This window comes from Abrus precatorius, unplaced genomic scaffold (assembly GCF_003935025.1).
Source record: "Abrus precatorius isolate BTA unplaced genomic scaffold, Abrus_2018 Scaffold2, whole genome shotgun sequence".
NCBI classification, from domain to species: domain Eukaryota; kingdom Viridiplantae; phylum Streptophyta; class Magnoliopsida; order Fabales; family Fabaceae; genus Abrus; species Abrus precatorius.
The window spans coordinates 21,748,746-21,820,834 of record NW_020874362.1 but is presented as its reverse complement, the minus strand read 5'-3'; the positions used below and the strand labels follow the sequence as shown (position 1 = coordinate 21,820,834).

Here is a 72,089-nt window from a genome sequence, read left to right as displayed (position 1 = left end):
TATATTCTTCATTATTTATTTATCTCAAATAAATAAATAGTGTAGAAATAATGTTCTCGATTTCTTAAAAAAAAAAAGGTCATGGCATAGAAAAATTAAACCTATAATAGAAGTCGATTTAAATAGACTTTTGTGTAAAAAACTTTAAAACAAAAACAAAAGTCAATTTAAATTCACTTTTATTATATGTACTTTTAAGATATTTGCATAAATTTTTTCTTTTTATGACATTTAGGAAATAATAATTTTTTTAATTTATTTATAAAAAAAAGCCTTTCATAATTTGTACTTACAATTAGTTAATTAACTCCAACACTAAAACATAAAATAAAAACTAAAAAAATAAAAATACCTAAAAAAATTATCTCTTTCTTTGCACTTTTCATGAAAAGATTTTGAAGTGTTTCGATGCTCTATTGTTGTAAAAAAAATTATAGTGTTATTGTGTTCCACTAGTATCGGTGTTTCAGAGACAATAATTAATTTTGTTGTTAACTGTAGATAAATTACTTTTTATTATATATTTAAGTTAAGATTCATTGATACGTCAAACATAAACCTTACACTTTTTTAATAATTTAACATAAATGGTTCTTGTTTTTATATAGTTTAAAATATATATTAAGTTGATTTTCATGTAAAAAATGAGTTATTAAATAATTTTAAATTATTTTAGAATTTTGCAAACATGATATATGTGATTAAAAAATATTTTTATAAACATGAATTTAATATCGGTAGCGATCTGTAAATGGACCGCAAAATGGTTGAATAGCGACAAACAGCAGTGGTGGGACAGTTTTGAGGGCTTCTCCAATATCAATATATTCTTCGCCATTTCAAAGCAGAAGAGTTTTGCATTCCCCTTATCTATAATCAGTGTGTGAGACCCATTCTTTTTATTTTTGGTACATTTGTCTTCCACTCCACTCCATGCATGCATGCATTATGCTTTTCATACGCCACATGTCTTTCCCTACACCACAATCATTCAACTCAACCCTCAGGGACCCTTTTTTTCTTACTTTTAAAAACTATTTTCTTAATTATCAATATATTTTATAAATTATACTCAATATGTCAATTTGATTTAATCAGTCTTTCACTTTATCAAAATATTTGTACAGAAAGGGAACTGAGGCCTCTGACATGGTATTGTTTTAAGTAAAATATTAAATCAGTCCTATGATATAGTCTAAATTTTTTATCATGTATGAATAAATAATAAGAAGAATCCTTTTATATAAGTTAGAAGTTTTATTTTAAAAGAAGAGACTAAAAATTATGTATCTACAATGTACAATTAGACAGTATACAAATGTTCTCACGTTAGTAGTAGCCCCGAATCACAAGCCTGAGCCTTTAAGGCTTGGAAAAACCAGTTGAAATTTGAATAACACTGACCCAAAATAAAATAAGGTTAAATTTTTTCAACTTTACCTCGCACTTCTTTAACAGGCAAAACACGATGGTCCACTGAATGCTGTTCATTTTCCCAGCACTACTTATTGTCATGTTTTTATGGGCACACAGTAAAAAAAATTAAAATAATTGTTTAAGTTCTGTACAATAATTTTTAAAAAATATTAAATTTGCCCCTTCAAACTAAGGATAAACAGTTAATAATAATAAAATTTTATTAAATAAGTATTTATTATATTTTTTTTATGGAAGTATTTATTAACATTGTATAAAGAAATTGCAAGACAAGATAAAATTGGTTCCTATTGACCTTATGAACAAGCCTGTTTGGAATAAAGAAAAGGTTCATCCAGAAGGCAAGGTGCCATCACTTGAACATAATGGTAAGGTTTTAGTGGAAAGTATTGATTGGAACAAATATGTTGATGCAAATTTTGAAGGGCCATCATTATTTCCCCATGATTCCGTCAAGAAGGAATTTGGAGAGGAGCTAATAAAGTATGTTGATACGTTTACAAAAGATGTGTTTGATTAATTCAAAAGTATTTATTATATTTTTATAACTTCAATATAATAATTATGTATTTTATTTTTTATAAAAAAAATTTATACATAAATGCTTAAACTCAGCTTTAAGAGTTAAGGTTAATAAAATCCTTACAAAATTATTATATATTTTAAATTTCAGATAAATAGATATTATATTTAAGTAATTAACTTTTTCACTTCACTATTACATTTCACCCCATTTTATTAAAATACTAAAAGATAAAAATATTAAAAATTCAAAGTATATTTCCTTTTTATAAGCAACAAAAATAGTTTTAAAACAGATAGAGCATTATTTTTCATTTCAGATATGTGGCATTAATTTTAGCCCGGTTTATTTATAGAGGTATGCTTCTTTCAGGAAATAAAATCAGACTAGCAAACTCTAAATTAACATTCGAGAGGAAATACAAATATTATAAAATAAAAAGAAAATTATTTCCACCTCTTATCTAGTAGAAGATTTTTTAAGACACTATTTTGTTAGCACTAGTCTTTATAGCACTAATTTTAAGGATATAAAAATAGTTTAAGGGGGTGGGGGTCTCGATAATTAATATATTTTAAAAATTATAATTAGTGTTATAATAATTAATATTTTTCCAATAAAATATCAAAATATAACATATTTCTGAGAAATAAATATTTTTATTAAAATTTTTGCTAAAATACGTTAAATATTATGGCAAAAGTAAATTTAATAATTTTTAATTTAAGAATTCATAACACTGGTTAGCGTTTGTATTTCCTTTTCGAAAAGGGGTCTCCATAACACGTTTTCTTAGAAAATTTTTAATAAAAAAATTATATATTGGGAATATATTAAAAATCACATTGGGTGTGCTTTGACAGTAATTTGGTCTCACAAAAATTTATATTTTTTATTTGATCACTCATTTTTATTTTTATTTTTATTTTTAAAATAAATCCTTCATAATATATTTTCCTACTATATGTTCTTGTTATGCTTTTTGTTTCTCATTTTGTCTCTCTAAATATTTAAAAAATATTATTTAATATTTTAAACATCACATTTATTTATTTATTCATCATAATTAAATCTTATAAAATTTTCATTTAACCCTTTTAAAATGAACAAATGATAATTTTTTTTAAAAATAAAAAATAAATGACAGTATTTTATAACCACCGACAAAATAAATTAGTTAAAAAATTCTTTAAAAATAATAAAAAATAAGCAATTAAATTAGAAATTTATAAGTTTTTTGGATTAAAAAACTTAACCTAATATTTTTAATAAAAAAAATATTTTAAATTCTTCAATAATCTCATAAGAGCACTAGTTTGAACTTTTCTGATAAAAAAAATCGTCTGCAATGCAGCTAAAATTTATGGAGTGGAATGTGAAAGAATTAAATTCTACCTACTTTCATTTTCGATGAACACGACCTAAAAGTTCTTCACAATAACATAAGGGTGTTATTGTAATTGCAATAATAGAACCAGTAATATAAAACAGTTCCTCTGCCTTGAGAAGGTACTCCACATTGGCAGGTTCAAAATGGAGAACAAAAGGAAGACTTTACTATTGTTTGTTGTCATAGCTGCATTGCTATTCTGCATGCCAAAGGTAAGAGTACCAAAAACGGTTTCTTGCTATATAGTTTTAATTAATGTAAGAATTATAAATCTTTGTCCTTATTTTTTGAGGCTTTGAACTTATTTTTCAGGTGTCATATGCTGGTTCTAATGTCAAGATTCAAGCCCAAAACACCAATTCTGAGGTTGCATGCAACCTTCTTTGTGTTCTAACTTTTAGTACTAGCTTGTAGCTGTTTTCACTAGCTTTTGTTTTGCAGGTGGTAAAAGGACCCCATAGAAGGCTTTTGACATTTGTGGGTATGACTTCTATTTACGTTTCTCTCTTCACTTTGACATTTTCTCCTTTTTCTTCTAAACTAAGTTTTTTGTGCTTCAACATATAGATCCACTTACAAGGAAATACTACTTATATTAAAGAAGAAACTTACAAGAAAATACATATATTAAAAAAAAAAAGAAGAAGGAAGTATTTGTACTAGATGTTGAACATGTATTCATTCATGTGGAGTGTTTCATATATAAACACGTGAGCATCAAAACACGAAAAAAGAATCTTATCGTTTTGTGAACGTTTATTTTCTATTTTTATCAGTAATTTACAATTTGTTATTTCTATTTTTTTTAAACTTCTACCCCATTCCATATGATAATATTTTAACAATTAAATAAATAACATTATTTTATTATAATTATGATGACTTAAATATATTTTTCCTTTTGATTTAATATTGTATTTTTATATTAATTTATATATTACATTAGAATTTAATTAAAACTCATTATATTAAACTTTTTTTATTTTGTTGGATTTCATTAACGCCCATTGGTTTAAAATGATTAGGAATTTGAATCTCTTTCATGTCTCGGATCTTGTGAACGAAGAAAATAAGTAATGAGTTTGTTATTTGAAAGGTCTATTTGATTTTCTGTTTATAACTTTCCTCACAGAAATTGTTGGTTTTTCATTTTGGGAAAAATATGTTCAAATGCATTGGAATTGATGAAACTGAGAAAGGCCAAAGTAATAAAACACCAGTTGTGTATAGATTCATTCATTGCACTCAATTTAAATGAGCTAGCATTCAGTGTGGCTCTTAAAACATAGTTAAAAAGAAACATTATATTGCATCTCCATATCAATAAGGTAACGTATATGTGTGTCTTGAATCGTATTCACTTTAAATATTCTAGTCAACTTAGATATTAATATACAAAGTTTTCAAGGGATCAATTTCATATATGTTTCGTTTTTCTATTTTCTTGTAAAAAATAATTGTTATTATTGTAAAAGTGAATTGCTCTAATGAATGAATGAAACGTTGTTTATGGTGAAGACTGTGGAGCAAAGTGCAAGGTGAGGTGCAGTTTGCACTCAAGGCCAAAGATTTGCACGAGAGCATGCGGAACATGTTGTTTAAGGTGCAATTGTGTTCCTCCAGGCACTTACGGGAACAGAGAAATGTGTGGCAAGTGTTACACTGACATGATTACTCATGGCAACAAGCCCAAGTGCCCTTGAGACCTATTTTATATCCATATATGTTCATCTACGTAACAGCAATTAAAATTCCCTTCTGCTTATCTATCTATGCATTATGAATCTGATACAATATTGTAATGTAATAGTCTTCATCAGCCTGTGTACCTGTTCTGTGAGTTAATTATTACCTATGATGCATCATTTGTGTGATAAACTTGTAGCAAATATAATTAAGTGTGGATTTTTCTTACGTGTTTGTGGATCAAATGAAATCATGCGCTTCTGTGTGATATTAGATTTGTGATTGTTTTAAGTTAGAGTATTGTTGTGAATGTATTTAGAATATATACTGATTTAGGAAACAAAATATAAGATTTAAAGATAGTTTTGGTGTTAAAATTACATTATTTTTTAATATTAGTCTTTGTTTAAATTGCATATTTGCTTTTAATTTTTGAAGTTATAAAAATAATGAACATTTAGTCTGTTGGTGATTGATCAAATTAAAAAAATTTATCATTTTCAGTACATAAAAAAATCAACTAAAATAAAAAGTAGTGAAAAAAAATTTAAAAAAAATCAAAATCATTTATTATCTATCATTTCAAGTGAGGCAAATATAGTGTAGGTATCAATCAATAAAACAATTTAAAAAGTATTTAATAAAAAGAAACATTGATGATTTTAAAAATTATGTAATGTGTATTTTTAAGTAATTGAAATATTTAATAAGTATATTTAATATTTTATAATCAATGTTCTTAAAATATTAGTTAATAATATATTTTAAATAATTACTAGCATTTATAAAATATAATTTTCGGTTTTCTGTGTATCGTTGTTTAACAAAATTTGTTTTTATTTGTCTATTATTTTAAAAAATTTAAGATAACATTAATTATAATATTTTCTATTAATCTTTATTAGAAAAGATAGAGAATTACTATTTGAAATGTCTGGATAATCAATTCTTTTGATCCATTTTATAATGTTACTATTCTTTTTTAATAGACCCCTTTTAAATTATCTATTACATCTATTATTATTATTATTATTATTATTATTATTATTATTATTATTATTATTATTAAATGCGATAAATTGATTTTTTCGACTTTCTCTCATGAGGATAGGAGATGTTAAGAATAATTTTAAAACAATTTTGTAATTTTTAATTTTAAGGTTAATTTTAAATATTTAAATGTACTAATTTTATATTAAAAATTATTATGTTAGAAATATAAAAGTAAAATTTTATTATTATTAGTTATGTTGTAAAAGATGAGTTTAACATTTTTATTTAAATATATTATATAACTTATTGAAAAACTTAATATCATTAACTAAATTCTTCAATTTTTGTGAAGTATTTTTTTCTGCTCTTAAGCTCTTTTTTAAAAAATTTGTCATGATTATTTTTATAAGATCCCTTTTAAGTTATATCTTACATTAACTATTTTTTAAAATTGATGTAAAATAGTTAAAACAATCTTATATTTAAGAATATATATATATATATATATATATATATATACATATATATAATATGATTTTTTTAAATTTAATATACTCTAAAATAATTTGTTAATTTAATTATTAAATAATTTAAATTTATTTTATATTTTCTTAGTAATCAAAATTTTAAAGAACTATTATGAGATATGATGATAATATTAAATATTATATTTTAAAATTTAATTTTTTGTATGTCTTGTCAACAAGTATTAAGTAATCTTAGAAATAAAAAAATATTAAAAATCATAGTAATGCATTAATAATAATTTAAAAAATGGAAAATATTACTCTTTTTTAAAAAATATATTTTTGATTTCATTATATTAATTATATTGATTCACAGAGTTAATATAAACAAGAGAGATAAAGGACATATTAAAAATATTATAAATAAATTTAATATAAAAATCTAATTATTCTTTAATTTATATACTAAAATCTTAAATGGCAAACTGAAGGAATGTGAAATAAATTCTTGGTAAGGAGTTTTCTCTATGGATATTAGTTAATGATATTCATATATTTTACTAAATAATTAAAATTGATTAAAAATATTAATTAAATATTTAATTTTAATATAAAATTAATTTTTCAATAGTTTTTATTTCTCTAACTAATATATTTTAGATATTGGTCTAACTTGGTATTTTACGTAACTAATATAATATTTTCATGTACTATACTTCTACTAATCATTTTAACATTTTATAAAAAAATAAAAATTATAAAAAATTAATTTAATATATAAAATATTATTATTTGTCAATTATAAAATATTTTTTAGTTTGTATATCAAATATATAATATTTTTTATTAATAAATAATATAAATTAAAAAATTATTTATATTTCATAAATTGATATTGTATTTACATAATATTACATGATTAAATTACTAATTTATATAAAATAAATTTAATAATTAAAGTATTTAGAAATAAAATCTTAATTTTTATAATTAAGATAAACAAGATAATAATAATTTCTTATAAATACAAGTGGAAATAATCTGTTTCCTTTATTTTAAGGAACAGCCACAAGTGATTTTAGTTTGTCAAAATGCATAGAAATGTTCACTCGCCAGTTATCAACATTTAATGCTTTTTATGTATTTATTATTAAATGAGGGATCAATACTCGACAGCATTGGCAGCATCACAACACCTATTTCCAAGGACATTAAAGAAAATTAATTTTTTAATAAATGCGTCATTTTTTGTCACTCATTTAATCAAACACCTTTTCAAGGAAGTTTTAATTGATGTGTGAAAAATGAACATGTCTTGTTACATTCTCCCTAGAAACTAATAGACTTTAAACTCCCTAAAAATAACACTACTCCTTTCAGTTTTCTCTTTTTAAACAAAATTATTTTTTAATTATAAAAATATATACCTATTTTTTAATATATTTATTATTAATTTGTTATATTTATATTTGTTGAAAATATTATATTAATAAAATACTTGTTCATCATTTCTATAAAAAATATCCAGTCATTTAATATATAAATTTATTTTTTCTAAAATTTATATAACATTGCACATAATAAAAAAAATTAATATTATATATAATTTTTTTTTATCATCGTAAGGTTGTATGTTAAAAAATAATATATAAATTATCAATTTTGTTATCGAATATTATATTTTGAAATATATAATATAAATGTATAATGTATATTTACATTTTATCTGACTTGATAAATTAATTATTCAAAAATTTAGTCTTTAAATTTGAATTTAGACATTTAAAAACAGTAATATTTTATTAAAAAATGATTTATTACACTTTTGTATTTATAATTTAATAAATACTTCTTAATAAAATTTTGTTATTTTTATGTACACAAATTTAATTTTGAAGTTAACAAAATTTTAATACTTATTTTTATAAAAAATTATAAAAAATCTTTATTTTTAAATTTGATACATGTGTTATGTGTATTCGCTTTTTGTTTTATTTAGTTAGTAGCCGACCTATGTAATACAGATATATTTTATTTTTAAATCATGATATAATTTAATAATCAATTTATATATATATATAATAAAATTACTTCACGTGTTAATTTTTAAAAACTTATTTAAATCAAATATAAACTATAAATACTATGTATAAAACGATAACTATTTAATAAAATTATGATAATTTTAAAATATAATTTATTTTAAAATAATAAAAATAATTTATTATGTATTATAAATTTATATGTAAATAAAAATATTGATATAAATTTTATATAATATAATAAATATTTTTATAAACATAAATATAGAAATTCATAAAAATTTATATAAAAAGAGAAAAATTAACTAACTATTTTTATTTTTAAAATTAGAATAAAAAAAAATTATATATTAGACTATTTTAACATCAAAAAGTAAACATAATAAACTATGAAAGAGTTACACTAGAACGTATTTAGTTAATAAAAGAGTATTAAAACTGAAAAGACTCCATGGCCCAATGGATAAGGCGCTGGTCTACGGAACCAGAGATTCTGGGTTCGATCCCCAGTGGAGTCGGTTTTACTACTACAACGTTCTCATCTCTCAGCCTCAGAGTGCAGTAAGGGAACCTAAGCCATATTTTTCAAGAAGCTTGAAATGGAGGGCGAGGAGAAAACCTTGGGTTTTTTTTAACAAGCTGGCTCTTGTTTATTGAATTCTTCTATTATTAAAAAATATAATATATAAATTATTTATCAAATATTATTTATATTTTGAAATTTGAAATATATAATATAAATGTATAATGTATATTTACATTTTATTTGACATGATAAATTAATTATTAAAACATTTAGTCTTTAAATTTGAATTTTAGCTTTTAAAAATAGTAATATTTTATTAAAAAATATTTATTACACTTTCGTAATTATAATTTAATAAATAATTTGTAAAAAAAATTATTTTTTTTATGTACACAAATTTAATGTTAAATTTTAAAGTTAAAAAAATTTTAATACTCCATATTTATTTTTAAATTTGATATACGTGTATTTGCTTTTTACACATATATTTTATTTTTAGATCAATGTATAATTTAATAATATATATATGTGTAATAAAATTACTTGAAATATTAATTTTAAAAAAACATTTAAATCAATTCTAAACTATAAATACTATGTGTAAAACGATACCAATTTAATAAAATTATAATAACTTTAAAATATAATTTATTTTAAAATAATAAAAATAATTTATTAAGTATTATAAATTTATATGTAAATAAAAATATTGATAAGAAATTTAAAATTTTATATAATATAATAAATATTTTTATAAATATAAACATAGAAATTCATAAAAATTTATATAAAAAGGAGAAAAATTAACTAATTACTTTTATTCTTAAAATTTAAATAAAAAATATTCTACGTAGCATAATATATATAAGTGAGTAAAGATTGATCCTTTATGTTTTTCATGCTTTATTATGTTGTTGGAATTTCAGACGATAATTGTTGATCATTCTCGTTGCAGAAAGTCACTGTTTTTCATTTTCTAATTATTATTATTATTTTTTAATTTTGGGTGCATTTTAGATGATGATGGATGGGATGATGTCACGACCCTTTTTTATAAGGGATCAATAACATTCTACTTTATCATTCCTAAGTCAAATACTTATTTATGAGATAATGCATGCATAGAATGGGGAATATAATTTTCCTTAAAAATTGAACTTCAAAATCTTAATCAACAAAATAACAAAGCTCGAGAGTATCTTCATATAATCCAAAACTTTACATAAGTGTGTGTGTGTATATATATATATATATATATATATATATATTTACAACAGTTACTATGCAAGGAGCACAAAATATAAGTTTTTGAATAATAATTATATCATTAAAGATTGTAGCTAAATAGTCTAGACTCTATCACGATCCCTTTTTATAAGGATAATGACATTATGAATTATCACTCCGAATTTAGTTTCATTTATGAATTAATACAGATATATTACAAATAATATAATTTTCTAAAAAAGATTTTGACTTTAACATCCAAATCAACACATTAATAAAGTCTCAAAAATACTTTACATATAATAAGATAGCATAAGAATATGTATATAATTACAATAGTGGCTCCAAATGAAGCTCATAATAAAAACTCTTCGTATAATAGTTACATCAAAATCTTAGATTTGTAACTAAGTGACTTAGGTTCACACTAAAACTTAAACTACAAAAATTAAGATACATATTCCAAAATCTTCGACCCAGACTACTCTTTAGCCAGACTCCTTAGTATGTAAATTAAACATTCCACCTGTCACTCATACTCACGTACCATAGGACGATCATTGCAGCACACACAACAACACAAACAAAAACAAGGATGAGGTTATATAAATAAAAAAAAATATCATAATTACAGGGTATGAATATACCAAAATCATTTGCACAACACTTATGGTTTACAACAATTACAACAATCAATACAACAATCTCAATCAATTAATTCAGCATGTCCAGCCTCTTTCCTAGCCATCTAATGCAAATGCAGCGATTCAGTTTTCATCTAGTTTCACAGCCTAAGTAATCCAGAGGAACTATTCCGGTCTAGGAGTAACCTATCCCGGTATTTGGATCTAGATAAGTACAGCTCAATGTCCTAGGCAACTCTAGGATAATAATGATGAATGTGATGCAGTACAACTAAATCAACATATTACAGCACAACAAATATTCATTCTCAGCTCTAGCAGTACAGCAAAACACACAATTTCATTCAACTTTAACAACTCAGCATTTCAATATACAGCATACAGTAAAACTAAATAGCTCCAAATAATAATTAAATATTTCAGCATATATAACACAACATTACAGCATTTCTAACAATTAACATACAACAGAGAATACACTCAACCATACATACTTTAGGTTTTACTTTAAAGCTTATTCATACAAAAATTGATTCTCAGCTAAAACGAGATTATCTATCATATGAGCCAAATCAGCTTAGTTAAGCAACCGAGAAATATACTCAGCTACTACGCTGGTTTTGACCTAGAATATGATCATTCAACGACTTATTCTCAGCTATAACAGGAGTAAGTTCACAATTAACTCAATATTTATTTGACAAATAAATCAGCTTAGATAAGCTCCCCTTACCTGGAACGAGTTTCAAGATCTTACTTCTTGTGAATCCCAAAGGGATAGATAAACCGTTTGGATATGAAATACGACTTGGACAACTCAGATCTACTCAAAACAATACAATTTAAGTCTCTTGAAAAAGAGAGAAGAAATAAGATAAAAACCAAAAAATTGAAGTCCGAAAACTCACTTAGATCTTGCTGAGATAGAAGATCTTACTTTAACCGGGAAAAAATTCAGCTTCAAGAAGGTTTTCTTTAAGAAGAGGAAGTGAGAGAACAAAGAGAAAATGAGAGAGAAAAGTTGTCCGGTGAGAAATAAACTTTTATGGAGCTGAGGGTCCTTAAATACCCCTCCAAATTCGCGTGCACTCGCTTGAGCGGGCTAATTCTCGCTTGAGCAAGCTCCTCTCTCGCCTAATAGAACCTCCCAGATTTCTATAATTCTTGTTTGAGTAAGGAACACCTCACTTGAGCAAGCTCCATCTCGCTTGAGTGAGCAGCGTTCTCACCTGAGCGAGATCGGGTCCAAAGAGCCACCCAATTTTCCTGCTACTTCTCGCTTGAGCGAGGTCGCCTCTTCCCTGAGCGAGATTCCTTCTTTCCTGGGCAAGGGACAATTGGAGAGATCTTATCTTATCTCGCTTGAGCAAAAATTATCTCGCTTGAGCGAAAATACTCCAAAATGTTCCATTCTGCACGACTCAATCTCGCTTAAGCGAGAACTACCTTGTTGGAGCAAGACACTCAGCATCCCAAACTGTTAATTCTTCCTAAAATGAAACAACACAAGTCCTTGACTATAATTCTTAAGTTATCACACGCAATTTCTTGATCATGTCTGTTTTCTCCATAAATCCATTTGTGGGCTCAAACACAAGCCCCTCGTGCTTGGTTTGTTAAATTATCTACTTGTTTTACTTCGATTGGATTTATATGCAGTAAAATAGATTACTCACTTTTTATTTACCATCATGACGCTAACTTCACTCTTCTACTTGTCTATGTAGATGATGTTATCATTACTAGCAACACTTCAACTTTATTTATGGTCTTACTCAACGACTCCATCAAGAATTTGCCCTCAAAGACCTTGGCCAACTACATTACTTCCTTGGACTTGAAGTTCATTACTTCTCTGGCGGTCTTACAATTTCCCATGTGAAATATGTGTGAGACCTTTTGGCCGAAGCCAATATGCTTGAAGCCTCAAAGATCTCCACTCCAATTGCTCACAAAGCACTTGAACTTGATGATGATCATGAGCCTATGGATCCTATCGAGTATTGTCAATTGTGTGGTTCTCTCCAATATCTTACCTTCACTAGATCAGATATCACACATGTTGTCAATCTTGTGTGCCAACACTTTCATAATCCAACCAAAAAGGATTTTCGTGCTGTCAAATGCATTTTGCGATACATAAAAGGCACTTTAACACATGTTCTTCGTTATTTATCTCAAAGCTCTCTCACTCTTAATGCCTTTTGTGATGCAGATTGGGCAAGATGTCCAACCACTAGAAGAAGCACCACTGGCTATTGCATCTTCATTGGCTCAAACTGTGTATCGTGGGCCTCAAAGAAACAACTCACTGCCTCTCGTGGCTTCAATATCTCTTCTTTGACCTTGGCATCACTCTTGAACGTCGTCCCCTGCTATTTTGTGATAACCAAAGTGCTATTCACTTGTCTCACAATCTAGTACTTCATGCTCGTACAAAACACATTGAAATTGATTATCACTTCATTCGTGAAAAGGTCACTGTTAGCGACCTCCAACTCCGCTGCATACCAATAACTCACCAAATTGCTTATGTGTTTACTAAAGCTTTATGCAAAGATTCCTTTGCTACTTTTCATAACAAGCTTGGCATTCATCCTTCCTCACTGCCAACCTTGAGGGGGTGTTAAGAATAGTAAAGATAATTCAAGTAAACTATTGGAAGACAATCTGCACCAATGCCTTATCTTGATTCATGGGATTAAATCAATCAATCACCATAAATTGCCCCAAATATCTTTTTCTTTTATATATTGTTACCATTGCATTGTATCTATAAATATGTACAAAACCTCTTGTAAATATTAAATGGAGAATATATACATTTAGAAAGTTTTGCAACACCTTGCCTTTCATTAGCTCAACATCAACTAAAATCCTCCATCACACACACAATATGCATCAAACCTTTACACATCAACCACACAGCTTATACATACATAATTTTAAGTCATTTCACACCACAACCATCATACAACATCACACCTAACACATAAGGACATCGTAGTTAAATGAACACATCACTAATTCCAAAAGAAAATAGGTATGCACCCAACATGGGCCTGACAAATAAAAAAGCCAAGAATGTTCTTTTGCTCTTTGCTTGTTCTTGCAATCTTTTATTTTATATTTTTTTAGTAATCAAAATTTTAAAATTTGTTGTCATAAAATATTTCGTACATTGCATAAGCATAAAAACTATATATATACACACGTATGTCGTTAGATATAAGATTGAAGTACTATAGTTGATGCAATTATTAAAGAACTAATTAATAAAAAAGTTTTATGAGATATGATGATAATATTAAATATTATATTTTTAATTTTTATTCTTATGTCTTGTCAACTATTAAGGACCTTTTGAAGTAAAAAAAAATTAAAAATTATAGTAATTTTAACAAAATAATAAAAAAATAACAATCTTTTTTTTTAAAAAAATATCTTTGATTTGATTATATTAATGATATTGATTCACAGAGTTAATATAAACAAAAGAAATAAAGGACATATTAAAAAATTATAAATAAATTTAATATAAAATCTAGTTATTCTTTAATTTATGTACTAAAATTTTAAATGGCAAATTGAAGGAATGTGAAATAAATTCTTGGTAAGAGGTTTTCTTTATGGATATTAATTAATGATATTCATATATTTTACCAAACAATTAATATTGATTAAAAATATTAATTCAATATTTAATTTTAATATAAAATTAATTTTTAAATAAGTTTTATTTCTCTAACTAATATATTTTAGATATTCGTCTAACTTGGTATTTTTCCGTAAATAATCTAATATTTTCATGTACTATACTTCTACTAATCATTTTAACATTTTATAAAAAAGAAAAATTAGAAAAAATTAATATATAAAATATTATTATTCGTCAATTATAAAATATTTTTTAATTTGTATATCAAATATATAATATTTTTTTATTAAAAAGTATATAATTCAATGCATTATAATATTAAAATATAGCAAGCTTTAATAAAAAATTATTATTTATTATTTTTGAATGTGTATTTAGTGACAATTAAAAAATTAATAAATAATATAAATTAAAAAATTATTTATATTTCATAAATTGATATTGTATTTACATAATATTATATGATTAAATTACTATATTAAATAAATAAATAGAAATATAAAAAAATTTAATAATTAATGTATTTAGAAATAAATTCTTAATTTTTATAATTAAGATAAAAAAGATAATAATAATTTCTTAGAAATACAAGTGGAAATAATCTGTTTCATTTTTATGACAAATGACACCAGGTTGTTTAATTTTAAAGAACACCCAATAATGTTAGTGTATAAATTATTTAACTTTGGTGATAAGAATATTAATTTTATTCTTTTATTTTCGCACTTTTAGATAGTTTTATCTTAAATTAAGCCATGATCATTTCACTTGTTCCACAATAAATTTAACTGTATCTATTAAAAACCTACTCATCAACATTACATGCACATAATAAATCTGAGCATATAAAATGGTCTTTGTTTGATAGATCTTGATGCTTAGAATTTCAAGTTGCAAATACAAGTAACGAGGAATAAAAATTGAGAGCAAAGCACTCGCTCAATTTACATGAACAAAATTATAGGAATCAACTAACTGCCCCAGAAAACGTTTCCCACCATAAGCAACCACTTCCACTACGAACTTAATTAGCGCACGTATGCAGACACAAGCACGTTACTTTTTGCTAGATACAGTCAAAGATGATTGCCATTGGGTAAGCGACTCTCTAACTCATTAAACCCACAAAAAGAATATCAATAACAGAACCCAGTATTAATCAACTCTCATGGTGGATGGCTTCACGGTAATTACATGATCCCAAGAAGTGGAAGGACTCGTTACATGTGTGCCATTAACTGAGGCATGTGGGTGTAACGGCTAAATCCCTTCGAAGCAATGGCAAATAATTATTTGATTTGATCACGTTGTCATTGGCGCATGCTGCTTTAGATGCTAAGTATCACGTAACCATGCATTCTCATGCTACAAAACTCTTTTTAATAGTCGCTGAATCCCTGACTTTGTTAGTACCTGTTACAAATACAAAATAACAATTGGGACAAGTTAATCCATGAGCTACTCAATCCTCTCTGTAGTTTACATAATTCTAATGCTGGTCGAAAATTTACAGGCGTTTTCAATTATATACATAAACTCAAACATCATCACTGAACATATATATGCAGAGTATACACATTCATATAGAATGTTTATTTTTAAAGCTTTGTGGAACCAAGTATTAGAGCTTACCCCTCTTCTTGAGCTTGTTTCGGAAGCTTCTTTTCCGGCTAAATGCAGTTTCCTGCAGTAAAATGGCAATTATTACGGCACAACATTGGAACCCAGCAATAATATAGAGTTGGAATTATGTGTGGAAGTATTCATTCTATTCAGTCAATGGTTAACTCTACCATCATATATGACCAGCATCAACGGTAAAAGCTCAAGACCCAATTTTACCATTACAAATTATTTCTTTAAAAATACAATCTCAATTGGAATGTATTGTTCCAGGAATTAGGCACACAACACAAATAATGCTTCAACATTTACCACAGGTTGACCAAGTTCCCCTGCCCGACGAACTGCATCAACAAGCTCCCTGTTGGATTCAGTGTACATGCTAGTAACAAGTCCAATTTGACCAGCTCTAGCTGTACGACCAACCCTATGCAAGAAGTCTACAGCAGAAGTAGCAAAATCTGCCTGAAATACATGCACAGCATTGAAAATGAACAACCATATATTGTAAATATAACAACTATGAAGAGATGAAAATAAGGAGAAAGATACATGCATTGTCATATGATGATTTAAGAGTTCTATATTATATAAAGTAACTTAGATAAGTGGCTGAAGAAACTGTGCAGGGAAGGCAGGTGATCTTGTACTTAATGAGACATCAATTTTAAGAGTTAATATCAGATCTCTGTTGAACTATAAGGAGTAACTACAATAGTCGATAATGTTAGCGGATAATTCAGTGTTTCAGACTACACATTATTAGTTGTAAAGAACCTCTTTATCTCTAGCTTGCATCAATTCACTCCTAGTCAAGAATCTTAAGACTCGGAAATTTCCATCCATTTCACTAAGTCTTCTTATTTGGATTAGTTGACAGTTGACATTCAACACTTTTTTTTGCTTCCTGAGAGATTTGGTTTTTAAAGCATAGCATAGATCCATTAACTCAGTTACTACATGCAGTGCATCATTAATCTTCTATTCACTCTGTCATCATGCTTCATTCTATTTGATCACAATAATGTTCCTTTCTTCTGAGGGTAATTAACAATCTCCGAAGTTGACACGCAACTAAACCATTAAATAACAAGTATACAAAATCACAAATTTCAGCATACTCTTCGGTGAGTTTGGTCTGCCCTTACTCCTCTATTCTAGTCTCACAAGTCAGAAAAGTACTCAAAGTCAACTTGAATAGACTGTCATGCTCATCATAATTTAACTGAGACAGATTAGTTGAATTGCTTGAGGAATTAAGGATCCTCTGCAGATAAGTTTATATACAGATACAGATCATATTAATATTAATAACTATGTCTAATTGCAGCAAACAAGGAATCATAATCAAATAACATTCAAATCACTATAATACCAAATCATATCCCAAAGATATGAATTAACAGAGATATACAGCTTCCAAATAGGAGATACTTTGTTAAGGTCCAATTGCAAGTTATGGGACTTGAGTCTCACATTGAAGGTTTACAGGATTCTAGTTTGGTTTATAAGGCCTCAGGTTCTTCAACTACAACTGTTAGCTTTTGTACTGCAGTTCTCCCAATGTTCGTAGCATACATTCAAAGTAATTTAATTTCCAAAATATAGACTATGAATGATAGTAAGCTTATGAGCAAAAGATATTGATTAGTGTTATTTTAATAAAGCAGCTGGTGATATATCTTCAAAATTAACTTCTCATAAAAATGGTATATGTAGTATTATTAATGGGATGAAAAACTTTAGCTCCATCATGTTTGTGTGCATTGTCATTCTAATTTTCTACATATACTGTAATGCTTTCATTTGACCAACATACTGTTTTTGATATCTAATCTTCCCTTTATTTGTTTTGAAACCTAGGATAAACAAAGTTTTTGTTATCATAAAATAAAAAAAAATAATTGATGCATGAAACTACTATACTTGATTAAAAGGTGAAATATACCTGAATAACATGCAAGACGTTTGGAATATCAACACCGCGAGCAGCAGCATCAGTACATACAAGAACACCACCTTTCTCATGAAAATCAACTAAGGTCTGTGCTCGCTCTTCCAATGTGCAATTCTTATGATAACGTAAACATTCAATCCCAGATCGGAGCAATATCTTTGCCACAGCTTCAACGGCCTCGACAGTATTGGCAAACACCATTGTTCTGTGAATGCCACCAGCATTATCCAAATCTTCAGATCTGAAACTGTGATTCACAGCCTTTATGAGTTCATCCACTTGAGTATCAACTGTAACTTCTATCCATTTTTGCTCCAATCTGAAAATTGTAAAGTCACAATAAATAATTAAATTAAAAAAAGCATAAACAAGCACATTATTTATATTTATACAGCATGGCCACCATGATTTGGATATCTCAAAATAGCACAAGTTCAAAGATGCTGTGTATATAATTTATAGGTATTTTTGACAGAAAGAATGGCACCAAAAACTAGTTCCTTGAGTGTAAAGTCATATATAAATAAGTGAATGATTTGATAATCTCCACTCAGAGGCTAATCATATGGGCTTCCTTTAAATTCTGTAGCTCAAATAAGAAACTAACACTGAAGTTGGAATTTTAGATATCAGGAAAGTGCCTTTCTGAGGATTGAAGAACAGTAGTCAGAGATGAGAACCTGAGTTCTCAATCATTAAAGTTGCACAATTTGTACACATAAATCTAATCAGAACTGGAAAATTTTCAGCACATAAACCCTATTTTAGTGCTAGGGGCATGTCTGGTGCTACATTTTCTCATAACCTTTTACAACCACTAGTTGGCCTCCACCACACAACTCAAACTTTTCAAAGTGTGAGCCTATGGCATGGTATCAATGCATCCATCACTAAGTTATTTAGTTAGTTTGATCTTAACCACCATCATTATTCATATTCATATTCATAACAATCTAGAATTTCAGCACAAGTGGTAATGTGCATTGTTCATGCTTCAAGCCTAAAAAGCTCTTGTGGTAGGGGGCCTATTAAAGAATAAAGCCAATTGATTTGCATGGTAATGAGTTATACATGCTTAAATTAAATGTCTGAAACAATTCTTCATCGTTTTCTTATGTTCAATTCAGGCTAACCTGGACTATGTGTGAATGTATAGTAATGCTCATAGTTCCTAGGCATTCACCTCAATATTCTTATGGACACTACTCCACATTCTTTAAAATAGTCGTACCATTTCTTATTATGGCAGTATTTGCTAAAATTTGTCTCCATTTGCATTCTTTTTATGTCATCTTCAGTTCACATTCAATGGATCAGATGACATTTGACCATTTTCCTAGACTAATTCAATAAATACATGTCATTATTTCACCACAAGAGCAATTGACTAACAAGGACCAAAAAAATTAAACATCACTATTGATAATAAGTGAGAAAAAATGCAGAACCTTGGATTGTGACAATGGAGATAGTTTCCACAAACCCACTTAGCATCAGGAAACATATGTTTCAATGTCCCTCCAGCTGTTTTCTTTCCATTCACTGGAAGTGTAGCTGCAACAAAAATATACTGTTTACTACGCTTATAATTTTTCCTCACTCTCCTCCAGTCTCTTTGTTTAGCAGATACAGCTTCGTTAGTATTATCAACAATATCCTCATAAGTATTGTCATCCTCGTCTGAGGTGGCTTCAGTTTGAAGTTCCTCTTCACCTTCAAAAGCATCTTCTGATGACAAGGAAGATCCCTGTTTCATTGGCAACTCTTCAACTGATTCCTTTGAACGAGACAAAAATTTTTCATCAAAGCGGAGCAAATTTATCAGGCGGATTACTTTATTCTGGAAGCTCCCACAGAGAAGCATATCAGCTTCATCAAACACCTGTCAATTAGAAACATGAACATACAAGTAATGAACATCAAAGTTTAATTCATATATCTTGTAGATCAAAATAGCTACATAACTTCTGAAAGATACCACATATTTAACACCACGCATAAATTCCATGCGGCGGGTTCTTTCAAGGTCAACATAATTCAGAAGGGCAGCGGGAGTTGTCACAATGATATCAGGTTCCCGAATTGGCCATCCCTGTGTTAAAGTGATTCTTAGTTTTGTGAATCAAACTGAAATTTTGAGAACAAAGAGCAGACCACAAATTCCGTACAACTATAACTATAGTTGCACAGCAATCCCAAAATACAGAATGCAAACAAAAAACCTAAAGCCTCCATACCTGTCTGCCACAAATGGCTGCCACACTAACTATCGTCTCACCATTGTCTTTACAGAGACTGCTAGCCATCCTAACTACCTGCTCACACAGTTGCACATTTGGACAAAGAACAAGCAGAACTTTCTGTGGTGGAGATACTTCTTGATCAGACACAGCGTATAGAGAATGATCATGGCTCTCACGTAGCTTATCAATTAGAGGAACTAGGTAACTGTATGTCTTACCACTCCCAGTCTCCGCTGCAATAATCACATCCTTCCCTGACAGCACAGATGGTATAGAAGAGGCCTGAACACGCATCAACATTGTGCACATCATAAGCCTCATAACCCCCCAAAAAAATGGAAAGAAAAAAAAAAAAACAAAACAAAACAAAAACCAGTTATCCCCATCTTCCAACCTATTGGTCAAGCTTCCTAATTTTATTCTTGGTACAAAACTACAACATTTTTTTAGACTGAAGGAGCTCTACAAGAGCCAAAATAGAGCTTAAAAAATAGCTTACGACTCTCATAAGCTCTGTGTAGCTTATTTTAATAAGTTTGTAGGTGTAAGTTATCAAGAAGCTGTTTTAAACTTATTCTAAGAAGTTTTATGATCAATTTTACATTACAAGCTCCCATGTGAAAAGACCTTGTTGATTGAATAAGTACTTAAAAGAGCTTATGGACAACTTATGACTTTTATAAGCACTTTTCTACTTATTTTAATAAGCTTCTTTGTATAGCTTATTAAAAATGTTGTTTTCAGCTTATCCCAATAAGCTTCATTGTTAAATGTATTGCATAATTGATGTTTTTAAAAAAAAGAACTTGTTGAATAACCCCTTAATTAAGTTATTTATCTAGATGATCCCAGGTTTCAAATTAAGGTGGAAAAGCTCAATTGCAGCGGCAACAACAAGGAAGCGAGTAAAAATTGAGGAAAAGAAAAGAAGAGTAACCTGAACGAGAGAGGGTCTGTTGAGGCCAACGTTAGAGAGTGCTCCAGAAATGGCATTAGAGAGACCGAGTGAGCTCCACGAAACGGTTTCTTCTGCGAAGAAAGTGTCTCTGCCATTGGAATCTTGTGATGATGATGCAAGAGCGCTTACAAAGGCTCTTGATTGCGTTTGGCGTGGAAAGGGGCGCGTTTTGAATAGAGAAGGCGAGGTAGGTGTGAGAAACAAGGTGCGAGCATTGTTGAAGTGGGAGAACAAGTGCAACCGAATTGGTGGGTTTTGGAGATGCAGCATCAATGCAAAACGGGTAACAATCATTACCATTCTCTTCTTCTTCCCTCAAAATTTCACTGATCTTCCAGTTCGGTAGTCGTTATCGTTATCGTTATATTGTTAAACAATCACAGAACCAGGAGGATGGGGTTTAGGGTTTTAGGTAGAAAAGAATGAGATTTTTTTTTTCTTTTATCGTTATATTGTCATTTACATTTTTCGATTCATTCGCTAATTTGCCATTAAAATATTTCATTCTTTAATTTATTTTTTAAAATTAATTATCTAATCTACACCAAACGATTAATTATCTAATTTATTAAATAAGTATCACAATTTATTAATATTACAAAAATATTCATAAAATTTAATTTCAATATATTATTAGTGTAACTTTTTTATATTATCAACTATTTAAAAAATATGAGAATATAATTTTTTTTAACTAAATATTATAAAAGTCAACTATTTTAAATGACGAACGAATGTATAATTAAATATCAGTATAGAAATTCTTTTATATTAAATATATTTTAATTAAATTACTTTATATAAGGGTGATAAAACTGGTGGGATTAAAAAGAGAGAAAAATCAAAATATGTGTCTTCTTAACTAACTGGTTAAATTACAAATGCTCAATTTGCAGATAATTTGGTCGTGAGACCTTGAAAAAAACTAATGCATTTTTAATGATATATTCACCATTTTAATCTATTTTTCATGTTTGGTTTTTCTGCTCAAAATTATTTTAGGATTGACATAAATATAACACAATACATAAATTAGGTCACACTAAACATGAATCGCTGCTCCCTTTCTATCGTGAAAGAATCTTTTTCAAATGCATTACTTAGAAGAAATTATATACATGTTACTTGAGCCATCTACCTATTAGTTCTTAATGAAAATTAATTTAAAATTTAAAATTAATAAGTTTCTAATTCATTTATTTATTTATAATAATACTCATAATTTTTTAAACAATAATCTGCATGCAAATTAGTAATTAGTAATTAATTAATAAATTAAAAAATTTAATATATACACTGCTTTTATTAAAGGAAAAATTTATAACAGATATTAAATATATTAAAAAATATTATACTACTCATAAGCAAATTATATACACATTTATAAAATTTTATTCCATTATAATAAATATATTAATAAAAATTTACTACTAAATTAACCTAACTATTTTCACAACATAATTATATTATATTATAATATACTTTATATTATATAAAAAATATATCATTATTCTTCACATTAATGATAACATTTTTCAAAAACAATAATTATAAAATATACATTATTATATTTTTTAACATAAATTCAAAACTTATCCATTTTAATAACTGTAACATTTTAAATAAATTTTCATTATTTATCATTACATTATATTTAGTATAGAATTAACTATTACTAAAATTTTTACTAAACTACTACATATTAATAATAATATTTTATATTTAATAAAAATTAAACTATAATTAAAATTAACATTAAAATTATAATAAATAAAATAGGAGAAGTTACCTCTAGATTTTAATTTTTTATGAGTTGTATTTCTTTGAATAAATTGTTGAATCTTTACTATTTTTTTTTTTAAAAAAATCAATCTTCTCTTAATTAAAATATTTTTTTCTTTATTTTTTTTTTTTACCTTATTCTCTTTCTCACAACTTCTTTTTCTTCGTAACTTTCTTCTTTTTCAAATTTTTTTCTCCCTATCATACATGGTTTCCAACTCTAATATACAAAGTGAAAATCATCGTTGATAATTTTAAGATTCCCAACTTATTTTATTCTATGCTTGACCTACATGCAAAGATCATAGTAAAATATTGTTATTGGTAATTTTACAAAGGTCCAAAGGTCAGGGATGACTGTATGCAGAGATTTTCTTAGCCATACAAAAATTGCTATTGGCATTTTTTCAAAAAATTTTGAGTACTTGAAACTTTTGAGCTGAGCATGCTTGACCAGGTTCTGTTCGTCTAAAAGTTGCCATTAATGTTTCTTTATAAGTTGTTACTGTATTTTTTGAGCAATTTCACCATAAACTCGAGTATACTTGACCTGGTTCTCCTCTAAAAGTCGTCATTGACATTTTTTGAGAACTCTGTAGTACCTAAAACTCCAGCTTGAACATGCTGCCATGATTTTATTTTTCTATAAGTTGCCATTAACATTTTTTGGAACACCATATTTACTTAAATATGCAAAAAAATATTATATTTCTATATTTTTAATAACCAAATACCATATTGAAATAATTTTCCCATTTTTAGTATGCTTTAAATTAGAGACAATATCTCTTGATGTGTGGATCCAATATTACCTTTGACTATGTCAATTACTGTAATTAGTGTGATTACCAATCAATGGTTATCAACAATATTTGTTACCTTATTTACTTGAATGTCTTAATATTAGCCTTAATCATAGGATCATGTATTGCTAGCATTTGCTCTATATGTACATTGTTACCATCAGACTAATACATCGTCCCTTACCTCCATTACATTTTTAACTTGGCATCAGAGCGCTTAAGTTTAGAAGGCTTTTAATCCAATACAAAACATGGCATTTGCTACAGATTCAAAGAATAAAAATGATTTCTCATCCATTGTGTCTATCAAGCTGGATGGGTACATGCTAGGGACAAAGGACTGTCCTGAAGAGTTCACAAGGAAAAAAGCTCAATCCTGCTTTTGATGATTAGCAGGCCTATGATTCACAACTCCTTGGATAGTTGATGAATTCAATGACTGTTGAAATAGTAATACAGTTACTACCCTATGAAACCTCAAAACAACCTTGGGATGAAGCTCAAAGTTTAGCCAGTGTACACATAAGGTCTCGAATCACTTACCTTAAATCCGAGTTTCATAGCACTAGAAAAAGAGAGATGAAGATGGAAGACTATCTAGTCAAGATGAAGAATCTTGCTAACAGACTTAAACTTGTAGGCAAGCCTATTTCCAACTCAAATCTGATTATTCAAACCCTGAATGGTTTAGATATTGAATACAACCCTATGGTGGTCAAGCTATCTGATCAAACTACTCTCAGCTCGGTTGATCTGCAGGCCCAATTGCTGACCTTTGAGAGTAGACTTGACCAACTGAATAACCTCATCAACCTAACTCTTAAAGCATCAGCAAATATTGCTCACAAAACTTATTAGAAAGGCAACAAGTTCAACACGAACAACAACTGGAGAGGTTCCAGTAGCAACTGGAGAGGCTCTAACTCCAGAGGTTAGAGAGGAGGCAGAGGAAGAGGAAGAACACAACAGTAAATTGCTACTATAGGTTTGATAAGTCCTACTCAAGCTTAAAGGATTTTGTAGAAAGTGATAGACAAGGAACCCACAATGCCTTCCTAGCTTCACAAAACTCCATTCAAGATTATGATTGGTACTTTGACAATGGTGTAAGCAATCATGTGACACACCAAACTGACAAATTCCAAGATTTGACAGAACATCGTGGTAAGAAGTCCTTAATAGTTGGCAGTGGTGAGAAATTAAAGATTGTTGTCCCGGGTTCCTCAAAACTAAACTCACTTGAATTACATAATGTCTTCTATTTGCCCAAAATTACCAAAAATCTATTAAGTGTGTCAAAATTGACTGTTGATAATAACATTCTTGTTGAATTTGATGCAAATTGCTGCTTTGTGAAGGACAAGTTAACAGGGAAGGCAATCTTAAAAGGAACACTTAAAGATGGCTTGTATCAACTCTCAAGAACTAAAAAAGACTCATCTGCTTATGTATCTATCATGGAAAGCTGGCATAAAAAACTTGATCATCCAAATAATAAAGTTTTAGATAGAGTCTTGAAAAGTTGTAATGTGAAAGTGTCACCAGGCGATCATTTTAACTTTTGTGAGGCCTGTCAATATGGCAAAATGCATTTTTTACCTTTTAAAAGAATTAATTAAAATTGATGTCTAAGGCCCTGCACTAGTAACATCCTTTTCTGGTTTTAAATATTATGCTCACTTCATTGATGACTTTAGTCGATTCACTTGGATTTACCCTCTAAAATAGAAATCAGATACCGCGCATGCCTTTGTTTAGTTTAAAAGCATGATAGAAAATCAATTCAACAAGAAATTTAAGACAATCCAATGTGATGGTGGTGGTGAATATAAGGCTGTGCAAAAACATGCAATAGAAGCAGGGATACAATTCATATGTCATGCCTTTATACATCACAACAAAATAGTAGGGTTGAGAGAAAACACAGACATATAGTTAAATTTGGCCTAACATTACTAGCTCAAGCCAAAATGCCTTTACATTATTGGTGGGAAGCATTCTCTACAACAATATATCTTATAAATAGACTACCCTCTCTAGTCACCCAAAATGAAAGCCCTTACTCCTTACTCTTTAGAAAGGAACCTGACTACAGCTCTCTAAAACCTTTTGGGTGTGCTTGCTATCCCTATCTCAAGCTTTATAATCAGCATAAACTGCAATTTCACACAACTAGATGTGTGTTCTTGGGCTATAGCATCTCCCACAAAGGATACAAATGTCTAAATTATCATGGAAGAATCTTCATTTCAAGACATGTTGTCTTCAATAAGGAGCTTTTTTCATTCCATGATGGTTTTCTCAATACAAAAAGCTCCTTAAAAACACTAACTGAAAGTCCATCTGTCTATTTTCCTTTGTCTGCTGTAAGTGTCACACATAATAAAAAAGCAGTGCTTCTAGATGATAATAATATTGATGAAGAACCAGAACCATCAAATCCACTTGAGATTGATGAAGAACAAGAACGAGCAAATCTGTTTGAGAGGGCTGATGACCACAGCAAAGATCAAATTGCAAATGATTCAACAAGAAATAGTCCAACCTCTGATGACATTGATTCCACTAAAACAATTGTTGGGGCTCATCAAGACTTTGCTGAACCAAGCACAAACATCAACAACCACTAGACCAAGAGCAAGGCTAGAATTCACAAGTCAAAGAAACCATATGTTGAATTAGTTGAAACTTGCACAGATGAGAAAGAACCAGAAAATGCCAAAGAAGCACTCATAAGACCACAGTGGAAAGAAGCTATGGACAATTAATATAAGGCCCTCATGTCAAATCAAACCTGGGTCTTGGTACCATATCGAGGCCAAGAGAACATCATTGACTCTAAATGGGTCTTCAAGACCAAGTACAAAACAGATGACATAATTGAAAGGAGAAAGGCAATATTAGTTGCAAAAGGGTTTCAACAAACAGCTGGATTAGACTATGAAGAAACATTTAGTCCAGTTGTCAAGGCCAGTATAGTTCGAATAATACTCACAATTGTAGTACATCACAACTGGGAGGTCAAACAGTTAGAAATAAACAATGCATTTCTTAATGGATACCTTAAAGAAACTGTGTTTATGCATCAACTAGAGGGTTTTATAGACTCAACTAAACATGATCATGTCTGCAAGTTATCTAACGAAATCTATGGGTTGTAACAAGCTCCAAGAGCCTGGTTTGACAGCCTAAAAAATGTCTTACTCAGCTGGGGTTTCAAGAACACAAAAAGTGATTCTTCACTCTAAGAAGTACAGATCACATTACATTCTTACTTATATATGTGGATGATATAATTGTCATAGGGAACAATACCAAATTTTTAGAGTCCTTCATCAAACAACTCAACATTGTGTTTTCCCTTAAGGACTTTGGTCACCTGCACTACTTCTTAGGTATAGAAGTTCAAAGAGATGCAACTGGTAAGTACTTGAAACAATCAAAGTACATAGGGGACATCCTGAGGAAATTCAAAATGGCAAATGCTTCACCTTGTCCAACACCTATGGTAACTAGCAAGCAATTTACAACTGAAGGGGAGAAATTACAAGACCTAACCATGTTCAGACAAGCTATTGGAGCACTGCAATACTTAACAAACACCAGGCTCAACATAGGATTCTCAGTAAATAAGCTCAGCCAATTCATGAGCTCTCCCACTATAAATCAGTGGCAGGACATTAAAAGAATACTAAGGTATCTTCAAGGTACCATTCACCATTGCCTACACATAAAACCATCCACTGACTTGGACTTAACAGGGTTCTCATATGCAGATTAGACCACAAGTGTCGATGATAGAAAGTCCATAGCTGGTCAATGTGTCTTTTTTGGTGAAACACTTGTCTCTTGGTCCTCAAAGAAGCAAAAGGTTCTCAAGATCTAGTACAGAGTTAGAATACAAAGCCTTGTCTGACTTAATTGCTAAAATAGCATGGGCACGTTCGCTCCTTAATGAGTTGAAACTCCCTATGCCTATAAAACCAACATTGTTGTGTGATAATTTGAGTGCCAAGGCATTAGCTTCAAATCCAGTTATGCATGCTCAATCTAAACACATTGAAATTGATGTGCACTACATCAAAGATCAAATGTTGCAGAATGAGATTGTTATAGCTTATGTCCCATCAGTTGATCAAGTTGCAGACTACCTCACTAAAGCATTAACTCATACACGATTCAACCAACTCAGAGACAAACTTAGGGTGACTCTCTCACCCATCAGTTTGAAGGGGAAATTAGAGACAAGATCCCTTGATGTGTGGATCCAATATTACCTTTGACTATGTTGATTATTATAATTAGTGTGTGATTACCAATCGATGATTATCAACATTATTTGTTACCTTATTTACTTGTAATGTCTTAATGCTAGCCTTAATCATAGGATCATGTATTGCTAGCATTTGTTGTATATGTACATTGTTATCATCAGATTAATACATCGTCCCTTACCTCCATTACATTTTTAACTCTTTTTACTCTTTTTTTTTTAATTATTTTCAAATCTTACCGATGACAATTTTTAGTATGTCTTTTTACTTTAATTTTAAAATTTCATTTACGGCGATTTTTAATAGTGAAAAAATATTATTTTTGCCACTCTAAAATTGTAAATAACAACTTTTATACATAATTATATTATATTATAATATACTTTATATTATATAAAAAATATAATTAATCTTCACATTAATGATAACATTTTTCAAAAACAATAATTATAAAATCTACATTATATTTTTAACATAAATTCAAAACTTATCTATTTTAATAACTATAATGTTTGAAATAAACTTTCATTATTTGTTATTACATTATATTTAGTATAGAATTAACTATTATTAAAATTTTTACTAAACTACTACATATTAATAATAATATTTTATATAATAAAAATTAAACTGTAATTAAAATTAACATTAAAACTATAATAAAAAAAAATAGGAGAACTTACCTCTAAATTTTAATTTTTTTATGAAATGTGTTTCTTTGAATAAATTGTTGAATCTTTAATTATTTCTTTTTTCTAAAAAATCAATCTTCTCTTAATCAAAGTATTTTTTATTTTCTTTTTTCTTTATTTTTTTTCTACCTTATTCTCTCTCTCACACCTTTTTTGTCTCCATAACTTTCTTCTTTTTCAAATTTTTTTCTCCCTTTCACATATGGTTTCTAGCTCTAATATACAAAGTAAAAATAGTCATTTGGCAATTTTAGGATTCCCAACTTTTTCTGTTCTATGCTTGAACTGCATGCAGAGATCATGGTAAAATATTGCTATTAGCAATTTTACAAAAGTCCAAAGGTCAAGGACGACTGTGTGCAGAGATTTTCTGAGTCATACACAAATTTCTATTGGCATTTTTTTAACAATTTTTGAGTACTTGAAACTCTTGAGCTAAGCATGCTTGACCAAGTTTTGTTCCTCTAAAAGTTGCCAGTAATATTTTTTGAGAACTCTGTGGTATATGAAAATCCAGTCTAAGCATGCTGCTATGGTTCTGTTTCTTTATAAGTTGTCATTGTATTTTTTGAGCCATTTCACCATAAACTCTTGAGCATACTTGACCTGTTTCTCCTCTAAAAGTTGTCATTGATATTTTTTGAGAATTCTGTAGTACCTCAAACTCCAGCTTGAACATGATGCCATGATTTTATTTTTCTATAAGTTGCCATTAGGGATGAAAACAGGTCAGGTCAGGCCAGGCCAGACTTTACTCTAAACAGGCCTGACCTGTAATATAATTATTAGGCCTAAGCCTGACCTGTTACCTGTTAAAGGCTTTATTTTAGGTCTAGCCTGACTTGTTTAAGTGGTCTGGCCTGACTTGAAGCCTATTAACAAAGCCTATTAAAAAAAATTAATATTAATAAAAATATAAATATTTTATTATTAAATTAGTTTATACATTTTTCTAATTTCTATCTATGTTCTTAATAATTATTAAATAATTATAATAATATTTATATAATTTTATAAATATTTTTTAAAATATTATTTAAGTATTAATTATAAATATTTTATATTAATAAAATTTATATTTATATTTTTTTATTTATTTTTTAAAATTATATCAATAGTAAATATTTTATTTTTATTTTAGAAACATATTTTGTTTATTTAAAGACATCATATATTCAACAAATAAAGTTATAGTAAATACATAAAATTGATAAAAAAAAAAAAAATAACATTCACACAGTTTGTTGAATCAATTAAAAGAAAATTATATGTTTTTTAAAAAAATAAATTTAAACTTACTGCAATATATATATATATGAGCATAGGAAAAATTATTAAAATTTATATTTAAATTAAAATAATTTATATTTTTAAATTTTTATCTTAATTAAAAAATATGTGATAAAACTTAATATAAAAATTTAAACTTAATATACTATATATATATAAAATGAAAACAATAATAACTATTAAATTAAAAAATAATTATAAAATATTTAATTTTATTTGTCTCATTAATTTTTTATTTTAAATTAACAAATAAATGTAAAATTAACTACACTATAATATTAATGTAATATAGAGAATATTACTGATACAATAAATTAAAACACATACTTATAAATTATATATAAATTGATAAATTGACTAATAATTTAATTAAAACATGTGCAAGTTATAAAAATATATATTATTATATAATTTATTTATAATTACATTATTTATATTATTTGCTACATGGTCTGATTATATATATATATATATATATATATATATTAATATATATTATAATAAGTTTTTTATTTTATTTTGTTATCATTTTTTTTATAAATTTTTACTTTCAAATAAAATATAATTCAGATTTAAGTAATCTCTATTTATTATAAATAAAAAGAATTACAACATAATATATTAATATAATAATTAAATAATAAAATAATAAAATTAATAATAATAAAATTAAGAGTATAAAAAATATGTTAATATAATTTTATTATTTTATTTTTAAATTTTATTTCGTTTATTTTTTATTACGTCTTATTCATGTTCAAAGACTTAACTATTTTTTAAATTGTTTAAATATAATAATTTATTATTTAAAAAGTGTAATCATGTATAAATATTTTTAATTTTTAATATAATATAATTTCTGTTTATTATAATTATAAATAAATAAAATTATAACATAATATATTAATTTAATAATAACAGAATTAAGAATATAAAAATATATTATTAAATAAATTTATTATTTAAATATATTTTGATAGCTCTATTTTTAAATTATATAATATATATATATATATATATATATATTTATAGGCTAGCCTGTCAGGCTTAACAGGCTTTATAAACAGTTCAGGCCTGACTTGTTTACTTAAACCGGCCTTAAAAAAGGTCTGATCCTGATTTGTTTATTAAAAAGATCAGGTCAGGTCAGGCTAGGCCTAAACCAGACCAGGCCACAAGCCCCTATCAGGCGGCCTGACCTATTTTCATCCTAGTTGTCATTAACATTTTTTAAAACACCATATTTACTTAAATATGCAAAAAAAAAAAAAATATTTCTGTATTTTTAATAACCAAATACCATATTAAAATAAATTTTCTATTTTTAGTATTTTTTTACTTTCTTTTTTTTCAAATCTTACCAATGACAATTTTTAGTATTTTTTTTACTTTAATTTTAAAATTTCGCTGATGGCGATTTTTAATAGTAAAAAAAATAATATTTTTGCCACTCTAAAATTGTAAATGACAACTTTTATACATAACTAATTAATTGACATGTAAAATACTTTTTTAAAATTACCATATTCAGGTAAATTTGTAAAAAAAAAAGAAGTCATATTTTAATAATTTTATAATAAAAATAATGAGCCGATATTATAGGTGGTAGTGTATGTAATTATTGATATTTGTATTTACTTTTTTATCCACACTTATAAAAATATATCTCAAATTTTAGAAAAATAACTCTGTTGTCTCGTTGTAACAGTGTCGTGTCCCCAAATTCGTGTATTTTCTACTCCAAAATCGTATGATGTGTGACACTGTACTATTGCTTTCTAGCTTGATTCCACAAAATAAGCGATCTCTTCTTTTTAGGAAGCAAAAAGTCATTGGCATGTTTGAAAGCGATTACCTCCACCGAAAAGAATAGACCGATACTCAATGATCCATTAGCCAAGAAACACGAGGCAGAAGAAAAACCCAGCAAAGGGAACCTTTTTCCATCACATAACTAGATATCAAAATCTCCCACTTTGCAAAACCTTCCCCAATGTCACTTTCCTCAACCACACCCCTCTTCCCCATCATTCCCCTCTTGCTCTTGTTGATTCAAGAGGCATCTTCAGCTTTACCCATCATCCCAGTTAATGGCACATGTCAAAGCACATGTGGCACAATCCCAGTGAAGTACCCTTTTGGCACAGGTTTTGGTTGTGGCCACCCTGCATTTTCTAGGTACATAAAATGCAACCTTGGCACTCTTCAATACACAACCACCACAGCCACTTACACCATCTCCTCTATAGACTATCCAACCAGCACTGTCATAGTCACTGACCCCTTTATGTCAAACTGTTCTGAGATGCAAAATTCTGGGAGCTTTAGTTTGGACAAGACAAGTCCCTTCACACTTGCTAAGGAAAACATCTTTGTTCTACTAGGTTGTTCCACAACATCACCTTTGTTTGACTCAACACAAGATTTCTGTGACACAGGTTCTGGTTCTCGGGTTTGTAGAGGGCTTTATTCTTGCAAAGGGGTGACAGGCATTGGTTTGCCACAGAATGCACCAATATCTACTTGTTGTGTCTATGACTACCCTACAGGACTCGGCTTAGGATACAGTTTGGATCTTCCAAAGCTGCAATGCTCCTCATATGCTTCAGTGTATGAATTTGGAGATGAAGGGGACCCAATGAAGTGGAAATTTGGGATATCATTGCTGTATAATGATTCTTACTATAGTGATAGTTGTAAGGATTGTGAAAGCAGTGAAGGGTTGTGTGGTTTTGATAGTTTGGATGAGTCCTTTGCTTGTGTTTGCAGAAATGGGGTTAACACCACCCACAGTTGTTTCGGACAAGGTTAGTTCACTGTTGGTGCTCCTTGTAATTCACTATTTTTTTTATTCTATTTTTATTTTTATTTTATTTTAAATTTGGTTTGCCTGAATTTTAGATTTTTCATGTGATTAGGATATGCTTGGAGTGGGACAAAGAGACAGAAAATTCAAACCATGTTGACTATTGGAGGTATAGAGATGGTTATTTTTTGTCTTCCTCGGCCCTGCTTTGTGACACTCCATCAAAGTCTAAAATACTTTTAGTACCTTCTTTTTCCCTTCTTGATATCAGAATTATTGGATTTTGATATAACTCTTAAGGCAAGAAACTGTATCTCTTCCAACACGATTTTTACACAAAATACTGAAGATTTAGAATTTAGGATGGCAATTTAAACATAGAATTATTAATCAACTGTACGTAAGAGTTTAACCCTGCGTGGCTAATATTACAACAATGCATAGGGGATAGTTAATTGTGTTAGGAATACCACATAACTTAGGTCTTCTAATCAATTCTCTAAAGATTGATTAAGAAATTAATGAGTAATAATTTGATATTAAAAATTAGGCTAAAATACATTATAAAACATAAGAGTAAGTATATTTTATATTTTTAATAAAATATTTTATAATTTTAAGTTTTTAGCCAGAATCTAAAGGTATTGGTTAGCATTTTCTTATAACCCCATTTTTAGCAATTTTCTTATAACTTGGTACATGCTTATGTTCGTTTATGTTGGATTGCAGGACTTTTGCTGTCTTCGATGTTGTTATTGGTTCAATGCAAATAGTCTCAGAAACTCCTTGGGAAGCAAAGGATCACATAAAGGCTACAATAGGAAAATGCTCTAACCATTTTCGACCTTCAATTTTTTTATTTGACATAGAGGCTTAGAGCCACAGATATTTATCGGTTTCATATGCAATTTATATAAAAAGAAATCAAAAGAATTTTGTTTTGGATGAACATATTAACATATATTCTTTGTTCCATTATTTCTGATTTTCTCTTACCCTCTATTAATTTTATATGTACTTCTAAATAAAGCTTTGATGCTCTGCACATTGGAGGGAGAGCACGGGATGGGGCTACAAGTAGAATAATAAGAAGAATTTTCAGAAACTATAGTTATACTGATTAATCGTTCCGTTCCATTCTAGCTATAAGAAATGCATTAAAATTTTATCAAATTTTCAATATCAAAAATTTATTTGGGATTATCTATGTGAAAGAGGTAAAATAAATTACTGATATCATGTAAAATAAAAAAAATCTATAACATATATGCTTAGATAATCTTAAAAAATCCTAAAATTTGTAACTTTAAGATTTTGTTTGGAAGTTAATTTTTTGAACAAGAGAAAGGAAAAAGAATGTTTATATGATATTTATTTATGTTTGAGAGTTTTAAATTAAAGAGAAAGGGTTTATAAATTTTCCAAAACTCTTATAATGTCATATTTTTAAATCTTAAATTTTAAGGATTTTCTATTAAGTCTTCTTCTTTATTTTTTTTCTTTTTTTTTTCTCTTATTTTTTAAATTCTCTTTTTTTCTTTCTTCAAATTCTCATGCAAAGCTTGAAAGTTTTGTGCATCTTGTAACTCACTCTACACATGATTATTTCAATTTTACAATTTCTGTTGGATTACAATGAAAATTTTATACTTTTAGAAAATTATGCTCTTAACGTAGCTTTATGCATTGATAATTGTGTAGAGATTAAGCAAATAAGCTATAACAACGGATTTAGAAACACGTAACTCTAACCATGTAGTTAGAAACACTTAGAAAATTTTGTAAATGTAGATGAATTCATAAACTATAATTAGTAGTGTTAAAATAAATATTAATCCATAATTAGTGAAATGTAAAAGTTTGATATGCACTGACAATTCTCTTTTTATTAAATACTAATTGAGTCAAACTCTTGTTATACAAATAGCATGAATATTATTACACTGATGTAAGTTGCATTTATTTTTATATTATTTAAATTTTATATTAAATAATTTAAGTATAAAATTAATTGCTAAATTAAAAATTCTAATAATATAAATATATCTACAAAATTTTTATATCAATCTAATACTATTTAATACTTCATTTTTTAACAAAATTTAATATTATATACATTTTAAAAATATATAAAAATAAAGATCATTGACAATATAAAAATAATATAACTTAAATTAGTGTAATTGCACACATACATTAAATATTATAATTGAGTTACAATCAAAATTTGAATTTATCTCGTTTAAATATACAAGTCAAATTTAAACATAATTTTTTCATAAATCAAAATTACACTTTAAAAACTATATTTAATTCTACTTATTTATATTTTAATCACAGTTCTTTTGGTTTTGAGATTCCCGTTCAACAAAAGTGACACAGCTCGATGATCCTACACTAATAATAACTCGAGCACGTAGCAATAACAATTCTTTTATTATTATTAATTTTTTAACTTTACAGGAATCAAATTTTTTAAAAATTAAAATTAATTTATATTTTTCTATTTTTTAGAAATTAATTTTTTTAAAATTTAGAAAAAGTAATCTTTTACTATTAAAAAATTATTATTATTATTATTTTCTTCTCTTACAAAATCTTATCTATAATATCATTCAAATATGATTAAAGTAAAAAGAACTACGGGAAAATAATTATGACAGGAAAAAGTTGTATAAGATTGTTATAAAATGACCGTCTTTAAATATATATATACATTTTTTTTTCTGTTTCTTTAATTTTAAGTGCGAGAGAAAGCAGGAGAGAGCGGAAAATCTTAAAAAAATGTAAATCTTAGAGATTCCATTTTCAATCTAGATGCCAAACATTTAAGTTTACAAATGCTCTACCGTCGGCTCTTCAATAAACGTTGGATTTTTTTAAATTTAATATTTAGGACGAAAAATAAATAGTTAATAATAATAAAATTTTATTAAAATAATAATTATGTATTTTTTTTATAAAATTTTTTATTTATAAATATTTAAACTCAATCCTAAAAATTAAAGATAATAAAAAATTTATAAATGTTATTATGATCTAATAATATAATAATCAATAAAAGTTTGGTCTTAGAAATACTACGATAAGGGTGATATTAAGAAATATAAATGCATAAAAAATTATCAATGACCTATTTAATTTAACAATTTTTTTTTGTTTTTAAATATTATAAAAATATAAAAGTAATAAAATATTATTTTCCTATTTCTTGTATTAATTTAAAATTTTTTTTGTTATTATGATAAAACATAAAATAGAAGCATTTTTTTTTATTATTGTAAAACACGAACTTGCAGCAGAAAAATGCGGATCTTATATAATGGAAGTATGGAACAAGTCAACAGTACCAACAATAATGTATTATTTATTTATCTCTGCGCGAAAGAAGAAATAATAAATATATTTTTCTCTTAAAATATATTAATTACAATTGTGATTTTTATAAATTCTTTTAGTTCATACAATCTAAAAAATTATTAATTTTAATTTTTAATTAACTGTTAAGTAATGATACAGTTAATTTAAATAACATAATATGTTTATATTTACGTTATATATTAATTTTTATTCATAAAATTACATGAAAGGCTAAATCTAATAAATTTTTAAGATGTAAAATATAAATTAAAAAATAATTTAATTAAAATAAAATTTTAACATTTTTTAAGAGAAAAAATTTCAGCCCACAATCTATCTATAACTACTATATATTTATGGTACACAAAACAATTATTATTATTAAGTCAACGAGGAAAATAAAGTCAATATATTCGGTTTCCCTTTCAGGATTTCACATAGAAATCGGGGTCACGGAGAAGAATCCTCTCAGATATTCGACGGTCAAAATTCAAAATTCCTAACTTAATATAGAACCCAAGTAGCCATATGCTATTGATGTTATAAACTTTTCCTGCTTTATCTTGCAAGTTGTAGACAGTAATTTTTTAATAAAAACTATAAAATTTAATGTTTTATATTTAATTTATATCTAAAAACTACTGAGCTGTCATCTCATGTTCTGTTCTTCTCCGAAGGTGACTTCAACATCTTCTAGTTCCATTTTGCATTATTCAACTTGCATGCATAGTTGATCTTCAATTTTCTTCATTTCGGGAGGTGGGTATTGGTTTTTCTGGCACCAAAGTGGTTTTTTAACTAGACATTTGTATTTAAGTGGGCAAAGATTGATCCTTTATGTTTTCCATGCTTTATTATGTTGTTGGAATCTCAGTTTATTGAGAGGGTAATTGTTGATTATTCTCATTGCAGAAAGTCACTGTTTTTCATTTTCTAATTATTATTATTATTATTATTATTATTCAATTTTGGGTGCATTTCAGATGATGATGGGTGGGATGAAGCAGCCAAGAATGCTCTTTTGCTCTTTGCTTGTTCTTGCAATCTTTCAGCTAGCAGTGTCAGATGAGCACCAACCACTCTCAAAAATTGTCATTCATAAAACAACACTTGCTCTTGATGAACGTGCGTATATCAAAGCCACTCCTAATATCCTTGGCTTAAGGGTATGTTTTGATTACGTGACTTGCTCAGACTTGCCACCTCTTTGACAATTTGAGATTTCTTTCTTGTTTTTTAAGTTCTTTCTGCTTCATTATCTGCCTTTAGCTTCTTGCCTATGATGAAAACAAAATTTGATAGCTGAAATTGATGGATTCCACCTGCTACTGGTTTTAGGGACAAAATTCAGAATGGGTTACACTGCAATATAGTAATCCAAAACCCACAATAGATGACTGGATTGGAGTGTTTTCTCCTGCAAACTTTAGGTACGCTTCACATCATGATCTTATTCTTATATAATCACAAGTTACAAATGTCTATGTCATGTTGCATTAATTGGGAATAAAATGTTTCACAATTTCCAGTGCTTCTACCTGCCCTGCAGAAAACATACAAACAAATCCCCCATTGTTGTGTTCTGCACCAATCAAGGTTTGTGAGGCAAAACTTGGTTAAAGAAGTCTTGAAATTTAAAATGTTATAATGCTAAACTCAATTCTTTTTTCTTTCTAATTTCAGTATCAATATGCCAATTTCTCCAGTCATGGTTACAAGAACACAGGCAAAGGTTCCTTGAAGCTTCAGCTGATTAATCAGAGATCTGACTTTTCATTTGCTCTGTTCACGGGTGGCTTAACAAATGTATTCTCATAAACTCTACCCTGTAATTGTATTGTTTATCCAATTAATTGATATATTATGATTGCAATGATTTTACATAGCTTGTGGGAACTTCATCATGAAAGGTTGCAGTGATAAACGATAGTTGTTAACGAAGACAATCAAAAGTCAACATTTGGAACTTTATTCATCATTTAGTTCCTTGTGAAACATGGTTTCTTTGAAAGGCATTCAAGGCCAACCTCTCAATGCTCCCATGACAGTCGTATTGTTCATCTTCTATTTCTCCTAGTACCTCATAGACAACACCATCTTTCAATACATCTGAGAAGATTCCACATCTCTGCTCTTTCACTATGAAATTGCCACAACTCTCTCCCTCCCTCTTTATTTCCCAACAAACAGATTTGTTTGAGCATGCATACACTTTGTTGACTTCTGTTGCGTTTTCTATTTAGAAAAAAAGTATTTGTTCCCATGTACTCCGCTGCAATTGTAGTAGGTTAATTGATTGTTTTGTACTGTTTACATATATAACCTTATTTATAATGAAAGAGAATAAAGAGACAGCTGTTAGTCAGTTAGAGACTTAGAGTATTAGTTAGGTAGGTAGTTAGAAGAGATTGGTTATAAATTGGAAAAATCAGATTGAGGGACTGCATTCTGTGAATTTGATAGATTGTGCAAGTGAAAGGAGAGATCCTTGTGAAGGAGAAACCCTTGGGGAGAACTCTATTCTACATTTTCTGTTTTGTTCTTCATTGCAGTTCTATTCTTTTGGTTCCTTCTCTTTATTTTCCATCTATCTGTGTGTAATGTTTGCATCCAGAAATGTGGATTTTGAGCTGAACTTTATCTTCATATTTTCCTTTTTTATTTTTGACAGCCAAAACTCGTTGCTGTGTCAAATAAAGTGTCATTCATCAATCCAAATGCACCAGTATATCCACGATTAGCACAAGGGAAAACATGGGATGAAGTAAGATTAAGCTCACTTTATATTGTAATCTCAAGCTTTATCCACTTTTGGATATCATTCTTATGGAGTATTATAACAGAAGACATTTCATATGATTGCAATTTGAAATCTTTCTTTTGAATGATATCTGTTGGTAAATGCATGTCTGTCAATGTGGATTAAGAATAAATCGGATTATCAAAAGATTATTTACTTCATTCTTTTAACAGATGACTGTAACATGGACAAGTGGATATGGAATCAGTGAAGCTGAGCCTTTTGTTGAATGGGGCCCTAAAGGAGGGAACTTTGTGAAATCTCCTGCCGGGACACTAACTTTTGATCACAACACCGTGTGTGGTATGCATCTCTTCTGTTACCTTTTAATGTTGATTTTATCTGTATTTCAGAGTAAAGAAAAGTTATTTTTGAGATGGAAAACTCTGTTAATCTCGATAATATTGGCATATGTAGTGTGGGTGGGTAATTGCAAATATCACTTACAAAGAGGAAAGAGAGGAATTGAAAATATTTTTTTTTCTTGTTCATCAATATATATATATATATAGGTGCACCTGCAAGGACTGTTGGATGGCGTGACCCAGGATACATACACACTAGTTTTCTGAAGGAGCTGTGGCCCAACCGAGAGTAATGTTTTTATCTTATATGAGCATCATGAAATTGCTTGCTTGTGAACTGATGCTGTTGATTTTCCATTCTAGCTTTGAATTAAAAGAAACCAAGCTAATCAAATATTTCCTTTTACAGCAAAAAGATAGACTAATATAAACTTATATGGGAAAAAGTATAGAAAGCAACTTGATTACTTGATAAATAATATTATTCAACCAGATGTAATAATATTTCTTTAAACTGATGTTATACACTATACTGTATACTCCAATAAAAGTCTTTCTCCTCTCGGTAGACTCAACTAGATGGATAAATCATTTCCACTGTGCATGTCAAGAAAGGCCAGTTAGATAAAAAACGTTTTCAGTGGTTTGTCTCAAAGTCTTTTTGGTTTTTGTCTACCTCTGTTTATTAGGCTGTGCTCCATATAAATAACTTTTCTGGACTTCCATTGGTCTTCTTCACAAATGACCAAACCATCTTTAGCAAGATTTTATCATCTATTCCTCAATAGGAGCTACTCCAATTTTTTAATTAATACGTTCATTTCTGATCTCATCTTCTATTGTGTGTCCATTGATTCATCTTAACATTTGGTTTATGCACATGTTGGCACTATACTATCCAGCATTGAGTAATCAATACCATAAAACATTGCTGGTCTTACATTTAGTAAAATTTCCTTTCGAGTTTGAGGGCACCTTCCAGTTGTAAAGATATTCGACAATCGACATGATTGTTGGGATTTTGACGAGTTTATTAAGCTTTCGTTTTAAATAATGAGTGAGAGTTGTTGTATTTACAGTGATTAGTAGATATATTTGTAATTCCTGTTATCCTTATTTAAACTTTTGACAAAAAGAAGTATTAACATATGCACAAATTGTTCATGGATGAGAAATACAATAATTTAAGAAGCAAATTTAACTAAGGTATGAAAATATTAGGGTTTGAGTTGGGATTGAATTTCATGATTCATCTTTCATATTTTTATGAATAAATATTTAGAAATTAACCTATAAACATAGATGCACTCTTTTAATATTCTCTTATATCGATTCTTTAAATACAAGGTTCTTAAGAGTATTTAGTGAATAATGATTCCTCAAATTTCAATAAATCCTCCAGCATTAAAAATAAGAGTTAATAAGCAATCGATATATTGAAACTTATTCCTAATATCAAAATACACCGAGTGAATTTCATTCAATCTGGTTCTAAGGTTTGCTTTTCAGCTAAACTTTGGATCCTAAATCAAAACATTATAACATAAAATAGAATAAAACATTAAGAATAAAATGAAACTACCAATATTTATAGAAATAAATAACTATATATAAATCATCAAAATATTTCAAAATAGAAAATGACGTCCAATTCCAAAAAAGGTTTAGCTGCTCATGGTGTCTATAACAACAAGAGAACATAAGAAAAAAAGGATAAAGAAAGGTTCTTCAATCGTCTTCAAGATGTGCCCTAGCCTTCCTCTTGCTGTGTTCCTTTCCCATTCTCTTGATCTCTCTTACTTTTTGATCCTTCTTTCTTTAAAAGTGGAGTAAATAAATTATCGCTTAAGCTGAAAGTCTTGTTCAAGCTAAAAAGATATTATCGCTCTAGGATAACCTCTCACTTGAGCAAAAACTAGGCAGAGACTCAAGTCTGCTTCACGCTTTCTCGTTCAAGTGAGAGATTCTCACTTGAAAAAAACTTGCTTGAGCGAGAAAGCGTGAGAATGAGTTTTCTTTTCACCTTTGCCTTCTATCTTCATTAAACTCCTGTAAATAAAGAAATGTAACAAAAGGAGATTAAGATAAATCTTCATCTCAATCTTTAAGCCAAATAAAGTACTTAAATCAAATTCTTCTAATTTAAAAGGAAATTGAAATCTAAATTCAATTCATTGAAGTAAATAAGTGCTCAAATTCATACAACAATTAACTAAGACTTGACATTTATCAATGATCCCAAATAAAATCCATTTAAATTTTTCCAAATTTATGTGGAACAATGCAAGATATATAATTGGTAATGTTGTATATATCTTTTCATTTCTCTCTTTGGAATTTCTTCTAATTGGTAGAATGGACTACAGAGTACTATTGATTGCTAACCTTGCAGCGTATCAGAACAAAGAAGTGGTCAGTAAATAGAAATGCATTCTGATGGACGGATACTTTGTTGAGTGAAAACAAGAATATTGTATCTTTGAAATTGATTTTCACTAATTTTATCTAGAAAATAATGCAATATGTATAAATTTACTAAAAGGTATTTTTTTACTATAATTACTAATGAGGCTAACTCTGGCATATCAGAACCTAGAAGTGGTAAACAGAGATACATGCTGATGGATGGCCAACTTTGTTGGGTGAAAACAAGAAAATTTCATCTGAAATCTTGATTTTTGGAATTTTAGTTAATTGGTTGAAATAGAAGCATGAAGGCTTAGCAGAGGGAAATTTTCATAATGATCACCATTATCAATCAATCATGAGATTCAATTCATATGCAATTTTATTGCAAAGGATTGGCATCAATTATACGTAATTTTTCTTACATGACTGTGTTATTATAAGAAACCAGGATTTGTATTCCTTTGTACTTCAAATATTGATAATGTGGCATGAAGGAACATATTGAGATTTTATTAGCTGTCCACTGTGCATGACCCTCGACTTGCAATTTATTTTTTCCTATTTGCAGGTACATATACAAACTAGGACATAGATTATTTAATGGTACAATAATTTGGAGTCAAGAATATTGGTTTAAAGCATCTCCTTATCCTGGTCAAAATTCCTTACAACGTGTAGTCATATTTGGTGATATGGGAAAGGTATTTTTTTTTTCTTTTTATTCTAATTGGTCTTCCAATTTATCCATGTTCAGAACTCTGAAGCTATAATATTTATTAATGTATAATATATATATGCACAAAATTGATTGGGTTTATTGAATCTCTTAATTTCTTCTTTCTTTGCTATTTCATCTGTGGGTAATTTCCATTACTCTCTTGTTTAGCACATTCTGTTATTTGAATGAAAGTAATGTATTGTACATTGTCAATATATTATCTCCAAAAAAGATGTCAGCATTCTTGCTTGTGATTTAAATTACTGATAACTTAGCTCTTCATTTTATTATCCCACAAGCAGGCAGAAGCTGATGGCTCCAATGAATACAACAATTTCCAGCCTGGCTCGCTCAACACTACTAAGCAAATTATTCAAGACTTAAAAGACATAGATATAGTCTTCCACATTGGTGATATTTGCTATGCTAATGGATACCTTTCACAATGGGACCAGTTTACTGCACAAATTGAGCCAATTGCATCAACTTTGCCTTATATGATAGCAAGGTTTGCTTGTTATGCATGCATTTCAGTTTTGAATGTTTACAGTTACTCTTTAGTCTCTCATTTTTTGCTTTACATTATGTGCTTTTAGTGGCAATCACGAACGTGACTGGCCAGGGACTGGATCATTTTATGGGAACATGGATTCAGGTGGTGAATGTGGTGTACTGGCTCAGAACATGTTTTATGTTCCTGCAGAGAACCGGGAAAAATTCTGGTACAATATGTTTACAAGTTCAACCTTTTGTAACATTCATAGTCATGCGAATGTAGACACAAAGCATCTTTAACAATTATTCCAAAAACATCAAATTTTCGTAGACATGTAGTAAATTATGCTAGCTTCTTGAGTATACTTATCAAATATTATTGATATTGTTTCCTCTGAAGATGGCTTTGAAAATTACACTACCAGGTACTCAGTTGACTATGGCATGTTCAGATTCTGCATAGCTCACACAGAATTTGATTGGAGAGAAGGATCAGAACAGTATAAATTCATTGAAAATTGCCTAGCATCAGTTGACAGACAGAAACAGCCATGGTTGATATTTCTTGCACATAGGGTACTTGGTTATTCTTCTGCAGGGTTCTATGTGGCAGAAGGATCCTTTGAAGAACCAATGGGAAGGGAGGACCTTCAAAGTCTCTGGCAAAAGTATAAGGTCGACATAGCCATGTATGGACATGTCCATAACTATGAAAGGACATGCCCAGTGTATCAGGTATTCCCCTAACTTCAGAGATAGATGCTTTTTGATTTGTTTCTTTACTTCTCTTCAGTTGGCTCTACATGGCTACATGCTATGCCTTGAAAATAGCCTTTCTCCATTTGGAGTGTACAATTCATCTTGTCCTTTTCTTGTTGGTAATTTTACTAGCTGTGCTGAACAAGTATCCATGCGGAACACTGCAGTCTGCACATACACTTAAAATACTTCTAGATGCATTTTTTTTTCACTTGAACTCTTATACCTATATAAGAGAGATGAAAGGATATAACAAGAAATCATTGTACTTTTAGTAAAAACGTGAACATCAAATCTATTAATTAATTTTTCTGTTAAAATTGCAACAAGTAAACGGATAAAAAAAGAAACGGAGGGGATACATTGTATTATAGTTGTATCATGTCCTATGATTTATAATTTATCATATTTCCATGTTTGTGCTGTATTGTATCTGTGCTTCCTACTAGTCACTTTGCTCATCAAGAATGTATATTGGATCAAAGTAATTAAATTATCAAGATACTCTTTACTTGTTAGATGATAATTTAACATGCAAATTAACTGGCAATTTTCCTCCTCATTCAGAATATCTGCACCAATAAAGAGAAGCACAATTACAAGGGCTCTTTGAATGGTACTATACATGTAGTGGTTGGGGGAGGAGGAGCATCCTTAGCAGAATTTGCCCCAATAAACACCACATGGAGTATATTTAAAGACCATGACTTTGGATTTGTCAAGCTTACAGCATTTGACCACTCAAACCTGTTGTTTGAGTACAAGAAAAGCAGTGATGGACAAGTTTATGACTCTTTCAGAATATCCAGGGAGTACAGGGACATCTTGGCTTGCACTGTTGATAGTTGTTCACCTACAACACTAGCATCTTGATCTAAAACCAAAACGTATTTGTTGATATTGTATTTTTTTTTTTTCAGCCGGTTGAATAAAATGTTCCTATATGATCCCATAATTACGTGAACTATACCTCAACTTCATTAGAAAGTTCTAATGAATTGAAAATTATATATAGACTCCTTCAATGTTGATCTATCCTACCATTATTACATTAGAACGTTGCATTCTTGGGCTATGCAAAATATCTGGCAATGTTTTATGACAAACACTAGAATGGAGTATTGTAATGGGGAGAGGGAATGGGATTTTGTGCAGCAGCAAGTGACGTAGAAAATGAGTAAGATATTTATTTATTTATTTGGATGAATGGAAAGAGTGTAAAACAAAATACATGAAAATTTATTTTTTATTAAAACAATAAAAAATTTATTTAGTGAGAAACTAAAAATTATAGTGTATTTTTTCTTAATTATGTAATTTTTATACTATTTTAATTTTTTTAAATATAAAAAATTAGAAAAATCACAACTTTTTCCCACAAAATTTCACTATTTTGTGTGAGAAAAGTTTGTGGTGAGTCCAGACAATATTATTTTTCATTCATATAAGACAAAGCATTCAAACATAAAAGATTTTCTTTTTTTATTCCTGCATAATATTTTCTGCAAAAACAAACAAAGACTTCCACAGTCAAGTCGTGGTTATGTTAATTAGTATAAGTTACAATTTTTGTCTTTCAATTTTAAAATTGAGTTTGAATTTGATTTTATTTTTTAACTTTTTCTATTTAATTTAGTCATCTAAGTTTAATTTATAGTTTTTTAATCCTTTAAGTTTTTTTCTTGGTTAAATTTAGCCTTTTTAAATTTTTGGTGTTAAAGTTTGTTTTAATCTTTGTTTTTACTTTTAACTTAATCATAATTCTTCAAATAACAGTGTTTTGGATTAGATTTTTTTTAATATTATTTTACACCTCATTATTTTAGTGTCAAACCACCATTTAAAACATCCAAACTATTACCAGAAATTTTAATTTCTCACAAATTATTCATAATAATAATAATAATAATAATAATAATAATAATAATAAAGTCATTTTTTTTAAGTGAAGTTAATTACGTGAATCAACTACGCTGTTGAGATCTTATTTAATAATTTCTTTTTAAGTTTTTTCTTAAAAAAAAATAACTTCTTCGATGCATCAATTCATGAAACGCAGGAGTGAGGTTTGAGATGTTGACACAAGGTCTACCAAATTGTTTTGTTTAGAAGGTTCAGATATTGAACTGCTTTTGGGGATTTACGTTTGATTCTTTAACGGTGCAGTGCGACATTAACAGTCCTAAACATTAGAAATGATAAATTGATATAAATATGAATTTAAAAATATTATATTCTAAAATATGATATTTTAGAGAAAATCACAAAAATATGGATGGCAATTTTTAAATAAAATAAGCTAATTTTAATTTTAACAAACTACCTAATTTTATTCCAAGGTCACCGGTGCTGATTTTTGGATTTATATATATATATTTTTAAAAATGGCTATTAATAAATTTTAAATTCTTATATTTTCGTAATTTCTATTTTGATATATATTATTTTTAAATACTATATAAAAAACCAACCCCATTAGATAGTGTATATTATCATACTATGATACGAATCACCTTTTTACATGGTTAAAACGGAAATTAATACATAATCACGAGAGTTTGTAGTAAATTCATACATTCAAAGTCAAAAAAATAAAATAGATTTGTATTTAAAATATCACAATCGATCAATATTAGCAAAAAAAATAAAAATATCACAATCAAATTATAATATTTATTCATACAAATAAAACATCTTATTATTAAATAAAATATTCAATTTTTTTTATCTATAATCAATTTTAAATTGAATAATCTAAATCAAATATTCTATTTAATAATAAAAACAATAATATATTTTTTTAATATATATATATATATATATATATAAAAGCATGATTCTCTCACAATATAAGTTTAAAAACTCTTACATTCGATTTGAGCCTTTCATTTAACTTAAACTGTGTTATAATTTATTATTTCACTAAACATTAGGTGTAAGAAGATCCTCTCCCTTCCCCTTTCTCTCTCTAAAATCTATCTATTTATATCTATATATAAAATTGATTACGACAATTTTTTATTTTATATATTTATACTAAAATTTATGATTATTAAATTTTGAAATGCTTAGAGTCATTTATAATATTGGTAACTATTATATTTATATCAAATTTTATTATTATAAAAATTTAGAATGTTTAGAATCAATTACGTTATTAGAAATAAAATATTATCTTCTACCTACTTATTACTATATATATTTATAATAAAAATTATAATTATTAAGATTTAAAATATTTAGATTCATTTACACGGTTAATGATATAGATAGTCAAAACAAATGTTGATAATGTTAAAATCAAAAATAACATATTGACTATGAATTATTTTTTAATAATCATTTATTGAAGTTAATTATGTTGGGAAAAGAAGAAAATTCACCTTTATCTCTTGAGAATTATCCTTTTAATAGAGAAATAAGATAAAAATAATTACACAAAAATATAATGTAGAAACTTTAAAAATCGGAGAAAAAATCACGGTCATTGTCTAATGACAACCATAAAATAATACAATGTGAAAATTTTACAAGCATAGACTATTTTTTCTTACCCCAATTACACCCACACTCTCCAAAGTAAGTAATTAAACTAAACTAAAATAGACACATCTTCCATTTTCATTGCCTATGCCAGCAATCATTATTTATACTGACAATTATACTTCACCATAAAGAGTATACTCACTTGGAATTAAACCACTCTAAGAATTTTCTTTCACCGCACACTCTGCATCAATGCCAACCAATGCCCATGTACACTTACCACACACCTTGCATCAATGTCATTGTGCACCCTATATCAATGTCAGTCAATACTCGTGTACAATTACCACACACCTTGCATCAATACTAACTAATGTCCATGTAAAATTACCGCACACCCTGCATCAGTGTTAGCCAATGCTTATGTGTAATCATAGATTCTTCCATCAAATTTCTTTATGTCACATTTAACAATACTTGCAAATGACGTTATAACTTCAGAAACCAAGGATGATTCTCTAACAACAAGGAATTAATCTTTTTTTATGTGAAAGATCAGGCTGCAACCACAGAACATAATAAGAATATCCTACCCAACCATAAGCCCTGAAATTGTTGGGAAAAGAAGAAAAGTCACCTTTACCCTTTAAAAATTACCCTTCTAACAAATAAATAAAATAAAAACAATCATACAAGAATATAACGTGGAAACTCCAAAAATCAGAGAAAAAATCACAGTTGTTGTCTAATGACAACCAGAGAATAATACTATGTGAATATTTTACAACACATAGACTATTCTTTCTTGTCCCAATTATACTCATACTCTCCAAAGTAAGTAATTAAACTAAACTTTACAACACTCTAATATAAAAGTATAAGAAAAGTCAAATACAAACTTAAAGTGCTTCTGAGTGATGTGTCTTAATACCATGGACACATGTCTATTATATAGCCTTGTTCATCCTAGGCAATGTGAGACTTCTTCTAACATACCTTGAAAAATGTAAGATTTTTAAGATGTACTATTTTTACCAATCCCAATAAATTATAATATTTTGCATAACTTAAGAATTAAAATTATCATTGATTCATAATTATTATCTTTAAATTGTATTTAAAATAATTCTATTAGAATTGATTATATATATATATATATATATATATATATATATAAAACTATATAGATAGTTATATACTTTTTAAAGAAACAATAACAAATTTGCTATGAGTGATATTTAATAAAAATTATTTAAATTTATTAAATATTAAAAATAAAACAAAATTCATTGTGAAATATTAAAAAAAGGAAAGAAATATTAATTAAATTACATAAAAAATTCGTAAAAATTAAATGAAGTTATCAAGTGATGTATTTTTTTTTTTTTTTGCTAATAACTTAAATTAATAGAAAACAAAATTGTATCTTATATTCAAATTTGAATGTATTAATTTAAATTATTATTTTATCTTGTAAATTATTAAATTATATTTATGATAAAATAAATAAATTATAATGCAAATGAAATTTTTTTTTTATCATACACAACTTTTAAAAATTTTTAAAAAATTCTCTCTATTATCTTACTTTATTTTTGTATTTTATAATCATGTCAACATTAAAACTTATCCATCTAATTAAGTATATATATTATTAATATTGATATTTTTATTTTATTTTTATTAAATTATATTTATATATTTTATTTTAATTTTTTAAATAAGCATAAAACTATATTATTTTTAAGTGATATCATATATTAAATTTTATTTTTAATTGATTAAATTATATCAAATCTATCAAAATTTTTTTAACTAAATTAATCTACGATAGTATAAATTTATATTTTCTAAAATCATATCATAGTTGACATATCATATAGTTATATTTTTAATTTATAAATAAAAATATTTATAAATATTTTTTTAAAAAATAAAATCTCATGTTATAAATATACTTCTTAAAGAAATTTTAAACATACTAATAATAAATAAAATATAATTAATAAAATATAACATTATTAAATTGTGATTATTTTTTATAGCGCTTAAAATATTTTTTATAATTTAATTTAATTAAAATATACAAATCAGTTTATATAAAATTAATTACACCTACTTATTATTATATACATTTACAACAAAGTTTATATTTATTAAACTTTAAAATACTCAAAATTACGTAGAATTTTAGTAATAAGAATGATTAGAGTATAAATGATTGTACATGTTAAAAATAGAATAACAATTTAATTATGAATTATATTTAATAAAAATTTATTAAAAACTTTAAAATACTTAGTCACATATAATTTTAGTCACATATATTATCAAAATAGATGTTAGTGTACATTAAAAATAAAAAATTAAATTAACTATAAATTTTATTTAATAAAAAATTATTAAAATTAATTACAATATTTTATATATCTTAAGAATTTAAATTATAATTGATTCATAATTATTATATTTGAATTATATTTAAGAAAAATTTATTAAAATTAATTATATATAAAAATTTTACACTGATAGTTATATAATGTTAAGAATAGAAATAACAAATTAACAATAAATTTAAGTCTTATTCAAATTTGAATGGTATTAACTTAAATAATTTTATTAATTCATTTAATATATTTAGCATTTAAAAATGTGTATTAAAAATTATATACTTACAAAATTATAATTTTGTATTGCATATTATTAAATTATTTTTATGATGAAAAGATAAATAAATCATAATACAGATAAAAAGATAATATTTATTAAATTAATTTTTCATTGTGATATATTATTAAATATATCTTTATCTTTACCTATATAATAAGTAATTTTAACAAAACTTTTAAAAATTTGTCAATAATTTTTTATATTATATTACTTTGTATTAGTACTTTTTTAAATTTTAATATTTCTCTTACAATTATGAAAAATTTACTATCAAATAAAGAATGAATTATTTTTTAAAATATTATTTTAATATTTTTAATATTAATATTTTAAACTATATTTATTTATTAATATTTTATATTCAAATTATTTAATTATTGAAACTTTTTTGAAATGAAAATTAAATTTTAAATTTTTTTAAATTTTTTTTTAGAATATTCAATTATGTAATAGACTTACAATTTGTTTTGCAGTTATAAACTATATTATATCTAAAATATAAAGTAAGATAAATATATATATTTTTGCATTGATATAATTATTTATGATATTATATTCTTAAAATTAATACTAATTTAAAAGTTAAAAAATATTTTAAATTAAAATTATTAATTATTAATATATATTTATTTATTATATGTCAAATTTAAATATGTTATTTTAAAATCATAAATTAATTATTTTATATATTATTTATCAAATAAATTTATATTAATATTTATTTTAATTCTTGAAAAATACAAATTAGATTTCATTTAAATAGATCTTGAGTATAATACTAAAACTCATTGTTTATTAAAAAATATTTTTTTTATATTTTTACATTAAAATATTTAATAACAATAATAATATAATAGATTTACATTATTTGTATTGATAAATAATTAAAAAAATTTACTGTTTATTTTTTTTATGTTTTCTTTAATTTTTTTTTTAAAAATATTTTTTATATTTACATCAATTAAAAGAATAACATTTTTTTATTATTAAATAGAATAAAAATATATAAAATATAAAAAAATTTATATATAAAAATATATTTATTATATTTTTTAATATAATTATATTTGATATTATTTAATATAATAAAATTTTATTATTATATAATTTTATATTTAAATTATATTTTTTGTTTATTTTAAAATAAAATAATTTAATAAAAATATAAATAAATTTATATAATATATGAATATATTTATTAATTTATAATTAAATTATTATTATTATTATTATTAAGATTTAAAATATTTAAAATCACATATAAATTAATTTTAATTATTATATTTATTTACATATATAATTTATTTTAAAAAATAATTAAAATTTTTATTTTATTTTTATATTAAAAATAATTATTATTTAAATTATAATTATTTTAAATTTAAATTAATTAATAAAAAATATAAATGTACTTATACAAATTCGTGCATTGCACTGAGATATTCACTAGTTGAATATAAAAATTGTACATTAATAATTAATGTTATATTTTTAATAATAATTATTATTATTATTATTTTCTTTTTTATATGTTGGTGGACACGATATAAAAATGATAATAATGTTTAAAGTCAAGTTTAACTAGGCGTTGGGTTGAACTTGGGGTCTTCTGCTCTGAACTTTGGGGGTTCGCGAATCACACAACACAGTCTGTGGTTTCTGAACTAAAGCCAGCATGCAGGTTTTCCTAACGTCTTTAAAACGCTCTCTTCCTCTTTCTAAAGCTCAGGCTGTGACACAATTTTATTTTATTTTCATCTATTCAAACTGTGACCTAAGCAAATTGAAATTGAATTTTTGAAATAATTGATGCGTTTTATGCAGGCCAGTGATAGGTTTAACATCAATTCTCAACTTGAGCATCTCCAAGCTAAATATGTTGGAACTGGACACGCCGATTTGAACAGATTGTCGGTCTCTTTTAATTATTATTCCTTCAAATTAATATTTTTTCACAATTTTTATTTTTAACCCTTTTGTTAATTTGTGTGTGCAGTGAGTGGGCGGTGAACATTCAGCGTGATAGCTATGCATCATATATTGGGCACTACCCTTTACTGGCATTCTTTGCTGTTGCTGAAAATGAATCTATTGGAAGAGAACGCTACAGCTTTATGCAGGTTCTCTCTCTTTTTCGCAATTTTTTTCTTTTTTTAATTCCTCATATGATAGATGAGTATATTTTGGTGTGTGATGCTGCAATTTGGCTGTTTAATTTTCCATTGTCTTGTCACCAACCTTTTCACATAAAATTAGGTCTTTCTCTCGAATCCATTAGTGTGTTTCACTGTTATTTTAGAGAAAGAGAAATTCAGCAATGGTCTTGTTAATATACTCTTTACGACGCCACACTTTATCATTGTGTGATGTGAGTGTGACTTGTTAAATTATGTGTGTCCTACTCCTTATTTAGTGGGTCACATATGGATTTCAATCAATAGTAAAGAGTATTTTAAAAAACATTGTGTTGTTAACTTTCCTCTTTGGTTAAACAAGTTGTTCATGGGTTTTTGAGATGAAAACCAAATTATTTGTTACTTGGAGTTCTTCGCTGGTGAAGTTGTGTTAGCTAGTGCTGTTGTTGTTCTCTTATTGGGGAGATTCTGACTGCATCCCTTTGTTATTATGATTTTTTTAATGCCTCTTGCTATGCTCTTTTTAAGAGTAGTCCTTTCTTTTGGTGTTTTTCATGTTGTTGTATCTTGCTGCACATCCCTTAGTTCTATTTACTATAGATGCATGTTGCTAGCTTATTATTTTGTTATTTCTTTTCAGAAAGTGTTGTTTGTGATAGCTTAAATAGGATACAAATAATCTAATAAATTAAATTTCTAAACTACTGCTTACACAGTCATTTTCTGTTACAAAGTGTCAATGATTCCTTCCAATAAATACATAATCAGACTGGTAACTAATCTCATTATTATGGGATTTTGTTCTGTGACTTCTGTCTATTCAAGGAAATATTCAATTTGGACCTATTCTGGGGGATATGTGTAACTCCCCTTCAAACTAGTGAGTGGATATTATCCATTTTCAAATCCTAACTTGCCAACAATATACTTAAATGTAGAACTACTTAATCTTTCATCAGTACATCTGTGTGTTGAATTCCTTTAGATACAAATGATGTATGAATTTTCCTGTTATCCAACTTCTTTTTGAAGTGTCTATCTACTTCAAGTTCAACATGCTTGGCTCCTATCATGTTGCTGATAAGTATTCCCTCGAAATAAAACTGGTGGATCTCTACCATAAAGTGCCTTGAAAGGGGTCATCTTAGCAGAACTATGGTAGTTGGTGTTGTACCAAAATTCTGCCCAACTCAACCATTGAGGCCATTGCTTGGGTTTGGATCCTGTGAAACATCGCAAATATGTCTCTAAACACCTATTTACCACTTCTGTTTGACCGTTTGCTTGAGGGTGGTAGGCCGAACTGTATTTGAGTTTAGTACCAGCCTGTCTAAACAATTCTGACCAAAATTGACTGAGGAAAATTTGGTCTCAATCAGAAACAATGGATGTAGGGAATCCATGCAGTTTTACCGCCTCCAATATAAAAACTTGAGCTACTTCCTTAGCTGTGAATGGATGAGCTAAGGCTAAGAAGTGAGCATATTTGGACAACCTGTCCACAACCACTAATATCGTATCTTTTCCGCTAGCTTTGGGCAGTCCTGAAATAAAATCCATGGAAATATTACTCCAAACTTGTTTGGGAAGTGGTAATGGCTGCAAAAGGCCAGCTGGTGATAAGGTCTGAGTTCTGTTGTGCTGGCAAATGTTGCATGCTTCAATAAATTGTTGAATGTCACCCTTCGTACCCTCCCAATAAACCACTCTTGTCAATCTTTTGAACGTTCTGAAAAGGCCCTAATGTCCCCCTACTGCTAAAGAATGGAAATCTGCCAATAGCAAGGGAATTCGCGTTGAATTTCTTGCAAGAACAAGCCTATTTTTGTAATAGAGCCTCCCTTGCTGTAAAGTATAGTGTTTGTGTGATAAAGGATCTGCTATCAAATCCTGCCGTAATCGCTGAAGTTTGGAATCCTTTTCCATTTCATCCTCCAACTTGTCCCAGTCATCAAAAGTAATGGTGGAAATGGCTGCATACATCATTTTTCATGACAAAGCATCAGCTACTCTATTGTCATTACCTGGTTTGTATTAATTTCAAAATGAAACCTAATTAATTTAGATGTCCATTTAAATTGATTCTCCCCCATTAACTACTGCTCTGTTAGAAATTTAAGAATTTTCTGATCAATCCGAATCACAAAGTGACATCCCATTGAATAGTGCCGCCACTCTGTACTGCAAAAACAGTAGCCATAAGCTCCCTCTCATAAACTGATTTTTGTTGAGCCCTGATAGACAAGGTATGACTTAAGAAAGCCACAGGACGCCCTTCTTGCAATAGAACAGCTCCTATACCTTTTCCGGAAACTTCAGTTTCAACAATAAACCGTTTAGTAAAATCAGGAACTGCCAAAACTGGTAATGTTGTCATAGCTATATGTAACAAATCAAACGCCTATTGTGCTTCCTTCCATTGTCTAATGGAAATTAACTCTTTGCAGCAACTTAGTGAGTGGCTTAGCTATCTTTCCATAGTCCCATACAAATCTTCTGTAATAGCTGGTAAGTCCTATGAAAACCCCTCAAACCCTTTACCTCCTTGGGAATGGGCCACTCTACAATATGTGTCCTCTCCCTCGAAGATTGGAATTTCAAGTTTCCCCCACTGATCATCCCCTTCAACAACGTGCTTGTTTCTGTCCACATTCTCACTTTCGGCCTCCCCAAGGGTATTGTGATTAAGACCCAATTGAATCTCTCCTAATCTGTGTAATATCTCTTCGACGTTGCTTTTAGTGTTTCGTACCCAAGCCTCCATCAACGACCTGTGTTCACCTTCCTCTTCCTTCTGTTTTTGCAGATCCAACAAACTTCTTTCCAATGTCTCTATTCGGCTTTCCATCCTTGTTCCCACCATGAACGTGCCCAAGATCATAGAGCTTTGATACCAGTTGATAATATTGGTCAAGTACAGTAAGAGAAAAATATCTGTATTATTCACAAGAACACCTCTGGTCAATGTGACCCTGAGGTAGAAACAGTACAATCTGTATAGGTACTCCTAGAGACCCTGAATACTCTTCCCACTCAATTCTCAAAACCAACCTGTTCCCTCCTCTTCCTTTTATATCCCTTATCCTATTAATGACCAGTCCTAACTACATTAGTTAGTTCCGTTCTGGTCTCCTACCTTATTCTTATATTGCCTCATATGCACTTTCTTTAATTTGGTCTGCTATCAGTTGCACTGGATTATATGTGAAAACATTGTTTCCTTTTATAGACATGCTTATTTTTGTGTTTGGGAGTTTTAGAAGGAAGCAAAGGGGCAGGGACAAACACCCTAGAAAGCTCTTTCAGAATCCTTACTTGTCAGTTCCCCACATCAATTCAGGAATTCTTTTGAATGTCATCTACTTTTTAAATTTCCTTGTTACCTTCTTTCTCTTTTACTTTTCAAACAAAAATAAATATTATTAGATGAGAGAAACAAAGAAGTATGCAGGAAAAAGAAAAAAAATATAAAAAAGAATACACAAGAAATCTTATCAGCTAACTAAAGCTAGCTAACCTCTTTGCATGTTGGACAAAGACCACTATGAAGAGGCTATGAAAATCAGTTATTTGCTTTTTCTTATGGGAGAGGCAGTGGCTGAAATCTGTGTTAAAAATTTTAGTGTTCCTTTCTAACCAAGGAAGTGAGTTATATTATACACCATACACCTGCAAAGTGATTTCCCCTGTTTGTTCTTTCCTAAACCTCTGAAGTGACAGAAGATAAATTTCTCTGAACTCTCTTGACAGATTCTATATTCATAGAAGTTACCACCCTATACCACAATTGTGTAGCAGCTGAGCAATGTGAAATTAAATTGATGCTTATACCACAATTATGGAGCAGCTGAGCAATTTGAAATTAAATTAATGTAGCCTCTGAATTGAGCACTAGGGGAGAGAGCTTCACAACATATCTATTAATCTTATTAATTACTACAGTCAAAATGAAATATTTTACCTAAAGGGGAACCTTGGAGTTCCAAAAGGAATTTGCAAAAAAATTGAAAAATTTCCTTGTTTAGTGAATAAAGAACTGAAAATAGGATTATGTGGAAAACACTCCAGAGGAGGCTAGAGTCAATATCTTTATTTATCTACTAAAGAACAGCTCAGTCAAACAAATCAAGAAAAGATTCTGTTTTCATAGCTTCTTTGTCTGTAAATTTTGGAGAATATTGAAATTCCAAGAAATGGAAGAATCTGATGGACACCAACTGGTGTGAGAATAAAGACTGAATTGTATTCAATTGAACTGATACGAAATTACAAATTACATAGGAAATTGAGCAAAACGGATTGAGTACAAAGGCTTCCTCCCAAAATGTTCAGGAGCCTGGTCTCTCCCTTCCCAAAACCACTCAAACTGCCTGCCCTCCTTCCTACCTCTTCTGATATTTTTATTCTGCTCATAACTGCCGTAACTGCCTAGAGGCAGTTACGCTTGCCCCCACTACTAGCCGTCCAGTGCCTAATTAAAATAACAACTGCTAAAATAATTAATAACTGCTAAGACAATTCAATCCTAATAAAAAACCTAAGATTTAGCTCTCTTCTTATAATGTTTACTTATAAGGGGCCTAACAGAATCCTAGCAAGGATAGAAGCTGATAATGGAGGCTATAGTATAGGAATAGTAAAAGGATTATCCCCAACTGATAAACTCTCCCAAAAACTTAGACAAGTCATGTTCCTAAGTTTCTGTAACATTTTTTTTTTCCTTTTTCCTTTGATTCCTTTCCTTTCAGCTCCAAAACAAATGGTAATTCTATTCCCCTTCCTGCTTTTACTTTTACTTGCCATGTATCATTTTCTGTTCCTCTTGAAGAATGCCTGGAATTAGGTGAGACTATACTACTAAATGAAGAGTAGTTATTTTGCGAACGGAAGCTCAATTTTGTTCTTATCTTGCTGTTAACTCTTGTTTTTTTTTTTTTTTCAATGTCATTGTTTTCAACTATTCAGTCGTTGCTCATTACTCTGTGCTTGTCAATATTTGGAGTTTCTGTGAGAGGTCAAAGTCAACTTTTGACCAATCTTGTTTGGTTTGATAACTTTTTTTAAGAGAAATGAGTACTTTAATTTCAGGCTTATAACCTCAATTGACTTGATTTGAGAAGATAGACGCCTTTTCATCTTTGAAATTGAGTTTTTTTCCTCATGTGGCAAGTTTTACTCAATTGAATCTGTACACATCCTGTATTTGCATGATTTTATTAAAACATGATTTGATATATTTCTTAACCAAAAATTTGTAGTGTTGTTGAAAGCTGTAGCATCTTTTTTCCATTATTTTGGGAGTAGAGCTGAAAGAAAAATTATTGTTGATTATACCGTTAATTTGATTCTTCAAGGATTTGGTTTTTGCCACTTCCTCTACCTTAGTCCTCCAAAGGTTTTTGTCTCTAAATTAGTCCCTTAATAATATATAAAAGGTCACCAAATTTATTCATATGGAAGATAAGTTGGCATCATAAAAGGATGAATTTGGTTACATTTTTGTATCTTTAAGGAACTAATTTTGGTTAAGAAATGTTTGGAGGACTAATATGGTGACCCTTCAATATTTGAGGAACTAATTTAATGACAAAAATTTTTGGAAGACAAAATGGGTCAATTATTTTTGTATATTGCACTAATTGAAAATATGAAGAAAATCGATACCTATAATCTCATCTAATATTTCCATGCAGTTCTGAAAACATAGAACTCTTATATATCTGATTGTATATCTTTTTTAATAGTGTAAGTCTCATATTAAGGTGGTCAATGATTGCTGTTATTAGATATAATATGAGCTATTGAATAGAGGAAAATTTGACTAAACTCTATAAGGCATCCTTACTAAATAATGTAGTGGTTGTTACTGTCCTCTTATTTGACAAATGCTACCTTTTGTGCAGAAAATGCTCCTGCCTTGTGGTTTACCTCCCGAAAGAGAAGAAGATTAAGAATTGCCATCTGGATCAAATGTTCACAGCATAGTTATAGCCTTTGAGGTTTGTTGTACCGTGTTATCTGATTGAGGAAACAGATGGTTGTGTGTGACCTTGATTAGAGATTGTTGCATCATCTTTCTTTAGCTTATAGATGCTTAGGCTTTAGTTTGTAATGGAGCTTGGAAAGTTTAGTTTATTCTTAATGAATGTTGTCTGAGTTTCCTAAACTATGACCTTTATAAATTGAATGCAGCTTGGGTTTGCATCCATGAAAATGTGATTCTCCTATGGAATGTCTTTTATATCATGCACTTTTTATTTTTTTTGGCTTGAACTCGATTTCGGGAACAGAGAACAGTCGTTACCAAGACCCAAGCTGCATGACCAGACCGTGTAATTGGCTATCGTGACCATGTTTAATTGTTAGGAATACCCAGTTTAATCGTTTTGATAAGATGAATCTGTGGCAGGTTTTATCATTTTAACATTCGGCAATGGTTTATATTTAGGATGTGTGATAAAATTAGCAGATAAGTTTGTTGAAAGTTGAGTCAGTAGGTGAAAGCTAGCTAGCTAGCTAGAAGGTTTAAGTTTGTTAAATTTGAAGTATTTGATAAAATTAGCTTTTTAGACTAACTAATTAGAGTAAAATGGCATAAAAGGACATTTAATTATTTAACTATCGTTTATTGTTGTAAATGTTTTATATTTTATTTTTATTTCAACTAATTTGTTATCTTAAAGATTAAGATAATATTTTTACTTTTATATTTTTAATTATTTCATTTTAAAAAGGAATGATATTTGATTATTTGTTAAATTACCCTTAAGAGTATAGGGATCTAGTATTTTCCAAAGCAATGAACGTTATAACATTTATTTCGTTTTTCGTCTTTTGTGATCGATTCTTTTATAGTTTCAACAACAAAACAATATCTTATTTAATTAAATGGACTTCTATATTTTGAAATTTTCAGATGTTTACTTCTTGATTTTGAATTGAAATTTTAAAATATTAAGTTTATAGTATAAAATTTAACGAATCAATCGATAAATTATTTGATATTTCTTAACAAATTTGTTTATAGAATTTTGGATAAATCTAATATTTGTAAGTATATTAAGTTTATTTTCATTTTTATTTTAAAAAGTATAGCATTCGTTAAAAGTGAGAATGATCAATGTGAAGCTTTAACTTATTTTTAAATTATATGAAATTTTATAGACTTGATTTACTTGACAAAAACTCTTAATTTAATGGTTATATTAACAAAATTAAATGTCTAAAAAATTTATAAAATAATAAATTTAATAAAATATATGAACCATCGTGATTAAGATATTAAAGGTATGTGATAATTTTAAATTTTAAATTTTAAATTAATTCATGTAACTAATTAATTTTTAATTTTAATAATCTGTACTGTTATATAAATTTGATATTTTTCTATTTATATAAAAAATATTCTCATGAATTATATAAGGGGTTTTTACATAAATAAAGTAAAATAAATATTATATTATGTGTATGTTCAGAATTAAATAAATTTATGTAAATCTATTAATTTGAATTATATAAAAGTTAATTTTAATTGACTTTTATACAAATAAGAAATCGATTTTTTATTCACTACACTGTTGCCCGTTGTTTATTACCTCGATTTAAATTGATTTTAATATTACCTACTATTGTGTTTATAATCAAAGAAGTTGATTATAGTTGATTTTATTACTGAATAAATGTATTAGTTGATTATTTATAATTGACTTTTAGTCTTACAGAGCTACAATGTTGAAGTTGAGAAACATTTCCTGGATCCGTGATCTTAGCTGTCCAATTTCTTCCAAGGATGCAAATAGATAGAAGGTTCTCTTGTAAATTAGAACCTGTACAACTTAAAATCTTTAAAGAGTACAAGAGTTATCTGGAAAAAAGGAACTAAATTGGAATAAAAGGGGTACAAAGAAAAGTCTCTCATGTTGGGATCAAAGAAAATTAAAGTAAATTTAATTATAATGGTGCAATAGAAAGTAATAAAGTTGAATTAAATTGACTTCTATAATAGACACCATAAGCGTAAAAATATAATGAATAAAAATTAATTTTTTATTTATACAAAAGTTGATATATATCTCAAATTAAGATATTTATGTAAATTTATTTAAAGTATATACATAATATATTATTTGTTTTATTTTATTTTTGTAAGAACTCTAGCTATTATATTTTGAACATTTTCATAGTTTATATTTTATTATGTGTGTGAAATACAAAAATATTTTAGATATAACTTTAGAATTTAGAAGGAAGACATCAAAACTATAAAAAACACACTTTATTTATTATTTTCAAAGTTCAATTTTATAACCTATGTTCATGTTACATATTTTAGAGATCTGTAGAAAATAACGTTATGCCTTTAATCGCTTATGAGTGTTACATATATCACAACTTTACACCTAAGTTTATCCTATAATTATTAAATGTGAGAAGTTGATTTTATTTTTTTTCAAAAAATTAGTACAACCATTAATATTAAAAGTTATATTTATTTTACATACAATTTTTTGGGTAATTTTTATTGTATTTTAACCTATGATATTGATACTTTTCATCTATATTCATCCTTCTTCTTTTTTTCTTCATTTTTTAACATTACCATAATTGGAAATCACTATCGTCAATCATTGTCTACATTTGCATTTTTTGTTGGCAACTTCACCATTGCCATTTAACACTTCTTTGGCACTCAAAACTTAGATCATTTTTCATGCAAATCTCTCTAATTCTCTTCGAGACCCATTCATTCCAACCTCATCCACATCAATTTTTCCAACAACAAACTCAAAAGAGTAGTACTTACTTCCACCTACTTCCATTATGATGCTTAATAGCCTCAAACTGTTGAATCTCCTTTTGTTTATGTTCTAATTCTTCAAGTTGTGGAATTTGAAACTTGTGTGGGATTAAAGCCAACAATTAGTTGCACTTTTGGAAAGATAGGTAGACTTTTTGTTTAATTTGTCGGATGTTATTGGATAACTTAGTGGCAGATACGAAAAAAGATTTTTCATCTTCTTGTTCCTTTTGGGGAAGTGTTGTTATATATTTAGAAAATGTTAAATCTTGTGGAAAAAGTCCAAGTGCCTTATAGAAGTGATGAAGGTGAGTGAGAACAAAGACAAAGGGAACCGAGTAAAAAGGTGAAAGTGAAGTAAATATTGAACAACAACGGCGATAAATAAAAGAATTTAAGAATCAGAGAGACTAAAGATAAACGAAGTATTCAATATGGAATGTATTGTGTATATATAGATATGCAACAAAAACATACCCATTAAAAAAGTAAAAAATAAAATAGGATACGAATAATATACAGATTGGATATGTTTTGTTTATTTTTTTCTTCAACTTCCAATATTCTAATTTTCCAGATTGGATGCGTTTCTTTCCTAATTTCGTTTATCGGATATACTGATTTCATTTTCTAATTGCATAATGCTCTTAGCTTCTCACTCATTTCACTTGGCTAGTTGGATTGCGTTATCTGCGTTTTGCGTCCTTTTGCATGGCTCCATGCAAAGAGTTTTGCAAACTGCAGGTAAGACCTCGACACCTTGCTTTCTTATATTGCTTGCAAAGTTGTGTTGCACACTCGTTTTTTCCTATATTAATTGAGTTTGCATGTCAGTTTAGCTTTGCTTTGTCAATTGCGTGTCATTTTAGTTTTGCTATTAGCTTTTTACCTTTCACCCAATATATTATAAACTTAATATTATATATATTATATTTCTGGAGAATGAAGATCAGGGTTTCAAGTGGTATGTTGTAGACTTAGTGTTATTATATTATATTTTTTAATTTTTATAATCTTAATATAGATTTATGAAAAAATAAATATCCAATATTAATATTAATAACATATTATATATATTATAATTATGTTCAGTTTTGGTTTTGTTCGATTTTAAATTTTTATAATATTAATATAAATTTATATTGCATAAGTATTAATATTAATAAATATTTAAATTCTGAAATTTTTAATATTAATTTTAGCTTTTAAATTTTTAAATTTTATAATATTATTATAAATTTATGTTGCATAAATATTATTTAATATATATTTTAATTATATCCTATTTTGAATTTTTAAGATATTAGTCTAGATTTATGTTGAATAAACTATCAATATTAATATATATTTTAACTATGTTCCATTATGATTTTTTTAAAATTAATTTTTTTAATTTTATAATATTGATATATATTTGTGTTGCATAATTATTAATATACATTTTATTTAGGTTTTGTTTTCAATATTTTTTAACTTTTATTTTTAAAATTTTTATAATATTAATATAACTTGTGATTTTATTATTTATTGATGGACTGTGTAACACTCTCTTTTTATTTTTCGGTAATTTATATTTTGTTTAATATTAAGTAGTATTAGAATGCATTTAGAAGAGAGTATATAAGATTTTTAGAAGGAGTTTGGTGTAGGAGATCTCGCTCAAGTGAGATTGAGCGTGCATGAATACAATGTTGTGGGGCTATCTCGTTCAAGCGAGATAAGATAAATTTAGTTCAAGTATCACCTCGTCCAGGTGAGAGTGATCTTGCTCAGGCAAGATGGGTTGCTCAAGCGAGGATCCACTAGAGGAAGATTGTGCTCTTGGGACGCCATCTCGCTCAAGCGAGCATATTAGAAATAGTGGACGAGACCACTGTCTGCATATCTCACTCAGGCAAAATACACGTCGCTTAAGTGAGATATCCGTTAAGCGAGAGCACGCGGGGTGGAGGGGTATTTAAGAGATTTTCAGCATGAAAATTTCATTTCATTCTAAACTCACGTACTCCTCTCAATTTTCTCTGAATTCTCTCTTCATTTTCCCTAAATAAAAGCCTCAGAAACTCCGATTTCTCTTCAAATCCAAGTTTGGATGTTAAATCTAAATGGCTCCAAGTAAGTTTCTTCGGATTAAATTTAATTTTCTCTGATTGTTTTTCATGTTTTTATTTCTTATGGATATTTCTCGGTATTCAGGATAACTTATATAGTTGACCCTTGATCCTTTTCAACATCTCTTTGTGAACTCATCTTCGAGGTAAGGATGACTCTGTTTTATTGTTATATTACAATATGTATTTTGTGCTCATAGAGCACTGTTGCATGAACATTTTATGAGAATATGTAGTTGAGATATCTATTGTGTGAATAATGAATAAAAAGATGTTTGTTTGATTGTTGAGATTGATTAGTTGTTTAGACTAAATGATTGGTATATGCATTATATGATGAGTACTTAATGTGAAATATAATTAAACTTGTTGAGTGATTATTATGTGATTTTATGGAATATGTAGTCTGGATGAAATAATATGATAAAGTATGATCTTGACCTGAATGATTTAATAGTTGTAATTACATTAACAAGGATATGAGTGGAATGAATTGAAGTGGAATTAGTCTGGAAGTACTTTACTAAGCATGATTTTATGAATGGGAAAAAGAATAACTCTGAGAATGACTTAAGAGTCGAATATGAATTGGATCTAGTATGAATAGTTATAGAGATACACTAGAGGTATAGAGTTTAGAGACGATAAAAATCTGGGTGAAACGTAGGGTGGTGAATGACATTCGCGTATGTGTACACACTCTTTCTGAGAGCGAATGCGTCACATGGCCTCACACTCGTTTAATGACTAGACTTCTGACTATATCTTTGATAAGGGGTTCGATTATTGTACATGTTGTATCTGTGTACATGAGTAACCGACGACTATTTACCTAGTTGAGTAACACCTCAAGAAATGTTGGAAGTATCGATATCTATGATCACAGTGCACTGAGAGTGTGTATTGAAATGAGAGAACGGATAATGGAGAATGAATTGTGAGTGATGTGTGTGTGCGAATATGTTTGCAATGTGAATTAAGTGTGAAAACGAATATGTTGCATTTATACTATAAATTATGATTTTGTGATATAATGTTTGGAAAAAGATAGAATAAACACTCATCCTTACTAATATTTTCAGGAAATCAATATGACGGAGCCTTAAGGAAGAGTTAGATTAATAGATAGATCAGTACATAATAGGTTAAATTATGTATTTTATGAATATCAAAGACTACGTTACTTTAAATTTGTTGTTCTTGTGGAAAATAAACCTAGGACTTTTGTTATGTTAGAAATGGATTTCTTTTGTAGTATTTCATTTGATTTTCCTAGGAATAGAATATATCAGACTATATATATATATATATATATATATATATATAGGTATTGTTAGGACTCCAGCAGCCCTCACCTATTTGTTTACCTGTCACAACCATGACCACCTCAAAAGACTGTCTAGATGGACCTTTGAGCGCGTTACTAGTATAGAGGTCACAACTGATTCAGGTGATCGTTACCTTGGATCAGATAATGATTTAGATTTGAAGGATTTGACTAAGATAGAAAGCTGGCACAAGGTTGATGAATAGGACTGATTTTTAGTGTTGGGTTATGTTTGAGACTGCTCTAGGACTTAAATTTGTTTATGGAATGTAAATATTATTTTAAATCCTATATATTGTGACAAATAATATGTAAATTATTATACTTGATATAAGGAATGCATGTTCAGTTTCTTAAATTAGAAATTTGACTATATTTCATTACAGCCTTTGAAAGTATTGTTGTTCCATTAATATTGCACGTATATGAAAATTTTTTTCAATCAACCCATTTATAGAGTGACATTTATTAACTTGTTATAATGAAATTAATAAATCATGCTTTGTGATATTTGTTATTAATTATTGTCATTGTCGTACCATTTATATTATACTTTATGGAAATTTTATATAAATAATTATATCTTAAAGAAATTTCCATTGATTCATCCTAATAAATCCATTTATACGCAAAGTTCGTATTTTATCTCAAATTATTAGTAATGAAATACACATTGTACGAATTTAAAATTTTAGGGTATTATAAACTGACATCAATCAAGCATTGGGTGTCGAAGTAGAACAAACAATTTAGCTATATCTTTGTCTTTTAAATATACATTTGAAAAAGTTGAAGGTGATTATTCTCTTTAAGTTGATGTAAGTGTATTGCAAAATAAGAAAGAGAGAGGAGGAAATGTAAGTTGACACTGTAATTATTATGAAAAACTTACAAAAGTTTATACTTTAGAGTAAGATATCATTTGTTGAGAGAAAAATGAAATGAGATTGTTGCTTGTTCAAAAGTGTTAAATTAATATCTTGCAAAGATGACACAACTTGATAAAGAGGTTAGTGAAAAATTAAAGTCCTATGCAAGTTCTTTTACCCATTAAAATTACAAGTTTAAATCCATCAATTGATAAGAGCAAAAAAGAAGAGACATTGGAGAACCCCTAGAAAAAGGCATTTTGATAATGAAGTTAGGGAGCATTTAACATGTGAAATAGCTAGGCTATTTTATTCAGGCAGTTTGTCATTCAATTCAATGTTGCTAAAAGTCCTTATTTTGTTTTACTTATGCTACAAATACTCTATCTCAAGTTTTCTTCCACCAAGTTAGAGTGTTATAAGAACCACATTATTCCAAAAAGAAAATGTCAACATATTATGGTTGCTCCAATCAAATAAAAGATACTTGCCTAGAAGAAAGGTGTGAGTATAGTTACTAATGATTGGACTATTCTACAAAGAAAGTCATTAATTAATTTCATGGCAGCTTTGAATTCAAGATTGATGTTTTTGAAGGTTGTTGATGGGTCTAGAGAATATAAGAACAAGCATTATGTTTCCAATATAATTTTGTCATCCATTAATGAGGTTGGACCATGAAATGTTGTCCAAATAACTACAGATAATGTGTTGGTCATCTTGTATAGTGCTCACATTAGACCTTGCACTCAAAAATATTTGTGCTCCAAAAATTATATCAAGTAGCAACGAGGTTGTTTACGGTGTCATTAGATTTCTACTATTGTTGATGATCTGCCTTTATTATTTAAAAATTTCTTTATGAACCATTTAATTAGGCTAGTGATGTATAATTAGTTTGTGCATTTGAAGTTACTAACTAGGGGTGGGTAACAAGTGGGTTAGGTCGGTTTCAGGTTCAAAATCTCATAACCAATTAAATTAAGTATATAAATATTTTAGGCAGAAAGTAATTATAAATTTATTGGATTGATTCGGGTGTCGGATAAAGAAAAAAGCGGTTTGGTCGGGTGGATTTTTACGGTTTGTATATTTTTATTATTTCAATACTTAAAGGTGGTTTTCATAACTTTTTCGGTTATACTTGCTGAGCTAGAAACTGCCATTGCATACAAATGGCTTAACCAAATAAAGCACCCAAGACTTGGCAAGGAATGGGATCGTGATTCTGAACAAACAAGATGGACAAGCTAAGACAAGTGGTAGAACCTATTACAAAGATAGATGGTTCAAACAAGTGCTAACAGGAATGAAGAATGAGATAAGAAAAATGGTGAGAAAAAAACTTTGAAATGAGAAACCCCAAAGAAGAAGAGGAACGACACAAACAAAAGAGAAAAAAATACAAAAAGTGAAACAATAGAATCCTAAAATTTGGTAGCAAATCGTGTAAAAGGTATAAGTTGAATTAGGCCTGGGTATAATAGTTAACAACAAATAATATAAGTCGGTCGGGTCGGATACACAATTTTAAACCCGCACCCGACCAATTATACCTGCAGATATCCGAACTTTTGACTCATTAAATTTTAATTTTGAACTAACTCATCCGAGATATAAAAACTCTACTTCGGTTTTCATGGATTAGGTCGGTTGTCAATTTGTTGCACACCCCTATTACTAACTATTGTTAAAATTGGATTTGCCTCAATTGTTGTTGTGATGTTAAAGAGAATAAGAAACATTAAGCATGATCTTCAATCCATGGTAATTAATGAACAATGATTTTACTACAGAGAGCATGATGTCCATAAAGCTACATTTGTAAAAGAAACAATTATAAATAACTTTTGGTTAAGCCTCATATAATTTATGAAAAATGAAACTCTATGATTAAGTAAGTCAAGGTAGCAATATACATACCTAAAGAAAAGAAATTGACTCAACATTAATTTTTTTATGAAGTGGTATACTAAATCTTAATTGATAGATAGACTAAAAGTTACACACCACTTTATTATTTGACTCATTCACTAAATCTAAAAGTAAATTTAATCAATTGAGAAGGTCTAATTTATTTCATTTTTTATTTCAAATTTCATTCAATTAACCTTATGATTCATGTATTTCTATAATATGTATTATTGTAAACAATGATTTGAAGAAGTTCTAAATTGAATTTCTCCACGCAAGGACAATGATATTTGTATAGAAAGAAAAAAATCTTTGAGAAATTACTTTACAAATTCAAAGGAGAAGCTAGAAGCCATTGTAAAGTTTGTTAAATTCTAAAGTGTCACGGAAGAACTTAGTCAACTTGATTCCTTGCCATCAAAGGAATAGTAAATCACGTATGGAATTGTAATTCCTAAACTTCAATCCATCACCTTGAAGTTCCTTTCACAATTATATTCTTCTTGTTGTTATAAAAGAAATTGGAATGCATATTCTTTTATCTACTTTTTGAAAAAAAAAAGGCTAAATCCAAAGAGAACTAAATATTTAGTCTTTATTCATACAAATATTCTTCTTCTTTCAAGAAAATATAAAAATAATATAAAGTTTTAAAAAATAAAATATTAGTGAAAAAAATGAGATTCATTTTAAGGAACTAAAATCCTTAAAATTGTTATTCTTTCTTTTAATAAACTAGATTTATAATTATTCTTTTTACCAACAACGGCCAAAAAATAATAAGATTGAGATTATCATAGTTTAATTTAATATTTAATATTTTATCGTCCAACATTTTATTATCATTCATAACAATTTCAAATTTGTTTAAGTTATGCATTATAAATGAATTTATGATTTTATTATTTATATAATATTTTATCTCATATATATAATTTTTAAAAAAATTATATTTTAATTTTTTAAAATTAACATATGTTATACCTGTGTCAATGCAACTTAAACCAATATTTTGTGACTATATGTTGACAATATATAATTCAAAAGATAAATGATAATTAGAAATAAAAATAGAAGACTAATGTAATATCTTTAAAATATAAAGAATTAAAATATTTAATATTTATTAATTTAATATTAAAGTGTTTTGTCTTGTTTATTATATTTTTAAAAATTAAATTATAAATGTTAAAAAATTTATTGCAAAAAATAATTCCTAATAATTATTATTAGATGAACTCAACAAAGTGAAAATTCAAAATTATATATATAAATAAAAAGATAAAACAATGAAATATTTGAACAACTATTTTTTATAGTTCTTTTTGTAGAAATTATAGAAATATAAATTTATTTTATAAAATTATAAAATATTTTTTTTTTTAAATATCACCATTAGTAACTTTTGGCCAAAAATTGTCAACAATGACCTTTGATTATTTTTTTATACTTTTTTAATATTTAGTTATTATTTTAAAGATTGTTATTGATATTTTTTAAAAAAAATATCATTAACATTTCCGACACTATCATTTTTTCAATTTTATTTCTGAATTTTTTATTACATCAAAAGTTTTCGTTAGCAATTTTTAAATTTTATATTTCTGCAATTTAAAAAAAACACCATGTTTTAAAATATATATATATATATATATTTATATATAGATATATATATATATATAATTACTAAAAGTGATATATAAAAAAAATAATCCTATTTGAGGGTGCATTACAAAAACCAAAAAGGAAGAAGAGTGAGAAATTTGAGCTGAGCGAAGCAGGAGAGGGAAGGGATAAAGAAGAACAAGGCGGTTTGGAGTATGATTTCCACTATGCATCTTCAACCATTAGCCATTTCTTCTTCTTCCTCTTTCACCCATATTTCTTTGCTGCCTTCATTCCCTTCCTTATGCTTCTCGCAAAGCCACTCAAACTTAAGCACAAGCACAACCATATGCAAACGTTTCTTATCTCCTTCTGTAAACGGAAAGTTCGCAACTTTACCATTTTCATCCACTAAGCGCCTCACTACAAGAGCCGCTGAGTACAAATTTCCTGACCCAATTCCCGAATTTGCAGATTCCGTGAGTTGTCTCTACCATTTTTGGGTTCTATCAGTTTATTAAATCAAAATTAACTTTATTTATTTATTTTCCGTCGGTTTCAGGAGACGGAAAAATTCAAAAGCCACCTTCTCAAGAAGCTTTCAAAGAGAGATATTTATGGAGAATCAGTTGAAGAAGTTGTAGGAGTTTGCACGGAGGTTGGTTTCCTGCTTCATGCTCCCTATCATTTTGCTAATTTGGTTGCCCACAATTTTGTTTCTTTTGTTTATGGATTTTACTCTTTGTTGAGTTATAAATTGTTTCCATTTAAGTTTTATTTGGTAATGTCTTAATATCTGTCTTGGAAAAGAATTCATATTTGAGGGGTCTCCTTTCTATGACTAAGCTATAATACGAACGCACTATGTGACAGAGATAGGGAGTGGGAATAAGTTTGATGATTAATTGGTCATAACAGTATGATTGCTCAGCTTGCTAAACTCTCTTTAAAAGCATTCCGTGTCACCCTGCTTTGCATATGTTTGCCTTTATTGGAGAAGTTAATCATGAATCACTCCTCCAGGGATGTGTTTGCAGGTTTAGTTTGTGGTTTTCTCTGAAATTTTACAGTGATGAGTGATTAGAACTATAGCCTTCAGGTTGATCTCAGCATGTGAATTTGGAAGAGTTCGGTGTATGTTAGAAAAATCTATGATAGATTTCTTCCAATGAAACAGCTGCTAAGGCTTTATATCTAATATTATGAGATGGAGGATAGGATAGAGTTTATTGTGTTCTAGTTTAGTTAGCAAAATTTGCAGCTTGCACGTATTTCATCCATTTGCTTTATCAGATTGTAAAACTCTGCATACTCTAGTTGAAATCTTGCATAAAAGTCTTTGAATCTTGGAAGTTGACTGACTATGTGAGAATTTTGTACAATCAGGAAAAGAGGATAGGGAAGATGAAGTTTTATTTACTCACTTTAGTCATTGAAAGGGTTCTTTTAGAATTTATCTTTCAACTTTTATTGTCTTGCAAAACATGTCAATTCTGTGATTATACATTTGATTGAACAGATATTTAGCACTTTCTTACATTCCGAGTATGGAGGTCCTGGTACACTCTTAGTTCTTCCTTTCGTTGACATGGCTGATACCCTAAATGAACGGGGGTTACCTGGTGGGCCACAAGCTGCGCGTGCTGCTATCAAGTGGGCCCAAGATCATGTTGACAAGGATTGGAAAGAATGGACTGCTGGTGATAGCAACTCATAGTCCTCTAATAACTCTGATACTTATGGTGTAATAGCTAAATTTTAGCAGTTTTGATATTGCCTTCTAAGATGGACTATAAAAGACGTAGATAGTTATGTTTAGAATGATTGTTAGGATAATTATACAGAGAAACGTAGTCATTTGTAAGCAAATGGAGCTTTAGGCATTTGGTAAGGCTTTTAACTAGTATTTTCTGTTTTACATAAAATCCATTTCCATATTTTATCATATTTTCTTTCAAAATAAGTTTTTATACCCACTGCTGTGATATTTCTAGTGCATTAGTATTTACAGCTAAAACATAAGAAGGCATATGCCGGTTAATCACGTCAAGTTAATATAACATCTAGCATATAGGTACATAGATATTTAAAGAACTTGATGGCGTTTGGTACATCTAAGGGAGTTTCCAAATCATTATCTAGTAATATAATTTTTGAGAAGTACTCTCTAATATTTGTAATTATTAGTTAGAATTTATGAAAATTCCTATCTTTGAAAGGTTCAAGTATTCTCTCTCAAAACCAGTCTTCAAATAACATTCCTTATTGTAGTTCAAATCTCCATAGGGTGAGCTTAAAGCATAGATAAACACTATAAAGTATAAAATTAATGCCAATGCAACAGCTGAGGATACAATTATATTGCATATTCTAGATTGCATGAAAAGCATGAGGCAAAAGCACAATTGAAAAATGCCCATCCGATCATAATCATCTGAACGTCCGTTTGAGGAGATAGACAAACCTCCGGCGTTCATTATTTGCTCTGTCCATTATACAAAGCATCATCAAAATGCTAATGACGTCATTGAGGACTAATTCAAAAAATATATTATTGGGATTTGATTCGTAATTAATCGAGTCACCAATAAACACAGTCACTGATCTATAAATTGCGGGCGTGTTCTGCTACAAACCCAAAACAAACCAGCAGGTGCCATGAATGAATTAATCTACACACTCTTCCTGGACTTGTCCATCTGCAGACTCAGAAAGCTTAGAAAAGTTAAATACAAGCATTCACGGATGAAGCGATGCAAGACTATAGCTAAAACAATATTAGGTTCCAAAAGCCTTACCGGCAAGATTGACGGCCAAATTTGCTTGGGCATCAGCCTCGGAGTTGAAGTTCTTCACAATATAAACAGAAAGTTATGTTAAAAGAAGCGCTTAAAAACAGCATCAGGAGTCTTGTTTTTGAACAGATATAAATAATTAAATAAGGAGGCTCTCATCTTTACACAAAATCTCAAAGGAAGAAAGGATTTATAACACAAATGATTCCTAAAAGGTTAACCAAAAATTCAAAGAAATGCTTAAACAACAGCATCAAGAATCTTGTTCTTGAACAGATAAAAGATTTAAACAAGGTTTTCATCCTTGCACACAAAATCTATCAAAGGAAAGAAGGGGTTTATAACACAATTGATTCCTAAAAGGGAAAAAAAAACTGATAAAATTAGTTAAATTCTAAATATGGGGAGTTTATAGGCCTGTTTATGGAGTAGAATTAGGGCGTGGGAAATAATGCCCATCAAGTCATCAACAAATAAACATTAAAAAATATATACTGAACCAGGAAGGAGATA

General features: G+C 28.1%; 7 protein-coding genes and 1 non-coding gene across 17 annotated transcripts in view; 6 read left to right on the top strand and 2 right to left on the bottom strand.

Annotated features, from left to right (window-relative positions):
• The first annotated feature begins 3,493 nt into the window (after positions 1–3,493).
• On the top strand, positions 3,494–5,053 carry LOC113859158 (gibberellin-regulated protein 1-like). Its single transcript, XM_027491973.1, has 4 exons — positions 3,494–3,562; positions 3,663–3,716; positions 3,792–3,831; positions 4,869–5,053. Exons 1-4 carry the CDS (start codon positions 3,494–3,496, stop codon positions 5,051–5,053), a joined length of 348 nt encoding a protein of 115 aa, XP_027347774.1.
• A 3,930-nt stretch (positions 5,054–8,983) lies between these two features.
• Positions 8,984–9,056, top strand: TRNAR-ACG. The gene has a single exon. It is a non-coding gene; the product is annotated as a tRNA-Arg (tRNA).
• A 6,379-nt stretch (positions 9,057–15,435) lies between these two features.
• LOC113858384 (DEAD-box ATP-dependent RNA helicase 22) lies at positions 15,436–21,788 on the bottom strand. Of its 3 annotated transcripts, XM_027491023.1 has the most exons (9): positions 21,354–21,788; positions 20,411–20,698; positions 20,152–20,265; positions 19,887–20,055; positions 19,622–19,727; positions 18,165–18,492; positions 16,529–16,681; positions 16,226–16,277; positions 15,436–16,006 (listed from the first exon to the last, which is right to left on the bottom strand). In XM_027491023.1, the coding sequence occupies exons 1-9, from the start codon at positions 21,672–21,674 to the stop codon at positions 15,954–15,956; spliced, it is 1,584 nt and encodes a 527-aa protein (XP_027346824.1). In that variant the 5' UTR covers positions 21,675–21,788; the 3' UTR covers positions 15,436–15,953. The 3 variants fall into 3 exon arrangements, with proteins under 3 accessions (XP_027346824.1, XP_027346822.1, XP_027346825.1); XM_027491021.1 differs by having other exon boundaries at positions 19,622–20,055; XM_027491024.1 differs by lacking the exon at positions 20,411–20,698 and having other exon boundaries at positions 19,622–20,055.
• A 10,420-nt stretch (positions 21,789–32,208) lies between these two features.
• Positions 32,209–33,898, top strand: LOC113859615. Its single transcript, XM_027492340.1, has 4 exons — positions 32,209–33,022; positions 33,134–33,190; positions 33,322–33,331; positions 33,751–33,898. Exons 1-4 carry the CDS (start codon positions 32,209–32,211, stop codon positions 33,896–33,898), a joined length of 1,029 nt encoding a protein of 342 aa, XP_027348141.1.
• A 3,110-nt stretch (positions 33,899–37,008) lies between these two features.
• LOC113858258 (probable inactive purple acid phosphatase 1) lies at positions 37,009–44,899 on the top strand. 3 transcript variants are annotated; one of them, XM_027490798.1, is made up of 13 exons: positions 37,009–37,058; positions 37,365–37,547; positions 37,720–37,811; positions 37,911–37,977; positions 38,065–38,187; positions 39,053–39,145; positions 39,355–39,484; positions 39,694–39,775; positions 42,464–42,596; positions 42,916–43,121; positions 43,210–43,335; positions 43,534–43,843; positions 44,435–44,836. In XM_027490798.1, the coding sequence occupies exons 1-13, from the start codon at positions 37,038–37,040 to the stop codon at positions 44,738–44,740; spliced, it is 1,872 nt and encodes a 623-aa protein (XP_027346599.1). In that variant the 5' UTR covers positions 37,009–37,037; the 3' UTR covers positions 44,741–44,836. The 3 variants fall into 3 exon arrangements, with proteins under 3 accessions (XP_027346599.1, XP_027346600.1, XP_027346601.1); XM_027490799.1 differs by having other exon boundaries at positions 37,020–37,140; XM_027490800.1 differs by lacking the exon at positions 37,009–37,058 and adding an exon at positions 37,104–37,140 and having other exon boundaries at positions 37,931–37,977; positions 44,435–44,899.
• Positions 44,900–51,602: 6,703 nt separating this feature from the next.
• LOC113857962 (uncharacterized protein At4g14342) lies at positions 51,603–58,382 on the top strand. Of its 2 annotated transcripts, XM_027490320.1 has the most exons (4): positions 51,603–51,704; positions 51,848–51,933; positions 52,020–52,143; positions 58,062–58,382. In XM_027490320.1, exons 1-4 carry the CDS (start codon positions 51,699–51,701, stop codon positions 58,107–58,109), a joined length of 264 nt encoding a protein of 87 aa, XP_027346121.1. In that variant the 5' UTR covers positions 51,603–51,698; the 3' UTR covers positions 58,110–58,382. The 2 variants fall into 2 exon arrangements, with proteins under 2 accessions (XP_027346121.1, XP_027346120.1); XM_027490319.1 differs by having other exon boundaries at positions 51,690–51,933; positions 58,062–58,365.
• A 10,520-nt stretch (positions 58,383–68,902) lies between these two features.
• LOC113857961 (protein PLASTID REDOX INSENSITIVE 2, chloroplastic-like) lies at positions 68,903–71,002 on the top strand. Its single transcript, XM_027490317.1, has 3 exons — positions 68,903–69,260; positions 69,344–69,439; positions 70,301–71,002. Exons 1-3 carry the CDS (start codon positions 68,997–68,999, stop codon positions 70,496–70,498), a joined length of 558 nt encoding a protein of 185 aa, XP_027346118.1. The 5' UTR covers positions 68,903–68,996; the 3' UTR covers positions 70,499–71,002.
• A 114-nt stretch (positions 71,003–71,116) lies between these two features.
• LOC113857959 overlaps positions 71,117–72,089 on the bottom strand; it is a 9,411-nt gene continuing 8,438 nt past the window's right edge. For 3 of the 5 annotated variants that reach the window (XM_027490312.1, XM_027490315.1, XM_027490316.1), the window contains exons 8-9: positions 71,580–71,631; positions 71,258–71,480 (exon numbers count right to left, since the gene is read on the bottom strand). In XM_027490312.1, coding sequence (XP_027346113.1) covers positions 71,449–71,480; positions 71,580–71,631 — 84 coding nt within the window. In that variant the 3' untranslated portion in view covers positions 71,258–71,448. Of the gene's footprint in view, positions 71,481–71,579; positions 71,632–72,089 lie in introns of those variants that run through there. The other 2 variants (XM_027490314.1, XR_003503322.1) reach the window with 2 other exon arrangements.

Bases quoted from the DNA above. Each gene is read 5' to 3' on its own strand.
- LOC113857962 (XM_027490319.1), top strand. From the start codon at position 51,833: ATGCGTTTTATGCAGGCCAGTGATAGGTTTAACATCAATTCTCAACTT. The intron at 51,934-52,019 runs GTCGGTCTCTTT...TTGTGTGTGCAG, and splicing joins CACGCCGATTTGAACAGATT to TGAGTGGGCGGTGAACATTC. The intron at 52,144-58,061 runs GTTCTCTCTCTT...CCTTTTGTGCAG, and splicing joins AACGCTACAGCTTTATGCAG to AAAATGCTCCTGCCTTGTGG.
- LOC113859158 (XM_027491973.1), top strand. From the start codon at position 3,494: ATGGAGAACAAAAGGAAGACTTTACTATTGTTTGTTGTCATAGCTGCA. The intron at 3,563-3,662 runs GTAAGAGTACCA...CTTATTTTTCAG, and splicing joins TGCTATTCTGCATGCCAAAG to GTGTCATATGCTGGTTCTAA. The intron at 3,717-3,791 runs GTTGCATGCAAC...TTTGTTTTGCAG, and splicing joins CCCAAAACACCAATTCTGAG to GTGGTAAAAGGACCCCATAG.
- LOC113857961 (XM_027490317.1), top strand. From the start codon at position 68,997: ATGATTTCCACTATGCATCTTCAACCATTAGCCATTTCTTCTTCTTCC. The intron at 69,261-69,343 runs GTGAGTTGTCTC...CGTCGGTTTCAG, and splicing joins TTCCCGAATTTGCAGATTCC to GAGACGGAAAAATTCAAAAG. The intron at 69,440-70,300 runs GTTGGTTTCCTG...TTGATTGAACAG, and splicing joins TTGTAGGAGTTTGCACGGAG to ATATTTAGCACTTTCTTACA.
- LOC113859615 (XM_027492340.1), top strand. From the start codon at position 32,209: ATGTCACTTTCCTCAACCACACCCCTCTTCCCCATCATTCCCCTCTTG. The intron at 33,023-33,133 runs GTTAGTTCACTG...TCATGTGATTAG, and splicing joins CCACAGTTGTTTCGGACAAG to GATATGCTTGGAGTGGGACA.
- LOC113858384 (XM_027491021.1), bottom strand. From the start codon at position 21,674: ATGGTAATGATTGTTACCCGTTTTGCATTGATGCTGCATCTCCAAAAC. The intron at 16,682-18,164 runs GTATATTTCACC...CATGTATTTCAG, and splicing joins ACGTCTTGCATGTTATTCAG to GCAGATTTTGCTACTTCTGC. The intron at 16,007-16,225 runs GTAAGCTCTAAT...TATTTGTAACAG, and splicing joins AAACAAGCTCAAGAAGAGGG to GTACTAACAAAGTCAGGGAT.
- LOC113858258 (XM_027490798.1), top strand. From the start codon at position 37,038: ATGTTCTGTTCTTCTCCGAAG. The intron at 39,146-39,354 runs GTAAGATTAAGC...TTCTTTTAACAG, and splicing joins AAGGGAAAACATGGGATGAA to ATGACTGTAACATGGACAAG. The intron at 43,336-43,533 runs GTACAATATGTT...TTACACTACCAG, and splicing joins GAGAACCGGGAAAAATTCTG to GTACTCAGTTGACTATGGCA.